The 72,089-nt window shown below is 38.7% G+C and overlaps 2 protein-coding genes across 3 annotated transcripts in view; both read left to right on the top strand.

The window, feature by feature from the left end:
- The window catches only part of tnfrsf21 (tumor necrosis factor receptor superfamily, member 21), a 25,472-nt gene extending 20,152 nt beyond the window's left edge, over nt 1-5,320 (top strand). For both annotated transcript variants that reach the window (XM_061241858.1, XM_061241859.1), the window contains exons 5-6: nt 1,181-1,394; nt 3,992-5,320. In XM_061241858.1, coding sequence (XP_061097842.1) covers nt 1,181-1,394; nt 3,992-4,221 — 444 coding nt within the window. In that variant the 3' untranslated portion in view covers nt 4,222-5,320. The remainder of the gene's footprint in view (nt 1-1,180; nt 1,395-3,991) is intronic.
- A 6,915-nt stretch (nt 5,321-12,235) lies between these two features.
- Nucleotides 12,236-44,252, top strand: LOC133129573 (adhesion G protein-coupled receptor F5-like). The gene is made up of 41 exons (XM_061243761.1): nt 12,236-12,300; nt 12,880-12,932; nt 16,377-16,480; nt 17,116-17,161; nt 17,699-17,848; nt 18,925-19,089; nt 19,837-19,998; nt 20,100-20,126; nt 20,499-20,654; nt 20,926-21,015; nt 21,619-21,750; nt 22,030-22,119; nt 22,413-22,454; nt 22,849-23,007; nt 23,271-23,360; nt 23,662-23,703; nt 24,553-24,573; nt 25,350-25,391; nt 25,838-25,858; nt 26,128-26,148; nt 26,938-26,979; nt 27,426-27,446; nt 27,731-27,751; nt 28,627-28,668; nt 29,113-29,133; nt 29,996-30,037; nt 30,633-30,653; nt 30,891-30,911; nt 32,702-32,811; nt 33,509-33,570; nt 35,287-35,435; nt 35,861-36,067; nt 36,470-36,673; nt 37,749-37,886; nt 38,184-38,362; nt 39,772-39,942; nt 40,873-42,204; nt 42,320-42,361; nt 42,506-42,565; nt 43,081-43,141; nt 43,393-44,252. Exons 3-41 carry the CDS (start codon nt 16,379-16,381, stop codon nt 43,464-43,466), a joined length of 4,578 nt encoding a protein of 1,525 aa, XP_061099745.1. The 5' UTR covers nt 12,236-12,300; nt 12,880-12,932; nt 16,377-16,378; the 3' UTR covers nt 43,467-44,252.
- Nucleotides 44,253-72,089: the final 27,837 nt, after the last annotated feature.

The raw sequence follows: 72,089 nt of genomic DNA, 5'->3' as shown, positions 1-72,089 counted from the left end.
CGCACACGTGCAGAAGTCAGGGGCTTTCTCTGTCAGTCGTACTAGCTTCGTGAGTCACTGCTGACTCACAGGGATTTTGTGACTCGGCTTAAATTTCTCCTGACGAATTCACCAGTCGGTCAACTGCCATGCTTCCCCTGCCATGCTTCCCCATCCTTTCAGCAGCTGTGATGACACATACCTTTTGATAGTCATTACAACTGAGGTGTTGGCCCTGGTGTAAAATCCAGCTATGACCAGCTTGAAATACCAGCTACCAGCTGTTTCAAAACATAGCTTGAGCTGGTCAAACCGGGCTGAGTATGAAGCTGGTTTAACTGGTCAACCAGCTTTTTGTCAGAGGCAGGGGAGGGGGGAGTGCAACCCCTCTTTCTCTCTCTCTGGGTCCCCCTTCTGTCCCTCTTTCTCTTATACACTCCTCCCCTTCTCTCTCTCTCAAGAGCAGCATGTGTATCAGATCGTGGGAGAGGTTTGTCCTGATGGAGAGATATGTCTCACCATTGTTAGCATGTTCTCACCCCAATGAAATCTTATACTCCAGCTTTTATTTACAGTAATAACTATGGGTTTCATAATCTCTTTCTCTCTCTCTTTCTCTCTCTCTCTCTCTCTCACCCACCCACACACAGACACGCAGACATGCACGCTCCAACGCAAAATGCAAACACTAGAAGAACACTTTGAGCATTTTCACGCCACTGAATGTATACACGACAAACGCATGACCCCCGAGTACAGTGGCGGTTAAGTGAATGAGCAAACAGTCCTCCCCCGTCTCCTCTCTCCCTCGCAAGTCTCCTCAAACATCATCTCATTAGGACACAAAGAAGGCATTTTTATTTATCTACGCATCGCGTGACGAACTCCCCCGCCGCAGACCGAGCCGAACGCTGTGTGCGTTCCGCTCCGTTCCCCTCCCGAGTTTACGGAGGCCTCTCACGGCCCGGCCTGTTGCGCGGAGGCCGTGACGCAGAGCGGAGAACCGGAGGGCCAGGGCGTGGGAGGCCGGAGGCTACGGGGTCGGGCCGTGGCACGCCGCCCGCCCCCCCTGGCTCACGAGGGATCCCCGTTGTCCCGCCGCACAATGGAGAGGAGAACGGCGAGCTCTCGGCCACCGCTTCCCTGCAGTGACGCTGACCCCCCCCCCCCCCCCCCCCCCCTCTTTGTGTCTTTTTCGCAGTTCGATCTGAACCAGCTGATGACCTCTGTGAATGTAACCCAATGCCTAAGCCCCAACCACAAGCCTTCAGAGTCCCCGGGGCCGGGCACGGAGCGCTCGCCGGTGGACAGGACCAAGGGCTTCTTCGCCGACGAGTCCGAGCCCCTGCTGCGCTGCGACTCCACCTCCAGCAAAGACTCGGCCCTCAGCAGAACCGGCTCCTTCATCACCAAAGGTGGGTGGAGGGCCCGCGTCTGGGCCGGTCGGAGAAGGTCGCCGGTGCCGCGTCGAGGTGTCCCTGCCCGTTACCCCCCCCCCCCCGCCCCCCCGGTCTGACGAGCCGGTCGGTGCCTCGCATGGCCGTCGGTGTGTGTGTGTGTGAGAGTGCGTGAGTGACAGGCGTCAATTTTAAAGCATATGTATAAATGGAGTCCGTTTCCCATTGAGCAAAGGTGAGATCGTGGCGGTGCCGCCTTCACGGAGATCTGGGGAGCTCCAATGGGGAGCTCTGAACATTCCATCCCCCCCAAGCACACAAGGCTGTTTTTCATCCCCCTCTTTTATATCCTCTACCCTCTTTCTCCTCCTCTACCCTCTTTTTCATCCCCTTCTTTTTCACCCCTACCCTTTTTTCCTCCTCTAACCTCTTTTTCATCCCCCTCTTTTACATCCTCTACCCTTTTTTCCTCCTCTACCCTCTTTTTCATCCCCCTCTTTTTTCCTCCTCTACCCTCTTTTTCATCCCCCTCTTTTACATCCTCTACCCTTTTTTCCTCCTCTACCCTCTTTTTCATCCCCCTCTTTTACATCCACTACCCTCTTTTTCCTCCTCTACCCTCTTTTTCATCCCCCTCTTTTTCACCCCTACCCTATCTGTGCCTTCTCAGCTCTGAATGCAAAGGCTTTCCGCTTAATCCACCCAACTCCATACTCAGACAATCTGACTCAAGCCACATTTATTCATGAAGTTCATTTAAAATGACTACCATCAACCAAAGTGCTGTACAACTTGTAATTACTGCATATATATCTGTATAAAATAAATCCACAGTACTGCAATAATAATACATAAAGATACAACAAAACCAACAACAAAGACAGTTCTCGTGGAGTTAAAAGCAAGGGAAAGGAAGTGAGCTTTGAGCTGGGATTTGAAGGTGTGTATGGATGGTGCGGACCTGTTGGAGAGAGGCAGTTTGTTCCAGTCTCAGTGCAGCCACAGCAAAAGCCCTGAAAGGCAATGCACTGAAAATATATTGAAAAGATATTTCAACACAGCGTAATATATGAGCATATATTTTTTTTAAATGCCAATTTCAGATATTGCAATGTTCTTTTAAAATATACTACTGAGAAAAAAATATCTATTTCCAAAGTCACATATTTACAATGTAAACCAGTAAATTCCATTTCCCTGAGGCAAACCTGAGGAACCCCAGTTCACGCATTGAATATCATTCATTCATTCATTCATTCATTCATTCATTCATTCATTCATTCATTATCCTAACCCGCTTATCCTGAACAGGGTCACAGGGGGGCTGGAGCCTATCCAAGCTACCCACTGCACCATCCATGCCGCCCGCATTGAATATCAAGTCGGCAAATTTTTTTACACACAATTGTGAGCATAGTTGAACAGGTACTTATGTTAAGTAACGATAACATGACTGCTTTGACTGGGTCATCTGTCTGAAGGATGAGGATTAGCAGCTGACTGGCTTTGTATACCCATTTTTTGAACACCCCAAAGCTCTCATAATCCTGTGTTTTAAGTATCTTTAAAATCCTGTTACAATAAATGTGTTATCCTGAGTAGATATGTTTGCAGTTACAACCAGGAAACAAAAGCTCTGCCAAGCAAGCCAATACTGACACTATCTCAAATGGCTGTTTGCACAGCTGTATGTATGTATTCCAGTTCCAACACGATTTGGTTAATAGAATACCCAATTAGAAAAGATACAACATCCAATTGTGTATTGAACCTTGTTCAGTGTTTTTAATGCTCGTTTATACAACCTTATTTTAACATTGTTATATTATCAAAAGAAATATGAATATTTCAATATGCAATAAATCACAGACTTCAAGTGTAGTTAAAAAAATCTAAGCTGCCTTTTGATATGTTTTTTGATGTTAGATGAAAATGAGAACAGCATAGTTGTTTTGGCTTCTACACGTCTTCGTATCTACTGCCCTCTAATGGATTCTTAGTGCATTTCATTTTAAAGTATTGCACACATGCGTGCGTGTACACACACACATATACAGACACACACAGAAGGAGAACAGGGAACGTTTGAATAACAGTAAAGCAGTTGTATCTCCTTGAGGACTTTCTGAGACCCAGGAGTAAAAAGAAAAGTATACTTTTTTGACATAATACAAGTGTCTTGGATGACAAGTGAAAATACTTTAGAAATATCTATTTTAAGTGAACGTTCCTTACGTCCCCTAGGGGCAGCCTGTAGCGTAGCGATGAATATGAATGAGGTGAATGACTGGGACACGCAAGGCCGGTGGGTCTAATCCCGGTGTAGCCACAATAAGATCCGCACAGCCGTTGGGCCCTTGAGCAAGGCCCTTAACCCTGCATTGCTCCAGGGGAGGATTGTCTCCTGCTTAGTCCAATCAACTGTACGTCGCTCTGGATAAGAGCGTCTGCCAAATGCCAATAATGTAATTTAATGTAATGTAATGTTAAGAGAAATCCTGTTTAGAGCTCTGGGAAGCCACAACGTAGTGTCCTCCTCTGAAGACCGGAGACTTATTTCAGGAGACTTATGTGGAAAAAGGCCTCACTCGGCGCTCCCTTTCTCCCCTCCGCAGAGAAAAAGGACACGGTTCTGCGGCAGGTCCGGCTGGACCCCTGCGACCTGCAGCCCATCTTCGACGACATGCTCCACATCCTGAGCCCCGAGGAGCTGCGTGTCATCGAGGAGATCGCCCTGGCCGAAGACAAGCTGGACAGGCTCTTCGAAATCGCCGGGGTCAAGAGCCAGGAGGCCAGCCAGACACTCCTGGACTCCGTCTACAGCCACCTGCCGGACCTGCTGTAGAGCCGGCGGCCATTTTAAAACACCGGCGGCCATTTTAAAACACCGGCGGCCATTTTAAAACACCCGCCGCTGCTGCTTTCGCCACCGCGCACATAACTATAAATGCTCCGCTCGCGAATCGCATCGATGTAGCATCGAAAAAGTGTGTCCCTTACAATTTGGAGCTTCATGTTGGTGTGTCCTAAATCAGAGATGGTCAGTGTTCATGCTGTAGTCACACGCACATATATACGCACCCACCGACACACATGCACGCACACACATGCACACACACACTACAAAACTAATGGTATGTAATATTATTTATGCACTAATTTTATATTTAAAAACATCTTAACCTTATGGCATTCAGCCAAGTGCTTCTATTGCCTATGTTTCAAGTGCTGGTTACTAACATGTCACCTTTATTTTTTTTTATCACATTAGTTATCATTCTTATGATGATTATCATTGTACCTTCTATGCTTTTTACCAGCTATATGTTTAATATAATTTCATGGGCATTTCAAAGTATCTCAACTAGATACAATAAAATGATCTCACATAATGTGAGATTCACATTCTGTGATATCTACTTGAAGTTGACCGTCACACGCTGGGATTGTGGTAAATTCATTAAAAAAAAGAAAATGCAGCATAAACTCATTTATTCCTGAGTATCCTTTAAAGGCGCCAAAAAGAAGAATAAAATCAAAGATCATTTTTCTGCTGTACAGAGACGGACGATATGTTTCGCTGATGTTAAGAACACAGAATGTGTTTTTGCCAAGCTAGTCATTATCAAGCTACTTTGGTGCTAGACTTGAAAAACCCCTGGTTGTACTGGCTGCCCAATTCGGTGACATGAGGTGTTTCATGTGCTCGGACTGCTTGGGAAGAATGAAGCACTGACATTGTATTCGCTGGATTTAAATGAAGACTGCAGTATGCTTACCCAATCAGGACTCAATGTACGAGTGAATATGAATTGAAACATGAAGCTGATGTCTGATTATTATTATATTCTGGTGGCTGTTTTAATACTTAACACTTGTAACCGATAAGTTTATTATTGTAACATGTTCAATCAAATAATTAAAGTTCAGCCTTTGTCATAATACTTCATGTCCTGAGTGTCATTTTATTTGTAAAATCATCCTTTTATACAGTGCTTTGCCAAGTACTGTATAAAGAGGGCTCTAATTCCTACACAGATCAGCTGATGTTATGGATGCAAATACCTCACATTCTGTGCATCAGAATAAAAGAGCTTTGGATTGCACTCTCCAGCTATGGGGCTGTTCCTCATTCTCTAAGTCTAATAAGAGTGCAGGCTTTAAAAAGTAATGTTTTTAATAGAAACATAGTTAATGTTTCAGACACTAGACTTTTTTCTTTCAGTTATGTGCATCTCATTTTGCATATGAACATAAGATATTTTCCCTGTGAAACTCAAATGTCAGATGAGAGCTAAATCAATGTAATATGAGTCTCTCTTGTTCCATTCCAGGAAGTCGTTGTTGAATTTTTCTCATACCTTACAACACGCCTTGGACTATGTTTGAATACTTAAATGTCATTTGCACAACAAGGACAAATGGGTCAAACAGGAGACCAGCAGATTCACAGCAAGGTTAGCCAGTTTAGTACAATGATCGACATTCCAAAACATGAAAGTTGGCTCCTTCTCCCATTTTGTATATGTGCCACCTGAAATGATTGGCATTGAACAACACCACTATTTAATCCTGCATACCGAACAACTGTGTACCCACAATCAACACATTGGCATGGTCGAGAATTTGAGGAAATTCCTTTCTGTTTTCTTGAAATTGGCTGAGATTTAATCAACATTTGTCATTTGTCCTGCTGACGAACAAATTTCAATGACACATGTATAGATTTTTTTTACATTTGGCAAGTTCAGTAATTACTAAAACTAATTTGCCAAACTAAGATTGTGAGGAAAAAGTGCTACAAGTCCTTCTTTACGAGTCTTACTTGTAAGTCAAAGCTACGGATAGATATTTTTTTAATACAGGCCAACGAGTTTCCATATAATATTGTAATGTCATCACTTTTTCCAGCAGCACTCTTGACAGACAGCTCAATGCGGAAGCCTCATAACGAGAGATAAGCATGTAGGATTAACTGCGGTTGAATTAATTTTAATCCACGTTCCCTGTCTTTCCAATCACAGATTTTTCACCTATGTGGGCGACATTGGCACAGGCAGTAAAAGTAGTTGTCTGGCAGTCAGAGGGTTGCCAGTTCGATCCTGCCCTGGGTGTGTCGAAGTGTCCTTGAGCAAGACACCAAACCTCCAAATGCTCCTGATGAGCTGGTTCATTACATTACATTATTGGCATTTGATATATAGCTATATAAATGCCAACCATTATATTATTTCCTTGCTCTGTTTCCTGCTCTTGGGCTCACCCAATGGGAGAGTCAAGAAAAAGAGGTAAGATTGTTAGGTAAACGTTAGATCAACGCCACAGTTACAGACGTGGCATATGCACGGCAGATGGGGAGAGCTGGATCCACAGGTCGATCATTTATACGTCACAAATTCTGAAGAAATACTTCTGCAAAGGATGCATTCATATTTCCTTGCTCAAGGAAAGTTTGGGAGCATCCTAACTTCTAGCTTCTATCTTGATCAATTTCCAGGTCAGACAAAGAACAAGGAGACAGGAGGCAAAAAATAAGCCATTGGAAAGAGGCCCTCAGAGTCTTGTGAGAAGATCGCGTGGAAACAGATGACGTGGGGATTTATGGATGGCTGCCTTACGTGATCCGCATCACAAGCCAGGTTGTTGTCATAAAGTCTCGACCTGCGCATTCGTGAGATGGAGAATCGACCGAGGTCCGCCATCTTTAAGGACATTCCAACCCATTAAAGGTTCCACATAGGAGCTAAAAGTAGAAGTTAGGAACTCCCTTGAACAAGAAAACATCTGTGCATTTATTGCGGAAGTATTTTTGTGGAAACCTCTCCCCATCTGCGATGTCCGTAACTGACGTGGCTTCCAAGTGAGGTTTGAAGGAGCAAGGACATTCTATTTGCCTAATTCACGTTTTCTTCAAACCTAATTCTTAAATTATTTTTCTTGCCATCTTTCCTAGCCTGTTCTGATGGGGGAAGCTAGGAGTAGATACAATAAGTGATTGGAATGAGACCAATCTCTGATTGTCAGAAGGAATTAAATACTGTTAGAGGAATCAGGGTGTGTGGAATAATAATAAATTCCGATCAGTATATGAATCATACATGCAATAAAACGTCCTTGTGACCCTGACCCAGCACATCCCAATGCTGGGAACTTGGGAATTTGCATTGGAACCAAAAGTCAAACAACTTGAAATGTCAGTTTCTAACATGTAATTATTGTTTGTCCGACTAAGCACGGATACGGCTTCCCGTAAATAATCGCGGTGTATACCTATTTCCTTGAAAAAAGGACATGCAAATTTCAGTCATGCATATCAGATGCTCAGATTATACACGTGCCGAGCTTTGTTATTGCCAGCACGGTCTGTTCCCAAGAACCTGTACAGCAACACGGTGCTAAACCAGGCGCACATAACATATGGGTTATGTCTACAGAGCTGCTTTGAATGTTGACAGTGTTTCAAAATGGCAGTGACAGATACGGGAGGCTAAAGAGTTGGCAGTATTGGCTACATGAAAAAAAAAACAAGATATGCCTCTTGAGAAAAAGAGTACAGTACAGTGGAAGTACATTTTTGTTCTTTACGGCGCACATTTCCTGAATGTACATTGAATGTACCATTATCGTTCTTTGGATATACCTTTTACAAGCAAAAAAAAGGTACAAATGAATGATTACAACCTACAGGACAATTTTATGCACCCCAGCGACAAGCTTTTATACCTTTTCGGGCACATAACCTTTCCGAGATTCTTCACATGTTTCGGTCTGCACGGCCTCCTTAAATACTAATTAAGGAGCCTAGTGGTTAAGGCACCTGACTGGGAACCGCAAGCTCGGTGGTTCGATCCCCGGTGTAGCCACAATAAGATCCGCACAGCCAGTTGGGCCCTTGGGCAAGGCCCTTAACCCTGCATTGCTCCAGGGGGGATTGTCTCCTGCTTAGTCTAAAATGAACTGTAAATCGCTTATAATCAGATAAAAGCACCAGCTAAATGGCATGTAATGTAATGTAATGTACTTCAAACCACCAATGGAGGAATGCTGAAATGGCTTTTATAATGGGGACTCCAATATATTCACCAATCATAAAACTCTATGCAACACTGCCCAGTAGTTTTACCCTTCTGGAGGGAGGACGTACATACAGTAGTATTGAAAACGAGGGTACCAGTAGTTTTCACAATTATCTTTTTGGGGGGAACTAGCAAGCAAATTTACTGGTTGTTGATGTTGTTTATCTACCCTTCCTTGAAATGCAAACTTGCAAACTGGCAAACACTATTGGGTCACAACAAAAATAATTAATAACTGCATTATTTCACTATTAAAAGACAGTGTTGGGGGCGACATTAGCTCAGGAGTTAAGAGTGGTCATCTGACAGTCGATCCCCCACCATGGGCGTGTCAAAGGGTCCTTGAGCAAGACCCCTAACCCCCAATTACTCCCGACAAGCTGGTTGGTGCCTTCCATGGCAGCTTTCGCCGTTGGGTGAATGAACGGCATTAATTGTAAAGCATTTTGGAAAAGAAAACGCAATATTAATGCAGCCCATTTACCAGTCACCATAGTTACGTGTTTGGGAATGAGGGTTCAATGAAACACACAGTGGATCAAGGAAATAGTGGTGACAAACCATCCCTAACTGAAACCCAACAATTCACAGACAGAAAAAAAGATCCACTCACCTATGAAATAATTACTCACTCATAATTACTGACTCATCTGATTAAGATGCTCGCGAAACACCAGCAAATAAATTCCTGGCCTCTCAAATACCAACTACGGTACGCTAGGCTGAAACAGGGCCACAAAGAAGATTCCCAGAAGGACACATCCCCTATTCTACTTACCAACAAGAAGATACTCCTTTCAAATAGCAGCCTCTCAATTCAAGAGAGTGCAGCTGCCACTCTGCTGTAACTTTATACTTTAATGTAGGTGTTTGTTGTCTGAGTGCCAAAGAACAGTGAACAAAGCCCTTGGCTTTCCATTAAGTCCGCAGAACAGACCAAAGTTCAAACAAATAATATTTCCCATGGTGAGATGTAGTCATTTTTTGCTATACACTCAGGTGAGCACTCTATTAGGTATTTATTAGACTTATTTTTTTCTGCTGTACCCTGTCCACTTAAGAGTTATGATGCGGTGTGTGTTCAGAGATGCTCTCCTACATACCACTGTTGTAATGTGTGGTTATATGCATTCCTGTCACCTTCCTGTCAGCTTTGATCAGTCTGGCCCTTCTCCTCTGATGTCTCTCATTAACGAGGCGTCTGTCTGCAGAACTGGCGCTTACTGGATTTTTGTGTTGGTTTTTTTGCACCATTCTTTGCAAACTCTAGAGACTAGTGTGCATGAAAATCCCAGGAGATCAGCAGTTTCTGAGATACTCAGACCACCCACCCTGTCTGGCACAAACAATCATTCCAAGGTCAAAGTCACTTTGATCACATTTCTTCCCCATTCTGACGTTTGGTCTGAAAATGTCTTGACCACGTCTGCATGCTTTTACGCATTTAGTTGCTGCCACATGATTGGCTGATTAAAAATTGTATTAACAAGCTGGTGTACAGTTCTACCTAAGAAAGTGGCCACTGAGTGTATGTACACAAGTTCGCACTACCCTACAATATTGCAGATGAAAAAAACAAAAAAAAAACATTTTAAGTGACTGAGATTTCACAAAACATATTTAGCCAACTCCAATTGTAAGAGTGCTACTGTGTTGTTATAATAAACCTTAATACAGAACAACTCTTACAACTATACCCAAAACTTTCATTATTCACCCTGATGAAGGCCTGTGTGCCGCAACGCGTCAGTGCGTGTTTTTAATTTTTTGCCTATGCATTAGCTGTATAATAAAGGCTTTTTATATCAAGGCATCTATATCAAGAGTGCCTTAATCACCATCCTTTTCTTATCATTCTCATCACCCTTGTTCCAAAGAGCACCTTGTTGGATTTGACAATTATTTTACATTATTGCCATTAGGCAGACTTTTATCTAGAGACTAAGCAGGAGACAATCCTCCCCTGGAGCAATGCAGGGTCACGGGCCCAACGGCTATGCGGATCTTATTGTGGCTACACCAGGATTAGAACCACCGACCTTGCGTGTCCCAGTCATTTACCTTAACCACTACCCTACAGGCCGCCCCCTTTACCACAGACGCGCTCCTCTCTGTGTTTTCTCTTATACCCAATACAGTTTTACATGCTAAAACAGATGCATTTAAAAAAAAGAACAAGGATCTTCACTGTCTTTGTAACTCCCCAGCTTATAACCTCTCAGTACAGTAGTCTCCAGTCTTAGCCTGTCATCAGGTAATGAAGACTGACTGGAACAGCCAGTGTTCTCTTAAACCCGTTTCTGGCACCAGTCTCATTTTAGTCAAATTGCTTTTCTAATTTTGTTCCTGTTTCTCCACATACAGAATTTGCTGGTTTGCTCCATACTATCTTTTTGTAAAGTACACATTACAAACAAATGCAGGTCACAATGTTTCAGGACACAAGGCATGAAAAAAGCAGATACAATCTTTTTTCAATAAATCATCTTCAAAACAGTTATATCTATTATATATATTTTTCACATATTTGCTTTGATAAGTACTTTCACAGCCAATCACAGGAGTCTCATTTGAATAAGAATGATTGTGCTCAGGACAAGTGCCAAATATCACAATTGTGACACTCCATAAATGGTGGAACATTTTGTCCTCTAATGTAGAAGACCATGCAGAATTATATTGCCATGTAGTCACTATCTTGAAGAAAATTTAGTTTTAAGGAAATGTGCCTGTCTATATGTCAAGTGATTCTAGTGTATATGTAATGTTACTTCATAAATGTGAGTTATCCAGCTGTACTGGAACAAATTCCACAATGTGGCAATAACAGCAACTGATAGATTTACAAAACATTGACTCCAACATATTTAGCAAACTCCAATTGTAAGAGTGCTACTGTGCTGTTATGATAAACCTTAATACCAAACAACTCTTACAACTATACCCAAAACAGCTTTACATGCAAAAATACAGGCATTTAAAGAAAAGACTAGGATCGGACTGATTAAAAAAATTGTCACGCACCTGATGTTCCATGTTATATCTGTTTGTTGGAATTGGACCTCTGCCTGCCTGATTCTGCCTGTCATTATTAAAGCCTGCCATTTATCTGCATCTCTGAGTCTGTGCTTAGTCCTTCTGTCCCACCAGCCCTGACAAAAATTATTAATCATTTACTTCCTTTAAATTATTAGATAGTACATTGAACTAAGAACTGTAATGCAAAATCTTGATATGCAACAATTACAAAAATACGTGAATAAAATTAATGTTAAGTTTTAACTAGTCCTTAAGCTTCCTATTTAACAGTCCTGTGCTGTTTTATAGAATAGTTTGTGTGTCAGAATTCAGAAAAAAATCTTTCTGCTTTCAAGATCAAGATCCCTCAAATTTGATTAAGGAAGAATGTAGATGTGTACAAGTATTTTAAAATATAAATTAATCAAAGAAACATATTTTAGTTGACACACTGATATAATTCTCAGAATTACAGCATGAATATTTGTGTCCATTTTATGCATCCTTGTTTAATTGTTTGTTTTTTTATTTTCCATTAATCTGGATCTGGATCACAAATTGTATTCACAGATAATGTTCATGTGATGATAAATTTTTTTCCATTTCAGTTCTGACACATTGAAGTATGAGCAACCACCTTGGAAATGAAACCCGTTTCGCCAGACGTCCCTCTTACCATGTTTCAGGAAGTTTGAAGTTTGGTTTTCCCCACAGAATGTAGGTGTGTTCACCACCAGCCCGCCCTAGATGCTTGTTTCAGATTTCAGTTTTCAGAGTTCACTGTTCAGTGGAAAATGAGTCCTTCAAAAGAAAGGATCAGCAGATTTGTGGTAAGTTTTAATGGTTTAATACTTTAATTCAGCTTTTTATTCAATCCTAATCATGAGTCCATCAGTTTGGAGATTTGCAGACTGACAACATACCTCTTCTTCTATGTGTAAACATTGTCTGACATTCTTGACAGTGAACATTACCGGTTTGTTTTCTGGACTTGTTTTTCATGGCTTATACAAGGAGTGGATTTCTGCATGTATTATACTGTATTCAGGTTGTGCCCTTTTCTCTTGGGATGTTTTTATTTATCTGATAATGTCTATAGCCCTAATGTGCTCAAATCACAGAGTGGCAAGGTACATAAATATGTCCGAAATGTTTGGGTTATTGTTCAATATTTATTCCTGATATTGTATATTCCTGTATTGCTTGATCAAATTTTTGTGTTCCTGTAAGCATAAAAGAGCAGCCAGCTCCAGATGGCTTGTTTGTGTTGCTAAGTAAAATGCAGTCTGTCGAAAGAGAATAAATGTCAAAGACATCTGACAACCCATTGACAGACATCTGAGAGCCATGCTGAGTATCCCATTGTCAATTACACTAACCGTGATATCATTCATTTCTGCTCTCTTAAGGAAGAACATACTGGTTCAATGGAAATAAACCGCTGCAGCAAAGCCTTTTAAAGTTATTTCCTGCCATAGGCTATGTAAAGGCAAAATGGAAAATAAATTAAATAAAAAATGAAAGTATTATGAATTAATGTTGCTTTTCTACATCATAAGGTCACCGTCAACTTTTAATATGCTGGCGAATCAGACATGAGCAACATATGCTCTCATTACAATAATGTATTATTGAAATATTATTTAATACAGTATCAATCCCCCATAATATAAATGTACCAATCCCATCTACTGTGGGAGGTAATCACGTTTCTTATAGTAGACCTGTCTTTCCCTATACATTAATGTAATTGTAGAGTCTTTAGAGAGACATAAGGACCTTCCAGTTAAGGAGGATTATGCTGTGAGCTGACAAAAAGTGGTCTGGCTTGGTTCTGGGGAGTGGTGATGATCCATCGTAGTTGAGCCGATGTGACATATGCCCTATAAAGTGTTTTTGCATCGGCAATTATTCAAAATTATGTCCCAATATGCACGACAGATGCCTGTCTATCAATGGCAAAAATCCCCCTGTCAAAACAAAGAAGAAAAGAAAAGAAAAGAGAAACGCGAGCAGAATCAGGCTTCGAGACAAAAAGCAGTAGTTGTGTGAGCTGAATAGTTTTGTTCCTTCAGATTGTGCGTGTTCTCAAAACCCGGGATTTCTTCTCAAGGGCTATCTTATTAATGGCATTTGGCATTTGGCTGTTATCCAGAGTGACATACAGGAGCAATGCAGGGTTAAGGGCCTTGCTCAAGGGCCCAACGGCTGCGCGAATCTTGTTGTGGCTACACCGGGGATCGAACCACCGACCTTGTGGGTCCCAGTCATGTACCGTAACCACTACACTACAGGCCGCCCAGTGAGTGAGTGGGTGAGCGATTGCGTTGAGTAGTAAATCCAACAAAAAGGGGGATTCATTTTCGGGAAAAAAAAATTTTTTTCTGACTTACCCAGACAAGATGTTCGATTACATTTTTTGTGCTTTCACTGGCTCAATTTCCATGTTAGCGTAACGTGTTAATTAAAAAAATAAAACGAGAGAAGTTGTTTTCTGAAAAGTTTGACTGTTTGGAACTATAACCACTGAACACACATGTATCCTCTTCCGTCTTCCCCTAGTTGAGTGCAGTAATCCACACACCTTCTGATGGTACTTTTCAAAGGTAGAACTTCTCCGACAACAATGTCTCACGTTTATTAAAAACATTCTGCACATCTATTTAATTTTTTCCATTTGTGTAGTGGTTTTCACAGTTGACTGTCACAAAGATGTTTACAGAAGGGAAGAAACATGGGGAATATCAGCCCTAAGCCCCCAAATAGAATAATAGGTAAACGACTCCCTCATCGGAGAAAAAACTCCCCGATGGGAAGAAAACTATATAAACTATAGCGAGGAACCCGGCTAAAGGGGATTCCCATCCTCTGCTGACCTATATGTTAAGATGGTAACAGTTCAGGTATTGAGCCAGCAGGTAATCTAGAAAATCCACATGGATGGATGTAGAGTATACAGTTCAGAGGGGAGGGCGATGAATCTGTTGCTCAGGGATGTGTCGAGGCTTGTGCAGGAGCCAGAAGAGGAGCAGGGTTGCAGCAGTCCACAGCCTCCGGGCGGGGGTCCAGTTGGAGCGGTCCAATGGTCCAAGAGCTCGGGGAAGGCGAGGGGTGGGGGTCCAGTTGGAGTGGTCCAATGGTCCACGAGCTTGGGGAAGGCGAGGGGTGGGGGGCAGATACACACGATACCTCATGTAAATATGTCCGTTCCTGTAAGGTGTATTTCTTCACTTTGAAGGAGGTAGGCTACTCACTATAGGCTTCAAGTCTTTATGCTAAGCTAACACATTAGGCTAACATGGAAACTGAGCCAGTGAATGTGTAGGGGAAAATTCACAGAACAAAAGATCTCCCTCCTAAAAGCATGATAAACAATCGCAAGTCAAAATCAGACTCCGCCTTAGTGAGCAGGCTGGTTCTTCCAAAACTCTCGACGATGTGTGCTAAAAGTTTATCAATATATCTGTATTAAAGTATGATATGTACCCTGTATAGTTTCAAACTGATTAACTGCTAAATTGTGCTAGAATTACACAGCAGCCAGCTGGCAGGGGGGGGGCCCCGTCTTGAACTGTGTAGACCAAACTGTCAAGGACACGGGCAGAGCAAGATATGACTGTACAGCTGATTTCTCCGGGACTCTCGGTGTGGCTACGAGGATGGGATGGAAGATCTTTTGTTCTGTGAATTTCCCCTACAAATGCACAAAATCTTTTATTAAATCAAACATCTTGTGGGTAAGTTGGAAATAAGATATATTTCCCAAAATGTTGGTGGTCTGCGGGGCATCACCACTTTAGGTCGATTGAGCTCTTTATACAGAAGAATATAAAATTGTGGCAAATGGGATGTGAAGGGGGTCAATATGTCACTAAGATCAGAACTCTTACAGTATGTAGAATTTTGCACGTGAGCTTAATCGCTGGGTTATGCATTGTTGTGGGAGGTTTTGGGCCTTTCTTCTAAACAACTTCCAGCCATCGTCTTCAGAGAAAATGGTTGGCATTTATATACCGCCTTTATCCAAGGCGTTGTACAATTGATGCTTCTTATTCACCCATTCATACACATCTCACACACCAACGGCGATTAGCTGCGATATAAGGCACCAACCAGCTCGCCAGGAGCATTTGGGGGTTAGTAAACCTGTAAGGGACCTGTAAACACACAAATTGGGGTGAAACACATTTTGAACCAGCTGAGGTGAACAGCTGAGGTGAACGCTTTTAACACAAGGAACAGTAGCATTACCAGAATATCATATCATCCTAGGGTGGGCTTTGGGAGGTTTAGCTCATTTCCGGTTACTTAATTCGCGATTGTTACATTTTACATTGATGGCATTTGGCAGAAGCTCTTATCCAGAGCGACGTACAGTTGATTAGACTAAGCAGGAGACAATCCTTCCCAGGAGCAATGCAGGGTTAAAGGCCTTGCTCAAGACCCACAGCAAGGCCCACAGCAACGGCTGTGCAGATCTTATTGTGGCTACACCAGGGATCGAATCACCAACCTTGTGGGTCCCAGTCATTTACCTTAACCACTATGCTACAGGCCAATTCCCTGCAGGATAATGCACATTTCACTTAAGCCTCAAGTGCAGATTTCTGCCCACTCACCGGTGACCCACAAGGTCGGGGGTTCTAATCCCGGTGTAGCCACCATAAGATCCACACAGCCTTTGGGCCCTTGAGCAAGGCCCTTAACCCTGCATTTTTCCAGGGGAGGATTGTCTCCTGCTTAGTCTAAAAATCAACTGTAAGTCGCATTGGATAAAAGCATCAGCCAAATGATGTAATGTAATGTAATGTAATGTAATGCCCTTTGCTGATTTATGTGGCATTTTGGGTTATACTGAAATTAATAAAGAATTACAGATAAATACAATCTCTTTTTACCCATGCAGGTATGGCAATATTAAAAACAGTATTCAGCCTCACTGTCCTGCAGGTGGTTTTGAATATTTTGGGAACAGAAGGGTGTGTTCACATTCCGGATTATCAATCTCAGGTAAGGATTTCTTCAAGAGTTTCAAAAAGATTCATAATTCTCAAAAGACTGTATTCAAAGAACCTTGTTTTTTTACATTACATTAACGGCAGACACTCTAATCCAGTGTGATGTACAGTTAATTAGAATGGAACAGTGCAGGGTTAAGGGCCTTGCTCAAGGGTCCAACGGCTGTGCAGATCTAATTGTGGCTACACCGGGGATCGAACCACCAACATTGCGGGTCCCAGTCATTTACCTTAACCACTACGCTACAGGCCAATTCCCAGCAGCAATGTATACGTAACTTCAGCCTGTGCTGCAGATAGCCATTTTTAATGGAGATTCTCTATACAAAATTATGTCCAGGACTAAGCATAATCCATGTCTGTGGAACCATATGATTAACTTATTGAATAATAATACTGAATCAATCTGGTTGGCAGTTAAAAAATGCAGTAATTTTGACCAAATGTGCTAGGTTTATGTACCTTGGCTTCAGATGTCAGTTCCCCACAAGAAGTTATGAAGTTATTTTCAACTTTTTATTTGATTTTTGAGATGTTTCAAATGTCTGCCACTTTCAAATGTCTGCCAGTTATTCTGATGATTTTTTATTATATATACAGTTTATAGTTTATATTTTTGTTTTACAGGAAACACATGACAATGCTTATGTGCCAAAAAGACAGAAAAGAGAAGGTAAGTTAATGAGATTCTCATAAACCAATGGTGCATCCCAGGTCTGAAGCAGGGGCAATATTTTCACCTCTAAGCTAATCAACAAAAAATCTGACACAATGTTGTTCTTCTGAATCCTGTGAAATCTGGATATATTTACTTTACTTTCCCCTACTGTTATTAGATGTATTTGAAATGTCTATGTACTTGCTCTATAAAACACCTGGGTCATTTTTATTTTTATTTGACTGTCGTATATTTCAAAAATAAAACATTACATCATTAATGTCTGTTCTATTTTACCTCCAAATTTGAACAGCAGCTCTGTTCTTAATTAATTCCAGCCGGATGGTAAGAATAAACTATGACTGTCAGGTTTAGTGGTAGTGTACCTTGGATCCAGTATGTAAGGCTGGCTGGTATGTGCTTTTTATTCTGAGTCAAAGTTAAGGACAAATGTTGACTGAATACCTGCAAAACTCGTTTAGAGTTTAATTTACTGAGTGGCTCACATGGAGAATATATGGCGTACCATTCATCTGACTTTTATCTTCACAGCATTGCAGGGGTATCAGGAGTACGTCATTGATGTAGAACTCAACGTCTCCAGCATCGCAGTGCTAGAGCAGCTGAAGGCAGTGTTTAATTCTGTTAGTTTGCCCATCCAAATTGAAGACACCAATATAACTGACATTAACATTAGCACAGGTAGGTATGACTCATTATAACGTGCAACGAGCTCCATAACGTTTTGGACAAACACACTATCCCTTGGTTTGGCTCTGTAATCCACGGTTAAAGTGCATGTGACGATGGGGGTAAATTAACATTACCACAATTACAGACGTTTGATCATTCTCCCCCGACTCGTGTATTATGGTAAATTATTAAGTTAAAACGCTCGGTTACATTATGTTTGAAAGATATCGCATGGTTATCTTTCCGACAATGCAATGTGTAGCCTAACTCAATGCAACAACCAGCAGTAAGATATTTTTGTAGGCTATAACTGGACTACTTGCATGCATTTGAAATGCATTGCGTAGTGTTTGTTGCGCGCTTTGATATGTGCTGGGTGTTTTACCTGTAAACAAATCTGTTCGATCTTTTCTCGTTAGCAAAATATAAATGTAAAAGTGCACGTCCATCTATATTGTGCTAGATTTTGTGCGGTACGTTATTTATTGGTCGTGTTTCAATGTGTGTAAGATTAATTAATTCGGTTATGCTTCAGAGTACAGTATATGTATATGACAATGAAGCCTGACATTATTTTTGTCGCGTCCGAGGGAACGGCTGATGTCTTCTTCTTTTCGGACTTTAATGGTACATTGAACACTGCAAAGTGTATTAGTGCCACCTGCTGGACAACAAATTGTTTCACCCTGCCAACCATAGAAACTGCCAGACCCGTGACGATTCTCAAAGAGAAAGCGGTCACACTTATCTCTGCCAACCCCTCGAAACAATTATCTTCTTTCTCTACAGTTTTGCATAGCGTGAGGCACTGTTTATAATATGTACAATTTAGTCCCTCCACAGCCCACGTGGAGCCACTTCAAGAATACCTTTTTCCTGAACATTATGGCGTTCACTGTACCTCAAACGCCAATGATTTATTTGCTGCTTCTGTACAAGAAAAAATGATCATATGATTCTAATATTGTTTAAATAATGCAATTGTCACGCACAGCATTAGAATACCTGGAAATACAAATATATAGTGACATGGTGTGCTGTAAAAATGTCCAAGAATAACTTTTTTTTACAATTTTGTCTCCAAGTGTGCTCTCCAGTGGGCTCTGGTTACCAGTGCAAATGTGAGGAAGAGTTTTCATGGCCACTGGAGAGCTGCCAAAAGTATAGCAACTGTAGCACCATCACTGCTAACACATGTGGATGCATCAATGCCATTCCTCTCGATGGACCATTCTGTGAAATTAACTCAGGTAACAACCAAACCAAAAGCTCAAAAGCAAACATTCGGCATACCCATCAGCTAGTAGGATAATGAAATGCACCTTCGTTCACAATAAATCTCTTTTGTCTGTGTTCTATGTCGTGTCACGTAGGGGACGTCTGTAGCTCAGTGGCTGTGGAACTGTTTAGCAGCCACTATGTGAAGCTTGTGAATTGTATCACTGACTCCCCTTTTGAGTTCACAAATAAATAGTTTCATATCACATTCAAAACAAGGATATATGCAATTTATCACAATGATACCTCAATAACATTATATATTGCATGTGCTATGGCTCACTATTCCCCATATTCTCCAATATAAATCCAATGTGGGTGACATTAATGATCACAAAATGGGCTATAATTGTAATATAGATATACACTTCAGTTTTTTTATGAAAATGAAATGTTTAATGACATTTTATTTGGGAAAAAAAAACCTCACTTTGTCATTAGTGTGTGCAAAATATGTTGGTCACTTCAGGGTACAATCAAGAACTGCATTTGAACCGTTATTTACAGCATAATTTGATGATAATAATTAATAAAAAATTCCTCTAAAATTCATCAGCAGTTCTCTTCACTGTCCTCACTCACTGTAGCCAGATTAAAAGAGACGGACATTTGATAACATTACATCTCTCTCAAAAATATCCTAAATTAATTAAATTAATTATTTGTTATGTCTATTGGTGACATTGTCTAACTGAAAACTACTCTTTCTGTTTCTGTAGCAACAACACAACTCACCCCTAATGAGTACATTATAGAAGTTGAGGTCAATGTTTCTGACATCGCAGTGTTAAATCAACTGAAGTTCCTCTTAGACAACGTCACTTTTCCTTTTCAACTCAACCCCATGATTGAAATCACTGATATATTAAATATTACTATAGGTAAGCACATTCTGCTATACATGTCTATTTTAATTCATTCACTGCCAGGAAATTTCTTAAGTTTTTCACTTTACTTGTCTAAATATCTTTTCTTTCTGCAGACACCACTCCTACATCCACTATACCAAGTACGTACTGGTTCATTATAATTCACATTATCACATTTGCACCCGTAACCAGTTGTATGTTGGTTTTGCTTGTGACACAAAACATTTTTAAATGTGTATCGTTTAAAGATTTTGTTATACAGCAAAGTCAATGACTCTATTTGAACCATTATTTAGGGTTGCATTCGAAGAAAAAGACACCATTTATTTACTCCAAAATTCACAACAGAGGTTCACTTCACTGACCTCACTCACAACTACTTGTAGCCTGATTAAAAGAGACGGACATTTGATTTGACATCATTACATCCCTTTCAAAAGCATTCAAAATGAATGGAATTATTGATACGTTTTGTCATTTGGTGATATTTTTTTACTGATTTTTTTCTGTAGCAACACAACTCACCCCTGATGAGTACATTATAGAAGTTGAGGTCAACGTTTCTGACATCGCGGTGTTAAATCAACTGAAGTTCCTCTTAGACAACGACCCTTTTCCTTTTAAACTCAACCCCATGATTGAAATCACTGATGTAAATCTTACGTCAGGTAAGCACATTCTGCTATGAACTTCTGATGTAATTCAGACACTGCAAAGACATTTCTCATGTTCTCCTTACGATGAAAAACAAAACGTCTTTCATTTTCCACGCATTCTCTTTAACATTTCTGGGTGTGGTTATTTGTAATATGCAGGGTATCCATTCACTAAATATACTGAAGAATATAAGTATTGTCTGGTCATTTACACCCGTGATGAATTTACATCCAATAAGAATCTGAGGTAAGAGGATGTAATTTTTCTTCTGTTGTTTTTCAGTGTGTTCCTCATGTGGGTGTGTCAATACCTTTCCACTCAATGGATCATTTTGTCCACCAGTCACCACTCCTCCATCCACTGTAGCAACAAGTATGTACTGCTTCATTATCATTGCAGACAAATGCTTCACTCATAACTACTTGTAACCAATGATGAAACTGTATTTGAGATGTATATCTTATAAAGATCTGTGCATTCAGAAAATAACATTTTTAGCAATATCCCAGAAGTTTACACCAATATACTATCACTAAAGGAACTGAGTATATAGTGGTTATTTATAATTAGGGCAGCAAGAGATATGTACTGGTTCATTATAATTCACACTATCACATTCACACCCGTAGCCAGTTGTATGTTGGTTTTGCATGTGACACAAAATAATGAAACTACATTTTTAGATGTGTATCTTTCAAATATTTTGTTATTCAGCAAAGTCAATGACTCTATTTGAACCATTATTTAGGGTTGCATTTGAAGAAAAAGACACCATTTACTTACCCCAAAATTCACAACAGAGGTTCACTTCACTGACCTCACTCACAACTACTTGTAGCCTGATTAAAAGAGATGGACATTTGATTTGATATCATTACATCCCTTTCAAAAACATTCAAAATGAATGGAATTATTGATATGTTTTGTCATTTGGTGATATTTTTAAACTGAAAACTACTCTTTCTGTTTCTGTAGCAACACCACAACTCACCCCTGATGAGTACATTATAGAAGTTGAGGTCAACGTTTCTGACCTCTTAGACAACGACCCTTTTCCTTTTCAACTCAACCCCATGATTGAAATCACTGATGTAAATCTTACGTCAGGTAAGCACATTCTGCTATGAACTTCTGATGTAATTCAGACACTGCAAAGACATTTCTCATGTTCTCCTTAAGATGAAAAACAAAACGTCTTTCATTTTCCACGCATTCTTTTTAACATTTCTGGGTGTGGTTATTTGTAATATGCAGGGTATCCATTCACTAAATAGACTGAAGAATATAAGTATTGTCTGGTCATTTACACCTGTGATGAATTTACAAAAGAATTTACAATAAGAATCTGAGGTAAGAGGATGTAATTTTTCTTCTGTTGTTTTCCAGTGTGTTCCTCATGTGGGTGTGTCAATACCTTTCCACTCAGTGGATCATTTTGTCCACCAGTCACCACTCCTCCATCCACTGTAGCAACAAGTATGTACTGCTTCATTATCATTGCAGACAAATGCTTCACTCATAACTACTTGTAACCAATGATGAAACTCTATTTGAGATGTATATCTTATAAAGATCTCTGCATTCAGAAAAGAAAATCCTTTTTGCAATATCCCACAAGTTTACACCACTATACTATCAATTAAGGAACTGAGTATGTAGTGGTTATTTATAATTAGGGCAGCAAGAGATGGATTTGTAGCATCTACTTCCATAATTCAAATCACTTGTTCACATCACTGCACTTGTCTAAATATCTTTTCTTTCTGCAGACACCACTCCTTCATTGAATGTATCAACAACACAAGAGCCAAGTATGTACCGGTTCATTATAATTCACACGATCACATTCACGCCCGTAGCCAGTTGTATGTTGGTTTTGCATGTGACACAAAATAATGAAACTACATTTTTAGATGTGTATCTTTTAAAGATTTTGTTATTCAGCAAAGTCAATGACTCTATTTGAACCATTATTTAGGGTTGCATTTGAAGAAAAAGACACCATTTATTTACTCCAAAATTCACAACAGAGTTTCACTTCACTGACCTCACTCACAACTACTTGTAGCCTGATTAAAAGAGACGGACATTTGATTTGATATCATTACATCCCTTTCAAAAACATTCAAAATGAATGGAATTATTGATATGTTTTGTTATTTGGTGATATTTTTTAACTGACAACTACTCTTTCTGTTTCTGTAGCAACACCACAACTCACCCCTGTTGAGTACATTATAGAAGTTGAGGTCAATGTTTCTGACATTGCGGTGTTAAATCAACTGAAGTTCCTCTTAGACAACTTCCCTTTTCCTTATCAACTCAACCCCATGATTGAAATCACTGATGTAAATCTTACGTCAGGTAAGCACATTCTGCTATGAACTTCTGATGTAATTCAGACACTGCAAAGACATTTCCCATGTTCTCCTTAAGATGAAAAACAAAACGTCTTTCATTTTCCACGCATCCTCTTAAACATTTCTGGGTGTGGTTATTTGTAATACACAGGGTATCCATTCACTAAATATACCGAAGTATTGTCTGGTCATTTACACCCGTGATGAATTTACATCCAATAAGAATCTGAGGTAAGACGATGTAATTTTTCTTCTGTTGTTTTTCAGTGTGTTCCTCATGTGGGTGTGTCAATACCTTTCCACTCAGTGGATCATTTTGTCCACCAGTCACCACTCCTCCATCCACTGTAGCAACAAGTATGTACTGCTTCATTATCATTGCAGACAAATGCTTCACTCATAACTACTTGTAACCAATGATGAAACGGTATTTGAGATGTATATCTTATAAAGATCTCTGCATTCAGAAAATAACATATTTTTAGCAATATCCCACAAGTTCCACTCTTTACACCACTATACTATCAATAAAGGAACTGAGTATGTAGTGGTTATTTATAATTAGGGCAGCAAGAGATGGACTTGTAGCATCTTCTTCCATAATTCACATCACTTGTTCACATCACTGTACTTGTCTAAATATTCTCTCTTTCTGCAGACACCACTCCTGCTTCCACTGTACTAACAACCCAAGAGCCAAGTATGTACTGGTTCATTATAATTTCAGACAAATGCCTCACTCACAACTAATTATAGCTATTTGTGTGTAAGTTTTGCTTGTGACATACAATTATCAAACTGCATTTTTAGATGTATATCTTTCAAAGATGTTGTCTTGAAGAGTCTTGTGATGAACAAATTTTAAATGGCACTTTAAATAGTACGGCCTATAGCGTATTGGTTAAGGTAAATGACTGGGTCGTGGGTCGGTGGTTCTAATCCCGGGGTAGCCACAATAAGATCCGCACAGCTGTTGGGCCCTTGAGCAAGGCCCTTAACCCTGCATTGGAGGGTTAAGGGGTGGATTGTCTCGTGCTTAGTCCAATCAATTGTACAGTTGTGCCAGTAATGTAATGTAAATAGTATTTTTGTACCACATTTCACTCTTCAAACAGTTCTGTTTCTATTGGTTCTGTCAATTATGAATTTTGCATTACACTCTCAATGCAATAATTGTGTATGAAGTTGTTATTTATTATTAGGGCAGCAAGATCATTATAGTTTCAGACAAATGCTTCACTCGCAACTACTTATAGCTATTTGTGTTTAAGTTTTGCTTGTGATATACAATTATCAAACTGCATTTTTAGATGTATATCTTCTGTTTCAATTGGTTCTGTCAATTATGAATTTTGCCAAATTGTACCAATACATTGTGTTTTCTATAAGTTCCAATATTCAAAACATTACACTCTCAATGCAATAAATGTGTATGAAGCTGTTATTTATTATTAGGGCAGCAAGATACTGATTTGACGGGTATTTTTCCCATAATTCACATCAGTGGTTCACTTCACTGTCCTTGTCTAAATATTTTCTCTTTCTGCAGCCACCACGACTCCACCACCAAGTATGTACTGATTCATTATATTTTGAGACAAATGTTTAACTCACAAGGACTTGCTGTCATTTATGTGTTGGTTTAGCTTGGCATGTACAATTATCAATCTGAATTTTTACACACACATACGTACATATATATATCTTTGAAAGATTTTGTCAATTAGTCTTGTGATAATGTATTTATACATTGGGGAGCAAGATAGTGATTTGAAGGGTCTTTTTCCAGAATTAAGATCAGTGCCTCACTTCACTTCACTTCTGTGCCCTTTTGCCATCTGTGTTTCTCTGTTCTCCATGTTTTGTTCAAGTCCTCAGCCTTTTCGCCTCTTGTTACCCTCACCGTAGTCTGTTTTCTGTTTCATTCACGATCATTCATTTTGTTTAATCTGTGCTCCATTTAGTGTCTCCGCATCCCACTCCATGTATGTACTTCCTTCCTGTCTCTTGTAATTAATTTCACTTGCTACTCATTTTGTGTTTGTTACTAGTGTATTTGTACCTGTCCTTTTCAGTTTCTCGTTGCTAGTTTGTTTCTCCCTGCTTCCGCCTTCTGCCCTGGTATTCCTTTCCCCTGGTTCTAGCCTCCTCTTCCCTGTGCTTTTGCCCTTGTGGTATTCTATCTGGTTCCACTCTTTAAACCACTATACTATCATTAAAGGAACTGAGTATGTAGTGGTTATTTATAATTAGGGCAGCAAGAGATGGATTTGTAGCATCTTCTTCCATAATTCACATCACTTGTTCACATCACTGTACTTGTCTAAATATTCTCTCTTTCTGCAGACACCACTCCTGCATCCACTGTACTAACAACCCAAGAGCCAAGTATGTACTGGTTCATTATAATTTCAGACAAATGCTTCACTCGCAACTACTTATAGCTATTTGTGTTTAAGTTTTGCTTGTGATATACAAATATCAAACTGCATTTTTAGATGTATATCTTTGAAAGAGTTTGTGATTGAGAAGTCTTGTGATGAACAATTTTAAATGGTACTTTAAATGGTATTTTTGTACCACATTTCACTCTTCAAACAGTTCTGTTTCAATTGGTTCTGTCAATTATGAATTTTGCCAAATTGTACCAATACATTGTGTTTTCTATGACAAGTTCCAATATTCAAAACATTACACTCGCAATGCAATAAATGTGTATGAAGCTGTTATTTATTATTAGGGCAGCAAGATACTGATTTGACGGGTATTTTTCCCATAATTCACATCAGTGGTTCACTTCACTGTCCTTGTCTAAATATTTTCTCTTTCTGCAGCCACCACGACTCCACCACCAAGTATGTACTGATTCATTATATTTTGATACAAATGCTTCACTCACAAGGAATTTCTGTCAGTTATGTGTTGGCTTTGCTTGGCACGTTCAATCATCAAACTCCATTTATATATATATGGAGTACTTTGAAAGATTTTCTCAATTAGAAAAGCCTTTTGATGATGTATTTTTACATACGGGAACAAGATACTGATTTGAAGGATATTTTTCCAATATTCACATCAGTGGTTCACTTCTCTGTCCTTGTCTAAATATATTCTCTTTCTGCAGCCATTGCGACTGTACCACCAAGTATGTACTGATTCATTATAATTTGAGACAAATGTTTTACTCACAAGGACTTGCTGTCATTTATGTGTTGGTTTAGCTTGGCATGTACAATTATCAATCTGAATTTTTACACACACACACATATATATATATATATATATATATCTTTGATAGATTTTGTCAATTAGAAAAGTCTTGTGATAATGTATTTATACATTGGGGAGCAAGATAGTGATTTGAAGGGTCTTTTTCCAGAATTAACATCAGTGCCTCACTTCACTTCACTTCTGTGCCCTTTTGCCATCTGTGTTTCTCTGTTCTCCATGTTTTGTTCAAGTCCTCAGCCTTTTCGCCTCGTTACCCTCACCGTAGTCTGTTTTCTGTTTCATTCACGATCATTCATTTTGTTTAATCTGTGCTCCATTTAGTGTCTCCGCATCCCACTCCATGTATGTACTTCCTTCCTGTCTCTTGTAATTAATTTCACTTGCTACTCATTTTGTGTTTGTTACTAGTGTATTTGTACCTGTCCTTTTCAGTTTCTCGTTGCTAGTTTGTTTCTCCCTGCTTCCGCTTTCTGCCCTGGTATTCCTTTCCCCTGGTTCTAGCCTCCTCTTCCCTGTGCTTTTGCCCTTGTGGTATTCTATCTGGCTCCACTCTTTAAACCACTATACTATCATTAAAGGAACTGAGTATGTAGTGGTTATTTATAATTAGGGCAGCAAGAGATGGATTTGTAGCATTTTCTTCCATAATTCACATCACTTGTTCACATCACTGTACTTGTCTAAATATTCTCTCTTTCTGCAGACACCACTCCTGCATCCACTGTACTAACAACCCAAGAGCCAAGTATGTACTGGTTCATTATAATTTCAGACAAATGCTTCACTCGCAACTACTTATAGCTATTTGTGTTTAAGTTTTGCTTGTGATATACAATTATCAAACTGCATTTTTAGATGTATATCTTTGAAAGAGTTTGTGATTGAGAAGTCTTGTGATGAACAATTTTAAATGGTACTTTAAATGGTATTTTTGTACCACATTTCACTCTTCAAACAGTTCTGTTTCAATTGGTTCTGTCAATTATGAATTTTGCCAAATTGTACCAATACATTGTGTTTTCTATGACAAGTTCCAATATTCAAAACATTACACTCGCAATGCAATAAATGTGTATGAAGCTGTTATTTATTATTAGGGCAGCAAGATACTGATTTGACGGGTGTTTTTCCCATAATTCACATCAGTGGTTCACTTCACTGTCCTTGTCTAAATATTTTCTCTTTCTGCAGCCACCACGACTCCACCACCAAGTATGTACTGATTCATTATATTTTGATACAAATGCTTCACTCACAAGGAATTTCTGTCAGTTATGTGTTGGCTTTGCTTGGCACGTTCAATCATCAAACTCCATTATATATATATATATATATATATATATGGAGTACTTTGAAAGATTTTCTCAATTAGAAAAGCCTTTTGATGATGTATTTATACATACGGGAACAATATACTGATTTGAAGGATATTTTTCCAATATTCACATCAGTGGTTCACTTCTCTGTCCTTGTCTAAATATATTCTCTTTCTGCAGCCATTGCGACTGTACCACCAAGTATGTACCGATTCATTATAATTTGAGACAAATGTTTTACTCACAAGGACTTGCTGTCATTTATGTGTTGGTTTAGCTAGGCATGTACAATTATCAATCTGAATTTTTACACACACACACACACACACACACACACACACACACACACACACACACACACACACACACACACACACACACACACACACACACACACACACACACACACACACACACACATATATATATCTTTGAAAGATTTTGTCAATTAGAAAAGTCTTGTGATAATGTATTTATACATTGGGGAGCAAGATAGTGATTTGAAGGGTCTTTTTCCAGAATTAAGATCAGTGCCTCACTTCACTTCACTTCTGTGCCCTTTTGCCATCTGTGTTTCTCTGTTCTCCATGTTTTGTTCAAGTCCTCAGCCTTTTCGCCTCTTGTTACCCTCACCGTAGTCTGTTTTCTGTTTCATTCACGATCATTCATTTTGTTTAATCTGTGCTCCATTTAGTGTCTCCGCATCCCACTCCATGTATGTACTTCCTTCCTGTCTCTTGTAATTAATTTCACTTGCTACTCATTTTGTGTTTGTTACTAGTGTATTTGTACCTGTCCTTTTCAGTTTCTCGTTGCTAGTTTGTTTCTCCCTGCTTCCGCCTTCTGCCCTGGTATTCCTTTCCCCTGGTTCTAGCCTCCTCTTCCCTGTGCTTCTGCCCTTGTTGTATTCTATCTGGTTCCACTCTTTAAACCACTATACTATCATTAAAGGAACTGAGAATGTAGTGGTTATTTATAATTAGGGCAGCAAGAGATGGATTTGTAGCATCTTCTTCCATAATTCACATCACTTGTTCACATCACTGTACTTGTCTAAATATTCTCTCTTTCTGCAGACACCACTCCTGCATCCACTGTACTAACAACCCAAGAGCCAAGTATGTACTGGTTCATTATAATTTCAGACAAATGCTTCACTCGCAACTACTTATAGCTATTTGTGTTTAAGTTTTGCTTGTGATATACAAATATCAAACTGCATTTTTAGATGTATATCTTTGAAAGAGTTTGTGATTGAGAAGTCTTGTGATGAACAATTTTAAATGGTACTTTAAATGGTATTTTTGTACCACATTTCTCTCTTCAAACAGGTCTGTTTCAATTGGTTCTGTCAATTATGAATTTTGCCAAATTGTACCAATACATTGTGTTTTCTATGACAAGTTCCAATATTCAAAACATTACACTCAATGCAATAAATGTGTATGAAGCTGTTATTTATTATTAGGGCAGCAAGATACTGATTTGATGGGTATTTTTCCCATAATTCACATCAGTGGTTCACTTCACTGTCCTTGTCTAAATATTTTCTCTTTCTGCAGCCATTGCGACTGCACCACGAAGTATGTACTGATTCATTATATTTTGATACAAATGCTTCACTCACAAGGAATTTCTGTCAGTTATGTGTTGGTTTAGCTTGGCATGTACAATTATCAATCTGAATTTTTACACACACACACACACACACACACACACACACACACACACACACACACACACACACACACACACACACACACACACACACACACACACACACACACATATATATCTTTGAAAGATTTTGTCAATTAGAAAAGTCTTGTGATAATGTATTCATACATTGGGGAGCAAGATCGTGATTTGAAGGGTCTTTTTCCAGAATTAACATCAGTGCCTCACTTCACTTCACTTCTGTGCCCTTTTGCCACCTGTGTTTCTCTGTTCTCCATGTTTTGTTCAAGTCCTCAGCGTTTCACCTCGTTACCCTCTGTGACCACCGTAGTCTGTTTTCTGTTTCATTCACGATCATTCATTCGTTTAATCTGTGCTCCATTTAGTGTCTCCGCATCCTACTCCATGTATATACTTCCTTCCTGTCTCTTGTAATTAATTTCACTTGCTACTCATTTTGTGTTTGTTCGTAGTGTATTTGTACCTGTCCTTTCCAGTTTCTCATTGCTAGTTTGTTTCTCCCTGCTTCCGCCTTCTGCCCTGGTATTCCTTTCCCCTGGTTCTAGCCTCCTCTTCCCTGTGCTTTTGCCCTTGTGGTATTCTATCTGGCTCCACTCTTTAAACCGCTATACTATCAGTAAAGGAACTGAGTATGTCGTGGTTATTTATAATTAGGGCAGCAAGAGATGGATTTGTAGCATCTTCTTCCAGAATTCACATCACTTGTTCACATCACTGTACTTGTCTAAATAGTCTTTCTTTCCACAGAAACCACTCCTGCATCCACTGTACGAACAACCCAAGAGCCAAGTATGTACTGGTTCATTATAATTTCAGACAAATGCCTCACTCACAACTAATTATAGCTATTTGTGTGTAAGTTTTGCTTGTGACATACAATTATCAAACTGCATTTTTAGATGTATATCTTTCAAAGATGTTGTCTTGAAGAGTCTTGTGATGAACAAATTTTAAATGGCACTTTAAATAGTACGGCCTATAGCGTATTGGTTAAGGTAAATGACTGGGTCGTGGGTCGGTGGTTCTAATCCCGGGGTAGCCACAATAAGATCCGCACAGCTGTTGGGCCCTTGAGCAAGGCCCTTAACCCTGCATTGGAGGGTTAAGGGGTGGATTGTCTCGTGCTTAGTCCAATCAATTGTACAGTTGTGCCAGTAATGTAATGTAAATAGTATTTTTGTACCACATTTCACTCTTCAAACAGTTCTGTTTCTATTGGTTCTGTCAATTATGAATTTTGCATTACACTCTCAATGCAATAATTGTGTATGAAGTTGTTATTTATTATTAGGGCAGCAAGATACTGATTTGACGGGTCTTTCTCCATAATTCACATCAGTGGCTCACTTCACTGTCCTTGTCTAAATATTTTCTCTTTCTGCAGCCACCACGACTGCACCACCAGGTATGTACTGATTCATTATACTTTGATACAAATGCTACAATTATGAAACTGCATTTTTAGATGTATATCTTAAATATTTTGTCATTTTTAAATTTTCTGTCAGGATCAAATTTGAAGTAGTACATCTGCTTTTACAATACTGATACGATACAGATACTGATTTGAAGGGTATTTTTCCATAATTCACATCAGTGGTTCACTTCACTGTCCTTGTCTAAATATTTTATCTTTCTGCAGCCATCACGCCTGCACCACCAAGTATGTACTGATTCATTTCACTTTGAGACAAATGTGTTACTCACAAGAATTTACTGTCAGTTATGTATTGGTTTTGCTTGGCACATACAATTATCAACCTGCATTTTTAGATATACATCTTTGTAAGATTTTGTCATTCAGAAAAGTATTTTGATCACCATATTTTAAACAATCTTCTTTAGTACCCAGTTGTATAGCTAGCCTGTCATACATATGGGCAAGATAAGAACCCACCCCCCACCCAAAACAAATTCATGAAATAAAACATATAACCCCTCTGAAAAAGTAATGGCCCACTAGAACTTAATAACTGGGGGAATCACCTTTACCTGCAAGAATTGTTCACAACCCCTTCCTATAATTTCATACTATTCTTTCACATCACTGTGGAGGAATTTTAGCTTACTCTTCTTTGCAGGACTGTTTTATTTCAGACATTGGTAGGTTTTTACCAATGGACGTCAGTCATGCACTCCCATCAGTCTCTCTCACCCAGTCAGACTCTCACCCAGGCGTATCAAATTCCCATACATGGCCATCAAAAGTACATATACACAAGGTACAATAGGTAAGATTTTTATGATAAAACCTTGTTACAAGACCATGGTAAATCCCTTCCTATCACTGAAAAAGGCTAACTGACATGTTGACCCACCCTCTGCCGAATTTGTAGTCCTTATATTCGGGTTTCAAAATATACAGCTGAAGGCCCAACACTGTACCATGTATATTTCAAGCTCATTGGTTAAAAATTGTTTCTAACTGTCTCAACCAATGGCGTTTCAACATCAGCGCATTTACCAAGAGGGGGAAGGGATAAACAGTGTTGTGGTTCGATGGTGTTTGTTGCTGCTATTCCTCTCTTGACCGTTAGAAGTCCAAAATTACCAATTGTATCTTGAAGAGTGACTATCCTACCATTGCTGGATTACCAAACATCATAGACTGTGGCATACATTCCTTGGCTTTTGCAGGTCTCTTAATTCCACGGATGACACTGCTTTTGTTTATCGCAGGACTTCAATCTCCAAGCTCGTAAAGTTATTTTTCTTGTTCCTTATTTTCATGAATGACTTCCGGACAAATGTTGGGTTGTCAGGGAAGCGAGAATTAAGTAAAATAAAAGTAAAATTAAGTAAAACAAGCCCATTTTACGGAAAAATATATGATATAGTAAGATAAGAATACGGAAATGTTCTTGCATATGGCCCATTATCTCCAAATATAAGACTCTCGGAGCAGTGGCTATCCTATCAAACTGTCTGAATTGACACAGTTCTTCAAAGAGTAGGGTAAAGAAGGGGCTAGAATTCCTCATCACCAAAGCGAAAGACAGACATCAAATTATAGGAAGAGTTTGCTTGTATAAATAGTTTCCAAACATGGTATTTACGTGTTGTGATCGTTAGAGAAGAGGGGATTTTTGGCTAATTTAATGAAAGCCCTCACCAGACATTATGTTACATAACCTCTCATTGCAGCATGGTCAGTGTGTGCATTACTTGTGCAAAAGGTAAATGACTGGGACTCTCAAGGTCGGTGGTTCTAATCCCGGTGTAGCCACAATAAGATCCGCATAGCCGTTGGGCCCTTGAGTAAGGCCCTTAACCCTGCATTTCTCCAGGGGAGGATTGTCTCCTGCTTACTCTAATCAACTGTACATCGCTCTGGATAAGAGCATCTGCCAAATGCCACTAATGTCTAATGTAATTTTACAGCAACCAGCTGAATCTAACTGCTCGGTAACATGCTTTTCAGATTTTTGTATTTTTGTTTTGTTCCTGTTACAGAATTTGAGTTTCAGATGACATTTCGCATTGTTAACTTGGACTTTGATAATAGATTGTCCGATACTTCTTCTCAACAATATATTCAATTGGAAAGGGTTATCAGAAATGCTGTAAGTATATGCTTTTTCGTATGTATTATCATTTAGGTAGGCCTATCACTCAGATTATATCTTTTAAATTTGACAAAAATGAAAAACTGAAGGATATTCTGTTGCCATGTAGTAGAAAGACGCACATATCTCTGTGTGTGTGTTTGTGGAACAGCTTCTATAGAGCATGGACAGATTGCATGTAACTTTGCATGATATAATACCAGCTTACTAACTGAGCCCTCTTGGAAACGATTGAAATCTCATGTTTTTAATTTACTATTCTATAAATGGCTAGCCATTCTAACATTTAATAGTTTACATTTATGTTTTAGAGTTACCGATCTCTGAGATGTACAGCTATAGAAGACTAGCACAAAGGTCTTTTTATAATTCATTGGTTAATTCTGGAAGTTTCTAGCCAGCTGAGCGTGCAATGCATATTATGTTTGCAGCTGGCTGTAAATTTTTGTGATCGGTAAATAGCATTGAACTGTATAATACATAGCCAGTTTCCTGATGATGATGAGGTTTAGTGATATCACGAGAGCTGCAATTGTTTAAAATTGTTGATTGAGGATCTTTATCATCTTGTTTTGGCTGTTTTCACTTTTCATATTTGTTTTAACACCATTGCTCGTACACTCCTCCTTTGTGTAAATCATTTTGTATTTTGATAATCAGATCTGATGGTTATCAACATTACTATTTCATACAGATTGATAAAGACTACAAGGCGAACATTGACGGATATGTCGAAGTATCAAGCATTCACTTTTCGTAAGTATGGGGAACTTAATTTTGACAAGGTGTCAAAATCATGGGCGATACATTTAACACTCATTTGCTAATCTACCTATGGTAGATCAAATTTAACAATGAACGGGTCTTATAGTTTTAGTTAAGATGGGATTTATATAAAGAACCCACTCTAATTAAGGAAAAATCACAGATAAATCATGGGGATAAATCATGGGGCCGAGGTGTCGATATCGTACCAGCCCAGGCAACCTGGAAGGAGCAACTAGAGAGGTAGGGCAGCAGAGAGATCTAGAAGAATGAGGACAGAGGAGAGGGAGGCTGCTCGTGCGGCATGACGGAGTGATTCGCTGACGGAGGGGATAGGGTCAAGGGAACAGGTTGTAGGGTGGTGGGAGAGCAGAAGTTGAGAAACATCAGAGTCTGTAAGGGGAGAGAAAGTGGGGGATGGGCTGGGCCTAGAGGGGGGGAAGGGCACAGAGAGAGGGGCGGTGGTTGCAAAGGATCTGTGGATGTTCTCATCGAAAAAATCTGCAAAGTCATCAGCAGCGAAGGAGGACTGAGGTGGAGGAGGTGGTGTGCTGAGGAGAGAGGAGAAAATAGAGAACAGTTTGATAGTATTTTACCTTGGTGGCAGTGACGGTGGAAGAGAATGCCGCCAGGAGAGACTGGTAGGTTGTGAGGTCTGATGGGTCTCTGGATTTTCCCCACTTCCTCTCCGCTGCATGAAGGCTGGCCCTGGAGGTACGGAGAGCGTCAGATATCCAAGGACTGGGAGGGGATGTGCGAGGTGGCTTTGAGACAAGGGGACAGAGAGAGTCAAAGGTGGAGGAGAGAGATGAAAGGAGGGTGGCAGATGCAGAGTCAGTGGGGAGTTTGGAGAAAGATTCGAGAGGGGGGAGTGAGGCGGTGACAGCGGTGGCAAAGGAAGAGGGTGAGAGGGAGTGGAGGTTACGGCAGGCTGAGGAAGTGTGGGTGGGAGGAGAGGGAGGAGGATGGGGAGGAAGAGGGAAGGAGAATGAGATGAAGGGGTAATCAGATGTATGCAGAGGGGGGGTAACCCTGAAATTGGAGCATGAGCAGTTCCTCACAAAGACAAGGTCTAGGACATTGCCCGCCTTGTGGGTTGGAGGAGAGTGTTGCAGGGAGAGGCCAAAGGAGTGGAGTAGAGGCAGGATGGCAGCAGCCTGGGAGGCGTCATGGTGGATGTTGAAGTCTCCAAGGAGAATCAGTGGGGCCCAAGGAGCTACGAGCATTTGCCTGCCGTCAGCAAGACGGTGGAGTTGATCTACAAAGCTCTCTGCACTGTGCCTAAGCATTTGCATTCTACTGTATATAAGTTTCTGCCCCAATAGAAATTGAATATACTGCAATTACATCCCAGAGTTGGCCAATGATTTTACAAAAATTAGGAACTAAAAAAATGCAATAAAGCATTGCAATATCAATGCCCGTAGGTATGAGTGTATGAGTGTGTGAGTGAATGGTGTGTGTGCCCTGCGATGGACTGGCGACCTGTCCAGGGTGTATTCCTGCCTTTCGCCCAATGTATGCTGGGATAGGCTCCAGCCCCCCTGCGACCCTGTTCAGGATAAGCGGGTTCAGATAATGGATGGATGGATGGAATATCAATACAATGCAGTATATGCAATTCCCTCAAAGGTGTGCATAACATTCTTGAGATCTCATTTTCATTCACTCAAACTACACGTGTTCAATTTTTGTTTTTATTAACAGGAGTGGCAGTGTGGTCACAACTTATACAGTGGGGACAAACATAATTAATTCCATTGACTTTAAAAAGGCAAACCAAGCACTTGTGGAAACACTTGCACAAAACTACTCTATTGCTCCCGAGTCCTTTAACGCAGATCCCTTCCAAACAGGTAGGCTAACAAATGCTCTATTTTCACATTCATAATGCTTTGATTTTTATTTTTCTTAACTCTGAATATTCTAATGTTTCAAGCACGTTTTGTTTTTAATAACTGTGTGTAAGTTAAGCATCAGTCATATAATTCCCACTGAGTCAACGATACTGGAGAGTTGCAATGTATTTATGTTAAGCTAAAGCAGACTTAAAACATAATGTAAAAGCAGCTGTAACCATATAGGCCTAATTGATATTCTGGATCGTCAAAAAAAATATTGTCAATGTTCATTATGCTGACAGTTGGACAACAGATGAGAATATGAATGCTTTATGATTATAAAAGCAGTGCTGTTTAGTATACGCCTGTCCTTAAGACGGTATTATGTACTTGTACAAGCATATGTATGTGAAATTAACATGATTGTCTTTTCTCTTTAGAAAACACATTTGAGGGTTTGGATGTCCTGTATTCCGGAGATAGCAGCATGACTTTACGCTGTAATCCAGAAAACGTAAATCGGAGTAATTCTAAAATAACCTGGTTTAAGGACGAAAATAGACTTGAAAATAATGTAAATAATAAGTATGAAATCCAGAGTGAAACATTAAGTCTCAGAGTAAAGAACCTTATTCGATCTGACAGTGGTAAGTAATTCAGATGTATATCCATCAGAGTTTAACTGAAACAATTATTATTCGACAGCATTCTTACTTTACCTAAATTGTGACTGCTTCCCAACCCAGTGATTTAAAAAAAAACTATTGCTGTACCCCGACTTAATTTCACCAGTCAATTGGTTGGAGGGATGGGTTGCCAAGGACTCAATTCTCTCCAAAAGGCAATTATTCTGGTAACATTACCTAGGAGTCATGATCTGCAAAACCCACTTTTTACCACGAGAGGGCCATTAGGCCATTTCCACTCAAGGCCATTTCCTTTCCTATAAATGTCTAGTATATAACTTTTTTCAATTTACACATAACTTTAGATGCTGTCAAACATGATGTGAAACATGTTTTTAGGTTTGAATGTATTTATTTCCACAGCAAAGTACGAATGCTCTGTGAAAGATGGCATTCTGAGGTTTATCCGGAACCAGCCCATTACAGTGGAGCCTGCTCCAAGATTTTTTGTGGAGAGAGAAGTCATCAGAAGTCAAAGTGACAAGGTCACATTCAATTGCTGCGGAGAGGCACGTGACTTCCGCCTGCAGTGGAAATCAGAAAGTGGTGCTATACTGGGAGAACAGCGTAATTACCCGTTCATTTTCATTTCTAATGTAATTGTGCTGTTTATGCTGTGTTTGTTGTTGCTCAAATTATGCATTTCGTTAATATCTTAAGTCATTCACACTATTTATACAGTACTTGTCTGCATATTATTAGGCATATTAATCTGACATTAACCTATGCATGGGATTACTATTGGTGTTCTATGGTTAATGTGGCCATGGAAAAATGAGAATTCCAACTGATTAGCTTGATTCGGCCACCAATAACAAAAACAAGATGGAAAAGTAGAAATATAATGTTTGATTCGGTGTTCATGCATACAGTTGCCTCGAGAATTATTGGCACCCTTAATACAAATTGAGAAACAACATGACTAAAATCTTTGGTACCCATAACACTTATTGTAAATAGAATCAAACAAAGTGAAATTGGCAATTTTATTTAATTTACTTCATTGTAAATGAAATTTTGTAATTCTCAATCTTAAAAAGTCATTCCATCACTTCCTGTGATTTTTTGTTGAATTTGAGTATAAACAAATTCAACAAAATACCAGAGAATCTTGTTGCTTCTGTTAGGAAGCTGATCATAAGTAGATTGTCCAGCAGGACAATGACTCCAAGCGCACATGAAAATCCTGTTCTGCATGGAGGAATGGCAAAAAAAACAAAAAGCCCTGAAATGTGTTGTCTAACCTAATCACAGATCTTTGGAAAAGGTATGAAAGTATTAAAGTATTACACCAGGGGTGCCAATCATTGTGGAGCCTGATTTTGGGGGAAATATTTTTTTATTTAATGTAAGACTTTGGTTGATCCCACTGAATCATTAATAAAGCGTAAAGCTTTACACATGTTGGAAAATAAAACTTTTGTCAATAACTTTTTTGTTGTTGTTTGCAGCACTTTTTTGATACGTATCAATAATTACGGAGCACACTACCTTCTGAATCTAATCTGTCTATTCTATTATAATGGATGTAATTATACAATTTTTACAAAAGTTATAAATGATGTTTCAATCAAAACAATCTGGCTAGTTATGTGTTGGATTGAAATTAGTGAAATGTTTTTAACACGTTTTTTTCCCCCAGCAGCATTCCAGAAAGATTTGAAGTGCATTCAAATTGACATAATGAGAAATGAAGAGGCGACCCAGAAGTTTAATTGCAGTATGACATTCAGAAGTACTACCTTTTTAAAGGAAGCTACCGTGCACTTTTTAAGAAATGGTCAGTGGGGATTTTTTTTTGTATGGGATTCACCTGAAGATTTGAAGTGTAGTTACTGAAAATAATACAATTATATGTTCAAATAATCTCCACTGTCAAATGTTTTACATATAATCATGCTACGGTAATCAATTCTGATATACTGTATAAACATACTTAATTACTGCTTTTTATCTTTTTGCTGGATTAATTCAAGAATATATGGGCTTGGTTAATGAACAGAATGCCTTAACCAGTTCCAGTCTGGCTGTGTAGAAATCTCATTTGAAAACTGATCTTTTTCATAATTTCCTCCAGATGAGAATTTTCCTTGTAATGACCCATATGGACCTGGGAAAGAAAATGACGAGGTTTCTATAGGCTGCTCAATGGCCATAAGTGGCAGCCAGGCATACCGATGTGAGAATGGCATATGGACGTTTGTGAACAGCACTTGCCTCTTACCTGCAATTATGGAGCTAGAAGTAGAATCAAAGGTAATATCCATTCCTTATCATAAGGTTACTTCTAACTTCATTTGTTACAGATTTGGATACTCCCCTATTGCAAAATGGGTACAACACTGCTGTTTAAATATTTAATACAGTAATTGTTTATTTTAAGTCTCTGAAATATGTATTCTTTTCAAAAGATTTTGTTGAATTAAGCTACTTTTGCTGATGAATTATGAAAAATACAGACCTGTCACTAGGCTAATACACATTGCAATTACAGGCTTGTGTCTGTAGCAGTACAACCTTTGGCTGGTACATTGGGCAACATTGTAGGTAATGTGTATTGGCAACATTGCAGCAAAAAGGCAACAGAGAGGGACAGAGGACAACCAATTCATGTTCATGAAATGTTTTTCAGTTATGTTGCCTGTGACTATACTGTAGGCCAAATCATGTGATTTTGGTTAGCTCACGTAAGTGAATAAGGACGTATTTTACTGATATATAATTAGGTTTCATCCTGAACACAGGAAGTTTGGATGACATAACATCAGGGATCTAAAACATGTCCACTGTTTTAACCATGTTCTAGCCCGTTTATACTTACATGTACATCTAGTAGTCATAAACAAAGACAGCAGTAGGGAACAAGCCGGTCAATAGTTGAGAAAATTAGTAATTAGTAAAAAAAGTAATTATACAACGGATAGGTCCGGTCAATTGTCTCAATTAGTCAGTTTGCGTTCAGCCAAATCTACTTGTAACTGAAATTAACGTTATCATAATTTTGGCGTTAGTAGCCTACCAAATTAAAACAAAATACAATGAAAATACATTCATTTAAAGTTTGTCTTGTCTTTCTTTTGTGAAACTTTGAAAGATAACCATCGTATGAAAGCATTAGGCGATGTAACTCGAACCTGTGGTATATCATGGATATTGGCACAGCAAGGGGGTGTAACGCTTCGTGTTCTGCCTAACCACCCCGCTAGCTGTGCCAATATCCATGATATACCACGGGTTCTCGATCCATAATGCTTAATCATTGGTCTGCATGTGTCACCTGTGGTACTCAACCAAATCTGCTGCAAAATTGACATTTACATTTGTTTGGCTCTACCCACATTGGTCCAGAGAAATTGGCTCCCTGGAAAAAAGTAACATGAAGCTCGAAGAAGCAAATGCAATATTTAAATGTGTGTATTTACACATGATTACATTCATATTGAACCCAAAAGTCATGAAAAATAAAGTTCCCCCTCGGAAACAAGTTCCTCCCTACAAATGCCATTGTAGTTTGTGAGAGGTTTAGGAACTTTTTCCCCAAAAAGGTTCAAAGTAAAATAATCAACAATAAAAAAGGTACAAAGTTGTGACGGAATCCACTGAAATTTGATATTTAATTTTGCCGTCTTTTGCTTGCCTTTTTTTTTTTTTTTTGTAATGTGCAGAGTTTGGATCTAGAAAACATTGTTGTTTTTGTATCGAGAGTCCGTAATGTCACCGAGACATCTGAAGATGAAGTAGGTGTTTCAACTACAAATATTGTAACCATTGTGGACATACTGACAACTGTTGTGGATGTTATAGATGGAACGGAAGTCAACGACACTGTGATTGAGGTATGTAACACACTTATCTTCCTAACTGACATGTTTATGCATATTGTAATTCTTGCATTGCCTCATATTTCCGTATTCTTATCTTTTTATATTGCTATACCCACTGTAATGGCCATGCATCATTACAACTTCAATATAATTTGTTATAGTTTTTTATTTTTCATTTTGGATCTCCATATTATTGGAGCTTGAGGTTTAATTTGGAGATGGAAACCACAGCACTTGATGGACTGCTCCCATCATGCGCTGCAAGCCCTCTCCATAGAAAATGAATGGAATGCATTGCTTACATGATTTGTACAACAGGTCGGGATCATACTTTTTTTTATTTATTTTGTGAACCAAAAATTCTAAATATCAGAAAATAGGTGAATGCGCCCGGTTTTCTCAAATCAGTCGTACGGGCAATTTAAGAATATATCTGTTCATATGAGTGGTTCAATCACATGACGCTCAATGACTCATCAATGACATACATCAAAATCACACAGAAATGCTTAAGTGAAAACAACATCCATGTTCCGCAATAGTATCTCAGTCTTCAGACTTAAATCCCATGAGAAATCTGAACTGAGCGGCGTCCATAAGCAAAAAAAATTATAGATATGCAAAAATACATTTACAAAAGAAACAAAAATTCTAAGTATATTTACATACCCCTATACGTTCATAGAAACACGTCTATATGTTTACCCATATCTACTGACTGTCGATTAGTAAATGTCGAGAGTAAATGTTCAGAGTAAAAATATATAGTGAAAATATAACATCTTAATTCTTACAGCATAGACATTATTTGTGTGGAAAAACAGGAGGTAAGCAAGGAAAGAAATCCTGCATAGTATGCCTTTAAAGCTAACTAATTATCATGCATATTCAAGGTTGATGCACAGTTAGCTCCTAATCCGAGCTTTCCTTTGTCATTTTCAGAATTTTCTGATTGCTGTGAATGTTTTAGTTGGAAACGATACAGAAGGAACCTGGGGACTGTTAAATGAAGACGGCGACACCAACAACACTAGTTCTCAATTACTGGCATCAGTAGAGGGAATCGTGCAAGCCATTGAAAACACAACCATTAGTTTTACAACATCCAATATTGAGCTAAACAAAGAAGTATTCTTTGGTAACTTTTCCATAACATTTAATTCAACTGACAATATAACTGTGTTTGAATCAATGCCTCGCTTCGAAACTACAATTACCACTGTACTCTTTCGCACCCTGCACTTCGTTTTACCAGCACGGAACCTTACCAGTCCGAACAACACAATTAACGGAGCTGTCATATTAGCCTACACGAACAGCACAGTTACTAACGTCACTTTGACGTTCAATATAAGAAACACAACACTGGCCGATCCTCAGTGTGTCTTTTGGAACTTCAGTGAAACAGCATGGGACTCATCAGGGTGCGAGGTGGAAACGGACGGGAATGAGACCATAACGTGTTTCTGTAACCACCTGACCTCCTTCTCCATTTTGATGTCACCTTCCATCCCTGAAGCATTCCGACTCCTTTTGGATTTCATCACCTACATTGGAGTAGGCATATCATTGGGCAGCCTGGTCCTGTGCCTTATCATTGAAGGCATTGTGTGGACTGTCGTCACCAGAAACGACATATCCTACATGCGGCATGTTACCATCGTCAACATCGCTGTGTCCCTGCTTATTGCAAACATATGGTTTATCATCGGGGCGGCCATATCAGATATTGACGAGGAGACGCCAGTCGGCCCCTGCAGTGCTGCGACCTTTTTCATCCACTTCTTTTACCTGGCCTTGTTCTTCTGGATGTTGATTTCAGGCCTGTTGCTCTTTTACCACATGGTTATGGTCTTCGCCCATATGTCCAAGAGGACCATGATGGCCATCAGCTTCTCAGTAGGCTATGGCGCCCCCCTCATCATCGCTGTCGTCACGGTTGCAGTCACGGCACCGCAGAACGGATACTTCCGGCAAAACGACGTCTGCTGGCTCAACTGGTTCCAGACAAAGGCCCTCCTTGCTTTTGTGATTCCTGCCCTGGCCATAGTGGTCATAAATTTCCTCATCCTGATTGTGGTACTGTATAAATTGTTGAGGAGGGGAGTGGGAGAGAACCAGTCAGATGAGAGAAATGCCTTGGTGGTCATCGCAAGGTGTGTTGCTCTCCTCACCCCTTTCTTTGGACTCACGTGGGGATTCGGAATAGGAGTCATGCTCGCACCGGAAAGCATTGGCCTCCACGTTGTGTTCGCCGTTCTTAATTCATTACAGGTACTCATAAATGTTTATGCATTGCAGTTTTTATGCAAGTGTTTTTACATTACAACAATATTGATGCTAAAATGTAAATCTCATGCTCACTAAAGCTTTGTGTTTTTCTGTGAAGGGTTTCTTTGTTTTAGTGTTTGGGACACTGTTAGACAGCAGGGTAAGTTCTGAAGTTTTAATATTAGCTGTATTGTATGCTAATTTATTGCTGTTAACCATTAGTTATTGAAAAAAAAAAGCATTTTCTTGTGCTCAAATGCCTTTGCGGTTCCAGGAGTAATTGCCTGCTGTTCATTTCCTACAGATACGAGCAGCATTAGCAGGGAGGTTCTCCTTTATAAACACAAGCTCCAACCGCACAAGGGTAAGTGCAGATTATTGCATGTTCTGATCCACTTGCTGCAAGTTACTGCTCTGGAACAGTACATTTAAGGCATGTGATGGTTTTTAACTTTGAAAATGATATCAAATAATCGATCATATCTGTGAAGAACTGCCAGTCTCTGTCTTTCCTGCTCCTTTGCCGGGATTTCTCGTTCTAACATATGTTTGGGATGTTTCTGGGCACGACTCGAGGTGCCTTTCTGTGTTCGGAGTGGTGGTTGTGGCTAAAGAGATCAGGTTTTAGCAGAGTGTTTGTAGCAACTGCAGTGGTGCAGTTAAAGAAGCCACGCCTTGGAACTGCTTTTCCTCAAAGTCTGCAACTATTAAAAAACAACAGATATAAAAAAAAGGTATAAAAACAGATATAAAGTATAAAAATGGAGGTGAGTCAATAGGGTTTATGAGAAGGAGACTTCTTTGACTGTTAGCATGGGTCGACAGCAAAGCTAATAATCCTGCACAACTTGCCTTTAAACATGAATGTTTATTTCATAGAGCACAAGTGGAGGTCCCTCTTCATCAAGTGGATTGGGTCTCTTTCGAAGACACAGAAGAGGTAAGCAGTTTTGACAGAGCATCCTAAAGCAGGTGTGAGATTATTTTTGAACATTACTTGAAAACCTCAAGGTTGGTGTGTGTGTGTCCTAATTGTTTAGACATACAGCTTCCCTCTAATGAATAGTTTTTCGCATTTTGTGAATCATTTTAGAGCGCAATTACGAGTGTCATATAAAATCCTGTTTAAACTGTACAACTCACTGTGAAATGCCAAAAATAAATCTTTTTTATTTTATTTTTATTTTTTAGATGTATACCATGTCTCAGAAGCTGCATCTTCCAGCCAATCGACCGCTGCTACGGAATCTTTCATCAATACTTAATGCTTTTTGATTGCCAGTGGTGTTTACAAGCCACATTGTAAGTGTTGAGTAAGGGTGGAACTTTATCATTCCCATTTGGCAGGACACCAAAATGGTTTAACATGAAACATGTCATTTTTTGAAATATTTTTTGTCCGGATGATATATATTGAAATTGAAATACATAAGAATGATACTGTCAAGTATTGTTCACATCTTGAAGAAACTACGATAAAATACTTCAAAGAATATTCAGTTAGATATGAAGTTGAACGACTAATTTTAATACAAAATCCTGATATTTTGTTTAGAAAATACAGTACATGGATAAATTGAATTTCAAAGTGAACTCCTGTTTAGCTTGAAATTTCTGTGCTGTTCGGTAGAGTACTTTGTGCGTCAGAAATAAAACATAATATAAGCATGTTTTTGCCGGTGCGTAACGTTCTCAGTGTGCATACTGAAAAGGTTATGGTCTGTTGATATGGGAAGGTTGTGAAGCTTTGGCTTCTCTTTTGAATTTGCAAAGACTAATAGAAGCTGGGCAGAAACACCCGGCCCTTTACAAATGTTAAGTCATTCAGGGAAATCTGAGTTTTGAACATGAATTATTTATTTTGTTTTACTTCTTTTTTTTTTTACTTTGTACTTTGTTAACTTTGTTAATTATGTGTATTTTCTGTATTATATGTTGTACACTAGTCCAAGCGGAGCTCTCTTGTAAAAGACCTTGGTAGGTCTCAAGAAAACACCCAGAGTAAATAAATACTGAAGGATAAAATATATTCATTAAAATCAGGAAATTTCTTTCTGGCTTGTAACTTGCATCAATCACACTGTGTCCTTAGATTATGTGCTTCACTTATGACACTCATTCTCAGTGCCTAACAGACTGAGAATAACTCATGTAATGGTAAAAGACTGGCTCATTTTTACTTTTGTTACACAACTGATTAGCTCCGATGTTTTCACAGGTATGGAAATGTGCGTGTACAGTATTAGTGCAAGTTCATGTGTATAAAATAGTAGATCAGTGCACAGTATCTTCTACTGGGGCTCTTTCCAATCCCTTATTTTCCAATACACATTTTACTCTATTCTTGTCTTGACCCTTGCCCCACCCATTGGGAGAGGTTAGGGAAAGATGAAAATGTGGAAAAAAAAGAAAACATAAATTAGGCAAACGGAATGACCTTGCTCCTTCAAACGTGAGTTCGAAGCCATGTCAGTTACAGATGTGGCAGATGCATGGCAGGTAGGGAGAGGTGGACCCACATGTCAATCATTTATACATCACCTCTAAAACCGGTTCTAAAGCTTTGAGTGTTTGCAGGAGCACAGTGCCCTCAATAATTCTGAAATGGAACCTTGAGATGGCCATCTGGCCATACTGAGCAACTGGGCAAGAAGGTCCTTTGTCAGGGAAGTGACCAAAAACTAAACGGTCACAACGGTCAAACAAAGCTTTGGAAGTCCTCTGCTGAGATGGGAGAACCTGCCGGAAGGGGGACCGCCTCAGAAGAACTCCATCAATCAGGCCTTTATGGCTAGACAGACGCCACGCTTGAGTAAAAGGCATATGACAGCCCACTTGGAGGTTGCCAAACAGTATTTAAAGGACCAAACAGTATTTAAAGGACTCAGCATTTGAGAGCGTGAGGGAAAAGGTTCTCTAGTCTGATAAGACAAAAACTCTTTGGGCAGACCTTCAAGCACTATGTCTGGCAGACACCAGGCATTGCTCATTGTCCCTGTGGTGATGCATGGTGGTGGCAGCATCCTGCTATAGTGGAGCGTCTCAGCGGCAGAATTGGGGGAAGCGATGAATGCAGCCCAATACAGAGAGGTCCTTAAAGAAAACCTTCACACGACGCAACCTCAGACTGGGGCTACGGTTCACCTTTCAGCATGACAATGATCCGAAGCATACAGCCAAGACAATGCTGGAGTGTTTCTGGGACAAGTCTCTGACTATCCTTGAGTGGCCCTACTAAAGGCCAAGCTTAAGCCCCATAGAACATCTGTGGAGAGACCCGAGGATGGCAGTTCACGATGCTTCCCATCCAGCTTGAGAGAATCTGCCAGAAATAATGGGATAAACTGCCCAAATCCAGGTGTACAAGGCTTGTAGACTTACCCAAGAAGACTTGAAGCTGTAATTGCTGTCAAAGAGGTTTATACAATGTATTGAAATAATGGTCTGATGTATCAATGGCAGGTTTCAGTTTTTGATTTTGAAAGAATTGGCAAAAATGTCTAAAAGCCCTATCCACTGAAGAGGTTTGATGCGTTGTGTGTTCAGAGATTCTCTTCTACATACCACCATTGTAATGCGTTACTATCACCTTCCTGTCAGCTTTCACCAGTCTGGCCCTTCTCCTCTGACCTCTCTCATTAACAAGGAGTTTTTACCCGCAGAACAGCTGCTCATTGTTTTTTTGTTTTTCGCACCATTCTCTGCAAACTCTAGAGACTGTTGAGTGAAAATCCCAGGTCCCAATCTGCAATTTCTGAGATACTCAAACCACCCTGTCTGACACAAACAATCATTCCACGGTCAAAGTCACTTTTCTATTCTGACTTCTAGTCTGAAAAACAGCTGAACCTCTGCATGCTTCTATGCTTTTAATTGCTGCCACATGACTGTCTGATTAAATATTTGCATTAACAAGCAAGTGTACAGGTCTACCTAATAAAGTGGTCACAGTGTGTATAGCTTCATAAAACATACATTAAGGGTTCATGGATGATTTGCATGCTATGCATTTAATCATTTGGAGAAACTGAGATTTCACAAAACATAGACAAAAGATCTTCTACGTAGCAACCAAATTCAATTATAAGAGTGCTATTGTGCTGTTATAATTACTGTTAATGCAGAACACCTATACCCAAAATAGTTTTGCTGCATGTAAAAAAATGAATGGATCGTCACCACCATCATCACACAATGACCGATAACCATTCAAATGCCAACCATTCAGTCTCGCAGCGTTTAGTATAAATCTGGCGTCACCTAATGAAGATGACTAATGTCTGGCGGGAACAGCCAGCGGTCTGTTAAACCAGTTTTACTAGTGTTCCAGTAAGAAAATGTTCGCCCAACAGGTGATTTTATGAGATCTTGACTTTGGTGTGCGACACAACACTATTTATAGTTTTCACTTTAGCGTACCAGCGGCACGGATGGGCTGTGAGTAGCAGTGCCGCCTCACAGCAAGGAGGTCCTGGGTTCGCATCCCAGTCGGCCGGGGCCTCTCTGTGTGGAGTTTGCATGTTCTCCCCGTGTTCGCGTGGGTTTCTTCCGGGTACTCTGCTTTCCTCCCACAGTCCAAAGACATGCAGTTAGGCTGATTGGAGAGTCTAAATTGCCCGTGGTATGAGTGTGTGTGAGTGAATAGTGTGTGTGCCCTGCGATGGACTGGTGACCTGTCCAGGGTGTATTCCTGCCTCTCACCCAATGTATGCTGGGATAGGCTCCAGCCCCCCTGTGACCCTGTTCAGGATAAGCGGGTTAAGATAATGGATGGATGGACTTTAGCTAACCAATTATATTCTGAGCAAGAAGGTTATTTGGATGTGTAACTAGCTGGATATATGACGAAGAGATATGATAGTCTACCACAAATGATGCAACTGCAACTTACAGTTGGAGAGAAATACAGGTTTACAGATGATTGAACATGTAAAGAGACAAAAGAAACATCTAGCTGCCCAGGTTGCATTCCAGACAAGCGATCACTGAAACTCTGTATACTACTGCTTCTCTAGTTAGAAAACAATACCAGTTCGCTATACCAAGAAAATGAGTGATTACTAACTAGCTTTCCGAATGTACAAATAACCACCTGAAGCCCAGCTACTATGTTCGTAATGCCTATATTTTATCTTAAGTGGATATTTGTAAATTCGTCAAGCTAACTATGGCTAATTTGCTTGTTGCTGCCGATAACAAACTGATATTGTTTTATAACGAGATAAATAGTCTTTGCTTGGATAATAAGTTATAGTACACAGGGTTTCAGTGATTACTTGTCTGGAGTGCAATTTGAGCAGCGACACAAACAATCAGAATAAGCCCCCAGAATGCCATTGGCTGTGGCAGTTAGAACCATTTTTCAACCAATGAGCTTTAATTGCTGTACAGTTGTACAATGTTTTGATACATTTGATGGCCCTACAAATGAAACCCAAATTTAAGAACTATAAACACAGGCAGAGGGTGAGTCAACATGTCAGTGAGCCTTTTTCAATGATAGGAAGGGATTAACAATGGTCTTGTAACAATGTTTTGACACAAAAATCTTACTTATTGCACCTTTAATCAAATTGCTTTTCTAATTTTGTTTCTGGTTCTTCACTGAAACAATCTAGACATGACCTATAGACTTGTCAGTTTTCATAAAACTATTTTAATAAGCACTTTCACAGCCAATCACAGGACACATTAGAATAACAATGGCACTGATACCAACCAAATACCAAGGGTGACAGTTAAGCAAGGGTGAAATTATATGTCTTCAATTTCCTGGATGGTGTGGGAGTTGCCCGCCACATCATTACTGATTATAATCCCTGGAATAGTGGGTAGACCTTGCCTGGTTGAGGGCACCAGAGAAGGTTGGTGGGGTTTCATCTTCTAGCCAGGTGCTCAACTGACATCCATTCCTTTTTATTTACCTTAGTTCAGGGGTAAACCAAGGGGCAGAGCAGGAAGAATTTGCTTTGCCGGGTTCAGTGATCAGGATATTTTCAAACAATCGTCAGCAGTTGCTAGATTAAAGGTGTGGCTGCAATCCTGAGTAAGGCAGCTGGCATGTTGCCAGAGGTTAAACCAGTCCAGGAGGTTGAGGAACTCAGCAGCCCTGCGAGGTAGGAGGGGCAGTGGACATGGATGATGAAAATATATATATTTTTTAAAAACCCAGGATGGTTATTTTGCCTGTGTAACGTGACGAATTTGTATTTGGTGGACGGTATACAAGCAGGATTATTATGGAACACAGGGCCAGACATTTAAAGGCCAAATGTTCAAAGGAGTTTAGCTGGTCCACACGCACACCCAGAGTCTCTAGCTTTGTGGATATAGTTGTCGGCAGCTGAACAAAGTTAATTTAAAATAAGACCTTGCTTGGTGCCAGGTATTTATCCATCCATCCATCATCTTAACCCGCTTATCCTGAACAGGGTCGCCGGGGGGCTGGAGCCTATCCCAGCATACATTGGGCGAAAGACAGGAATACACCCTAGACAGGTCGCCAGTCCATCGCAGGGCACACACCATTCACTCACACACTCATACCTATGGGCAATTTAGACTCTCCAATCAACCTAACCTGCATGTCTTTGGACTGTGGGAGGAAACCGGAGTACCCGGAGGAAACCCACACACGGGGAGAACATGCAAACTCTGCACACTCTGGCCGAATCCCCGGCTGCCGGGTATTCGAACCCAGGACCTCCTTGCTGTGAGGCGGCAGTGCTACCCACTGCACCGTCCGTGCCACCGCCAGGTATTTGTACCCCAAAAAAAATAAAAAAATAAAAAAATAAAAAATAATAAAAAAAAAACTCTAAACTGCATTTAACAACAAGTTTGGCAACAACCAGCCAGCATGCCCAGACAGCAACCACGCCATCATGCAATATTGCAATACTGGCTGGGCTCGATTCCAAATTGTATGCCTTCTTCCTGATGTCCCCTTCCCTTGCTCCAAGGGGTGAATCCCCAAAATGCCAGGATGCAATACGGAGGCCACACGTTTGGTTCCAAATTATGAAAAGGGAACCTTGTTGCTCCCTTGTTTTTCCACCCTCTTTCCAAATACCTTCACCTTTGGGGCACTTTGAAATACAGGGAACAAAGAGACAAACCCATCTTGGCACCTATGGGAATGTTTCCTATAGTTCACAATGTAGGCGTGTCCACCACAACCTGCCCTATATGCTTGTTTCATATATTGGAGTTCACTGAACATTGAGTCATTCAAATGAGACGATCAGCAGATTTTCAGTAAGTTTCAGCAATGTTATACATTCATTCAGGTTTTTACTAAATCCTAAACATGTCAGTTTTTCTATGAGATGTGCAAAGGGGACTGACAGACATACCTCTTTTGTGTACATTTTGTCTAGAATTCTTGACAGTGGACATGAACCGTTTTATTTTATTTTCTTTACATTGATTGTCATTGCTATCATTGGACTGCATTTCTGCACTGCACCTATTGCAGTGTTTAAGCAGTACACTTTTTTCTTGGGATTTGCTTGTTTTTTTTTATGTAATGTGTTCAAATGTCATAGTGTCAAGGTTATATTAAAAGGGGCTGATAGATATAAAGTTTCTCTTTTAATATTGTTTAATATTAATTTCATGATACTGTCTATGGCTTGATCATACTTTTTGGGAATGTGTAAGCATAGTCAACTGTACCCATGCCTGCCAAGGGTATAAAATTCAAGCTTCCAGCAAGAAGGTGTAGCACTTATTACAAGCTGTAATTAAGCTAGCGTAAGTTAGGACCAGTCTCTAGGTTCGTAGGGAGCAGTAGTAGTTAAAACAGTAATAACAGCAAAATAACACCACAGACCATCAGGTAAGTTTAAATGCCGGCTTGTTTATAAAGAGGTTTAGAAAGATTTAGAAGTAGAAAGAGTCAGAAATTGGTACCATTAAACATTTTACATATACATTTGAGAAATATTCAAAATATTTGCATCCAAATGCAAATGAATCGAGTGTAAATTATTTATCCAGTGTAAACTATGTATTCTATTTAAGGAATAGAATGAGATGATTCTTAGCATTAGTTTCACTTTCTATTTGGGTATAAGTCTATTTGCGTTCGAGAAAATATTTAATTTTAGTCACATTTAAGGTTTCTCTAAAATATGCATTTGGTTTCTATTTCAAGAGTTAACTCGGTTTAAATTCAATAATCTCTTAGTTTAAGATTAGTTATCTTAATATCTTATATTAATATCTAAAGATCTTGTTTTAAATCTTAATTCAATCAAATTCTCATTTAAATCAAAATTTAATTTCAATCTAATATAACAACATCAAGTTATTGTAATTTTCTCAACAGGCCTATTTTCAAATCAAGAGTCAAGTATTGCTTTTGATAGTTGCTAGTTATCTGCTAATGAAACCAGTGAGCTTCAGTTTAGTTCTAGCACATAATCAAATGCATTTGCATTACCAGCAAGCATAGCAATGAAAGAAAAATAACAATCGTGAAGATAACATTCACAGTTCAGCAATTCAAGAATAACATTCAGCCGTAGTAAATGCATTCGAGCTTAAATTTTAAGTTGAAGTTGGTGCAATCAACCTATGCTAACAGCTGACCACGTTGTGCAGTCCATCCGTGTATTTAGTGAATGAGTCCACCCTTACCGCGATATATCTCAAAAGAAAAATAAATTCGTTCGTAGTCGAGATAATGATGATGGCATCTAGCAGTCCTACCACAACTTTTATTTGAACAGTGTGTGTGTCCTTCTCCGGAAAGCAGATGAAGCTGGGAGATGCCAACGATTGTCCGTGGTTCTTCTCCTACTGGGAAAGGCTCGCCATATTCTCTCGTTGAGCGCAACGAGGCTTCAGCAATTCTAGGCTACCCAACGATTCTTCAGTCAAACAAACAATATCGTAGTTCAAATAAAACACGGTCTAGCTCTATAGACGGAACGGTAACATGAAACACTTCCAAAAATGGAAAATAAAGGTTTAACAATCGGTTTCGTTTCAGGTCTTAACTTTTTCTTGCTCACTGGTTTGACTTCAATGGCGTCTTTCTTTTTTTTACCAAAGATCTCGTCAGTTTTTCAATTCACGCGTGAGCGAACATTACAGCCATTCTGATTGGCTGGGACAATTGCACTTACAAGATTGTAAGATTGTTACAGGATATCTATTTTAACATGGTAACTTACAGGTTGAACTCATGAAAATGAAATATTAATTTTAATCCTATTTATCTGACGGAATTAACTTTGCAGTCAATATAATGAAATTTGTTCAGATGTATTTTATTATTATTAGTTCAAGTATGTATTTATTTTACCTATTTTCACCTAGGTTACAAAGGGAAATCCCATCATGCAATGTTCCACTTTGCGGCACTTTGCTGAATCAAGTGGCTGTGACGGTAATACTGCAATGAAAAAGAAAGGACAAATAAGTACATTATCTTTTTACCCATACAGGTATGGCACCACTAAAAACAATACTTGGCCTTGCTGTCCTGCTGGTGGTTGTGAGTATTTTGAGTACTTTGCTTCCTTTCATTACATTACATTACAAAGCATTTAGCAGATGCTCTTATTCAGGGCGACGTAAAAGTGCAGTACAAAATACAGGAACAAGTGTGAAGAGGACCCAAGAGGACAGTACGGTTCTGAATCCTAGCGTGACCATACAGATACAATTGGAACCCTTGAAGAATACATCAACTTACGAAATAGCATACCACGGTTGGCAGATAGAATACCCCGAGTACAACAATACAATATCTAATACAATACAACACAACAATATCTATATGTAACTGTATAGGAATATACAAGGCCAATCATGGTGTGGTGAGGTGTGGGGGGAGGTACAGCCTGAAGAGATGAGTCTTCAGTCTGCGTTTGAAAGTGGTCAGAGACTCTGCTGTTCTGACATCCACAGGAAGGTCATTCCACCACCGTGGGGCCAGAACAGACAGCAGTCGGGAACACTACCAGACGGGCTGAGGCGTTCAGTATCAGTAGTAGGGGTCTGATGGCGGATGCTGGAAGGCCAGCCAGCAGAGAATTGCAATAGTCCATGCGGGACAGGACCATTGCTTGTACAAGGAGCTGAGTGGAGTAGGTGGTGAGGAAGGGTCGGATTCTCTGGATGTTGTACAGGAAGAACCTGCTTGCCCGGGTCACAGTAGTGGTGTTCTCAGAGTTAGACCAGTTGTCTATCACCACTCCAAGGTTTCTTGCACTGTGGTATCCCCCAGTGAGATAGAAAAATCAGAAAAGGGAGAGGTTAGAGGAGGGATGAAGATTATCTCCATCTCACCTGGTTTGAGCTTTAGATGGTGGTTGCCCATCTAGCTCTGAATGTCTCTCAGGCAAGCAGAGATACGGGTAGAGACCTATGTGTCGGATGGGGGGAAGGAGAGAAAGAGTTGGGTGGGCTTCTTCAACATCCCTGACAACTTACTATGGATTTGTTCAAGAGTTACGATATTCAAGATGTGATGCCGTTTTGATTTCATTCCCAACACTGTACGAAACACGCAAAATATAATTGATTTATATTGGAGTTTGGGGGCGGCTCAGATGGTGCAGTGGGTAGCACTGCCGCCTCACAGCAAGGAGGTCCTGGGTTCGAATCCTGGTCGGCCGGGGCCTCTCTGTGCAGAGTTTGCATGTTCTCCCCGTGTTTGCGTGGGGTTTCCTCCGGATACGCCGGTTTCCTCCCACAGTCCAAAGACATGCAGGTTAGGATGATTGGAGAGTCTAAATTGCCCATAGGTATGAGTGTGTGAGTGAATGGTGTGTGTGCCCTGCGATGGACTGGCGACCTGTCCAGGGTGTATTCCTGCCTTTCGCCCAATGTATACTGGGATAGGCTCCAGCCCTATTCAGGATAAGCGGGTTAGGATAATGGATGGATGGATGGATGGATGGAGTTTGAGGTCACATTTCTTGATTTCTAGGGTAAACCAGGTACTTTGTCTCATTACTTTGAGTCCATATTAATGAACTAACAAAATAAAAGGAAATGTAACCACAGTAACAACTTTCACAAAACCAATTGCTATGGTTATATATGTGGTTATAAAGCATTTTTATCCAGAAAATATATGAACTGCAACACAATACTGTAGGGGTCCTCGCACGGGGTTCCAGATTATGTAGGGTCCTCGCACGGGGCTCCAAATTATGTGGGGTCCTCGCACGGGCCGCCAAATAACATAGGGATTTTACTCTCTACGAAACCGGGGCGCCAGTTAATGTTATGTAGCAGTATAACTGCAAAAAGTAATCAGTCTCATACAATTACTGTTATCAGAAATATCTAACCACAAATTTAGTATTTTAATTAATAATTAAAATAACCAATATTAATGCTTGAACATACCGATAACCTGAAGGTTGGAAGTTCTTCGAAACACTGCTTTAACTCGGTTCTCATGTCTATGCGATTCCAAAACGGACACCGGGGTTTAATAAAATATATTTATTCAACAAACATACAAACACATAACAGATAAACTAACGGAAATTTAGTTGGGTAAATTAGTAGGTTAAGTTAGGGCGTGTATGTGTGTGTGGGCTCGCGCGAGCGCGCGTGTCGCTTGAACAGAGGAAAGGTGGGAGTAGCTAGCTTGAGTGAGCTAGAGTTCTGGGTGTGGTAATGAGTTAGAGTTAGCTGTGAGAAGGGACTACTTGCATAGTTTTACGCAAAAGACGGCAAATCAATTCACGTACATATATATGTAGCTAACCAAACACATTACAATGGTAGGGTGGTAAATATTGAAACACAGATTCACAAAAACAGTTAAGACTAAACTAAACACTGGCTATGCCTGAATGTTTGTTCTCTTACTGAGTCCATACGCATTGGATCCAAAAGACGTGCTGTCCTTATAGGAGCCGCGATGGTGCTGTGAATGCGTGTCCTGGAGAGATGCGCAGGCTGGGGCGTCTTAGCCGTGCGTTGTCGTCTGGTCCACTCGGTTGCTGGAAGGATGTTCGTTGCAGTTGTTCTTTGGTGAGCTTTGCAGGGGTAAACTGATGTAGCGTTCCGCGTATGCCAGTTTCCACTCGCTATAGGCCACGAAGTTACCGCTAGGTAACAAGGTGTGTTCGTAGGCCTGGTAGTGCGCTGTGCAGCGTTCAGCCTCTGTCTGAGTCTCGGAGCAGATGAGCTGAAGCGAATGGACAAAAAGGGTGCGTCGAAGAGAAGAAGCAGAAGAAGCAGAAGAGAGAGATCCCAAGAACGTGACTTGCTCTTATATGGGAAAGTTTATTGCTCCCGCCATTACGGGATTGGCTGAACCAAGTTAGACGTCAATTGTGGTGGACGTCGCGGAATTTTCCTGTGGGAATGTGGAAGTTGTAGTCCCTACAATACATTTACACAATAACAACATCATGTAAATTTTTATAAATGTATTATCGTATTTTTGCATGAAATAAGTATTTGATCCCCTACCAATCAGCAATAATTCTGGCTCCCACAGACCAGTTAGTTTTCCATTAAGGAGCACATGCAAATGAAAATGCTACTAAAATTATGGTAGTGTAGAGCCTTGTTTAAAATACAGTGCTTCTGACCCCATGTGGTAGTTTGGCTTCAGATGTTTCACCCTGTTTGAAATGTCTGCCAGTTAAAGATTGTAAAGATTGTACAGTGTAACAGCCAAAATGGCAAGTATTAACATTAACTTTATTGTATATGTTTTATTTAGCATGAGCTTTTTGTTTTGCAGGTATTACACAGAGATCTTCATGCACTACAGGGCCACTTTAGGCAGAAAAGAGGTAAGTCAATAAGAATCTCATAAAGCAATGGTACACCCCTGGCTTTTTGTTAAAAAGTAGCTAATCATTCGGGCCATATTATCTGCATTTTCTTCTGTCATAATTCCAATGAAACATTGCATAAATGTTTATTATGGGCTAGTTTTAATTCCCAATTAAATCTGCAGGAATACCATAATACTCACTTTAAACACATGCTGGCACAAGTATTTACTTAGCTTTACTAAACAAAATAAAACCAGAGAAGATCATAACACAGGGTAGGGGAGACCAGAGATGGTTCTCACATGGGTTTGTTGTCACAGTGCTTTGCTGTACAAAGTTTTTGGTATCAAAATGTTCAGTTTTGAGGTCAGAGTTCACCCAAATTTCATGACTAAGCCACACATCATTGAAGTGAGGGGCTGTTTAATGTTTTTCATGTCATTTCAAATTATTTATGTTTTTTCTATATTCTATACTATTAATTCATCTTCAAACAATTATCAACATTGAAAACTGTGAAGGGAGGGCTATCGTTTATATTTTCTTTCATTAGGCTATGCATGTGGTCACTAGCTACAATTCTATGTGAATTTTCGTTTCATTTGGTTCGTTGACAAGCTGCCCATAGAACTCAATGTCCTATTTTTCCGCCAAAAATATAAGTATTTTTAATCTCAGGGGCGTGTTTCCCGATAACAGTGTCTCTTAGCGCTTTACGAAGACTCTCTAAGGTATACCTCACTAAAGTTGTTTACTTTTTTATGTGTGTTCCCAGAACTATCACTTAGGTGGTTGCTTAAGGGATAGCTTCTACTTGCGACGTTACTAGGCCCATCGACTCACTCTAAGATCGATTATGCACTCCATGCAACGACTGTTTGACTGCATTATGAGAGAAAGTAGTGTTTTCTATGATTAAAACGCTGCAGGAATACTTAAAAATATTGCATTTATCATGACTGGTGGGAACGTATTAATAGAATTAATAACGTACAAACTCTGCCAAAAAGGCAAGATTGGCTGGCTCTCGTGGAGCGGCCGAAGGACGGGGTGTGAGCAGTGTATCTAACACTAACTGTAATTCGATTAGATGGGGTACAATTAGCTACCAAATTGGGAGAAAATGGAAAAATCTGAAATAAAAAAATAAAAAAATAAAATTATCCAACTGTATATATAATTTCCCCCAAATTATATATACGGTTAGTGATGCGGTTTGTGGCTACACCATCTAGCAATACGCCTATTTTGGCATGTCGTGTTTTATATACATTATTTTAATATGTTTGTCATAGTGCCTTAAATGACTTGGCAGAAGGACCATCACATTACTTGTGTAATTCACAATTTTCTCTGATTAGCTGACCTTATGAATAAAAGCACACCAACAAGCAAAACGCACCAACACGAAAACAAACTTTTTGTAAATATTTTTTTTACATAGGATATGGCAGAAAAAAAACAAGAAATAAGCGGTCCCATCGGGGATATTGTTAGACATGGCACTGAATAAAGAAACATTTTTTTCCAGTTTTAGGACTACGGTGTCCAACAAACCAAGAAAGATCTATGGTTAGAAATTGCTCCAGCACACAGAGAGAGAGGGAAATCATCAGTTTATGCAACATGTTCAATAAAGTGCAACATGCATCCAGCGTAATGTACAATTTTATTATTTGCATGAAAACAGTGCCATTAATGCGGTATTTTAGTAATATTATTAGCCGACTACAACTGTATAATTATTAGAGTACATATTACTTAACACTGCCGCCTCACAGCAAGGAGGTCCTGGGTTCGAATCCCTGTCAGCCTCTCTGTGTGGAGTTTGCATGTTCTCCCCGTGTTCGTGTGGGTTTCCTCTGGGTTCTCCGGTTTCTTCCCACAGTCCAAGACATGCAGTTAGGCTGATTGGAGAGTCTAAATTGCCCATAAGTGTGAGTGTGTGAGTGAATGGTGTGTGTGCCCTGGGAAGGACTGGCAATCTGTCCAGGGTGTATTCCTGCCTTTCGCCCAATGTATGCTGGGATAGGCTCCAGCCCCGTGTGACCCTGTTCAGGATAAGCGGGTTGAAGATGATGGATGGATGGATATTGCTTGACAGATTGAGATGTAACTCAGAGCAACAGCTGATTTCAGAGGTAACAGTGGTGGCCACTAGTGGAGTGAGCTGACAACATCGATAAAGTATAGCTAAGAGTGGTCCAGACCAACCTTACAAAAGTATGACGTACAGAATGTATACTTAGCAAATAACTTTTCGGGAAACGCGCTGAAACGTTAAGGTAGAGCTTATATTATGAAGGTACAACTCACGAACGACGTAAATTGTATACCTGGTTATTTATGGTTGCTCTGATCGGGAGAGAGACAAGTTGTTTTTTGTTTGCCAAACATTATTCACTACCCACCAGGCTCATTTGACAAAGATTTGTTTCACGTTGGATCAGTTTCAAACCTGTTGCTTTCGCCTAAACTGTAATCACCAGCAATGTCCAAGAACTGTACTGATGGTCTGTAGTCATAGCAAAGCTACGTATCTTCTTTCTGGATTAAATATATTTGCTCTAATATGTGTATATATTTTTTAATTAGGTTAAAAACTATAAGTATTTGGTTGCTCCTCTGTCTCCCCTACATCATAGCAATTGAAGTCAACGTTACTGATGAGGCTGCAGAAGATCAATTCAAGTTTCATTTAAACAACAGTGAACAGTGTCCATTTGAACTCAACGACACGGTTGAAAATTTTACGACAGGTAAGCAAATTCTGCCATCATTCCTGGAGATATCAACACAATGCCGTCATATAAAGAGGTTACGATTTTCCTTTCTGGTAAAAGATATATGTCAGCATGATTTTATCATTTTTGCATAAAAAATTATTATATAGCTAGCTATAATTGAAGTCATTGTCATGTGTATTTTAATCTATCGAGCTAAGAAGCTAAAGTTTAGTTTAATTTAGTTTAATATAAGTTTAATATAAGGTTAATATAAGATCCACCCTCCACCTGTCCTTAAATTTGTGTTTCAAAATAGGCAGTTGCACTCTACCATAACATCGTATAGCTGTACAATAATTCAAGCCCATTGGTTGAAAATCGGTTCTAATTGCCACAGCCAATGGCATTTCAACTTCAGCGCATTCACTAGGGTGGGATAAACAGTGTTGTGGTTTGATTGTATTTGTTGCTGAAATTCCTCTCCGGACCATTAGAAGTCCCTATTGTACCTTTAATTTAGGATACTCAGTTCACAAAGATACAGCAATAACTAACTAATGAATACATTAATTAATAAAATAGTCCCAGGAGGGAATTTGTCTTGCAAACAATGAGAAAAACTGTGCACGTGATTCTTAAGGAATTACGTAACTTAAAGGTGCAATAGCTAAGATTTTTGTGTTAAAACATTGTTACAAGACCAGAGTAAATCCCTTCCTATCACTGACAATGCGGCTTGCCCTCTGCCTGTGTTTATTTATTGACCTTAAATTTGGGTTTCAAAATATACAGTTGATGGACTGATGGGGGAAGGATAAACAGTGTCGTGGTTTGCGGGTGTTTGTTGCTGCAATTCCTCTCTTGACCATTAGGAGTCAGAAATGACCTATTGTAACTTTAACTGTTCACTCTATTGGTAAAAGTCCCTAACTGAAGATTGCTTGTTCTGTTTCTCTGACCACAGTACAATGCCCAGCTGTTGAGTACATTATAGAAATTGAAGTCAGCGTTTCTGATGATGCAGTGGGAGATCAATTCAAGTCCCTTTTACACAATGCCAGTTTTCCATATAAACTCAACAACATTTTTGAAATCACTGATGTAAATTATACAACAGGTATGCAAATTCTGTCATCAATTTCAGTTTTAATTCAGTCATTTCAAGTTTCTCTTGAGTTGAAAAACAATGTGCCTTTCGGTTTTCATGTATTTTCTTGAACATTTCTTGCTGTGGTTATTTCCAATAAAGAACCAGGAATAAATATTTTTAGAAGCCGACTTGTTTGTTTGCAACAAATAAGGGAGAACATGCATGGAGATTGCATTTAAACATAAGATTTAATATCAAAAGCATTACGAGATACAGAGATCAAACAAGATACAGCATGTCCCCAGCCCCATGCTAAATTATTATTTTGTAAAATAGATAAACAAGTATGTACTGGTTCATTATAATTTATCATTTCAGAAAAATGCTTCACAGAACTGCTTGTAGCCAGATTAAAAGACATGAGCATTTGATTTGATGTTACTACTGCTCTCTCAAATATATCCCGAAGGAACTGAATTAATTGTTCTGCTTCTGTTTCTCTGACCACAGTACAACTCCCAGCTGTTGAGTACATTATAGAAATTGAAGTCAGCGTTTCTGATGATGCAGTGGGAGATCAATTCACGCACCTTTTACTCAACAATGGCAGCTTTCCATTTAAACTCAACAACATGGTTGAAATCACTGATGTAAATTTTATGACAGGTAAGCACATTTTGGCATTAACCTTTCATTTTGAATTCAGTCATTTCAAGTTTCTCTTGAGCTGAAAAACAATGTGCCTTTCACTTCACGTATTCTATTCTACATTTATTGCTGTCGTTATCATGCCTCCGCACCGGCGACAGCCATGCCATCATGTTTTCGGGTTGTCCGTTCGTCCATCTGTCTGTCCGTTGTCCATCTGTGCCATTTTTGTGAAGGTGATATCTCAGGAACAGTGTGAAGGAATTTCTTCAAAATTGGGAAAAAAAAGTCTAACTGAACTCAAGGATGAACTGATTCAAATTTGGTGGTCCAAGGTTAAGGTCGCTGTGACCTCACACAAGACGTTTTTGGCCATAACTCAAAAATTCATATGCTAATTATGAGAATATTCACACAAATGTCTAATAGGATACAATTATGAAGTGATGACATTTTATATCCAAAAGATCAAAGGTCAACTTCACTGTGACATAATGTTTTGCTTACCACTGTAGCTGAAAAAACTATCTTCGGTTGTTTTGTTTGTTGATTGGTGATGTAATCATTAGTTGATATTTTAGAGTTAATATCAAACACTTTTTATTTGAATATTCTTCCATTGTTGTTGGTTTGAAAGAAAGAAATGATGGTGCAAATCAAATGAATTCATACAATGTTGTTTGAACATACATGTATGTGCAATGTTATTTAAAAAAATTAAATAATCAAATATTTTTCTTCATCTGCCTTTCGATAAATACTCAGATTGTAATGAGAATTTTTTTTATTCAACATTTAATGTTGGTTAACTTATAGGTAAAACAAATGATAAAGAATCGGCACATTAATTCTTCAGTGAAATGTAGAAAATGCAGTGGGAGATTGAACATTTGGTTTCATGACAATACAGCCCTCTCAAATATATATTTAAGGAATGAAATAAATTGTTCTGCCCTAAAAGTTTCTACATGAAGACTGTTCTGTTTCTCTCACTGTAGAACTCCCATCTGTTGAGTACATTATAGAAATTGAAGTCAAGCGTTTCTGATGATGCAGTGGGAGATCAATTCACATCCCTTTTACTCAACAATGGCAGTTTTCCATATAAACTCAACAACATGGTTGAAATCACTGATGTAAATATTACAACAGTTAAAACTCCAGCCCCCCCCCCCCCCATTCTCACGGTTTACAAACATCACATCGCCACAGTCTCAGAGAGACAAAACGTAGCATAGATTGAGCATCAATTTATGAGTGGAAACATTTTTCATTAGCTCTCAAACATGAAGTCCAAGAGGAACTTTTGGAGCAAAAATATAGGTACCACAAGGGGGTTAATTATATCAACTGGCAAAACTCATTGGTTGAATGAACTGGCCCCTTGGTTCACCTATGAACAAAGCTGTGGTGGGAATTGGACATCCAGGGATTAGACCAATACTCGTAGTCAGATTAAATAATTTGATTTGATTACATTGCAGCCCTGTAAAAAAGGAATTCAATCATTGTTCTGTCTATTGGTGAAATGACTGCTCTTTCTGTTTCCCTCACCACAGCACAACTCACCCCTGTTGAGTACATTATAGAAGTTGAGGTCAACGTTTCTCACATCGCGGTGTTAAATCAACTGAAGTTCCTATTAGACATCATCCCTTTTCCTTTTCAACTCAACCCCATGATTGAAATCACTGATGTAAATCTTACGTCAGGTAAGCACATTCTGCTATGAACTTCTGATGTAATTCAGTCAATGCAAAGACATTTCTCATGTTCTCCTTAAGATGAAAAACAAAATGTCTTTCATTTTCCACGCATTCTCTGAAACATTTCTGGGTGTGGTTATTTGTAATACACAGGGTATCCATTCACTAAATAGACTGAAGAATATAAGTATTGTCTGGTCATTTACACCCGTGATGAATTTACATCCAATAAGAATCTGAGGTAAGAGGATGTAATTTTTCTTCTGTTGTTTTTCAGTGTGTTCCTCATGTGGGTGTGTCGATACCTTTCCACTCAATGGATCATTTTGTCCACCAGTCACCACTCCTCCATCCACTGTAGCAACAAGTATGTACTGCTTCATTATCATTGCAGACAAATGCTTCACTCATAACTACTTGTAACCAATGATGAAACTGTATTTGAGATGTATATCTTATAAAGATCTGTGCATTCAGAAAATAACATATTTTTAGCAATATCCCAGAAGTTTACACCAATATACTATCACTAAAGGAACTGAGTATGTAGTGGTTATTTATAATTAGGGCAGCAAGAGATATGTACTGGTTCATTATAATTCACACTATCACATTCACACCCGCAGCCAGTTGTATGTTGGTTTTGCATGTGACACAAAATAATGAAACTACATTTTTAGATGTGTATCTTTTAAAGATTTTGTTATTCAGCAAAGTCAATGACTCTATTTGAACCATTAATTAGGGTTGCATTTGAAGAAAAAGACACCATTTATTGACTCCAAAATTCACAACAGAGGTTCACTTTACTGACCTCACTCACAACTACTTGTAGCCTGATTAAAAGAGACGGACATTTGATTTGATATCATTACATCCCTTTCATAAACATTCAAAATGAATGGAATTATTGATATGTTTTGTCATTTGGTGATATTTTTTAACTGACAACTACTCTTTCTGTTTCTGTAGCAACAACACAACTCACCCCTGTTGAGTACATTATAGAAGTTGAGGTCAACGTTTCTGACATTGCGGTGTTAAATCAACTGAAGTTCCTCTTAGACTACGTCCCTTTTCCTTTTCAACTCAACCGCATAATTGCAATCACTGATGTAAATCTTACGTCAGGTAAGCACATTCTGCTATGAACTTCTGATGTAATTCAGTCAATGCAAAGACATTTCTCATGTTCTCCTTAAGATGAAAAACAAAATGTCTTTCATTTTCCACGCATTCTCTGAAACATTTCTGGGTGTGGTTATTTGTAATACACAGGGTATCCATTCACTAAATAGACTGAAGAATATAAGTATTGTCTGGTCATTTACACCCGTGATGAATTTACATCCAATAAGAATCTGAGGTAAGAGGATGTAATTTTTCTTCTGTTGTTTTTCAGTGTGTTCCTCATGTGGGTGTGTCGATACCTTTCCACTCAATGGATCATTTTGTCCACCAGTCACCACTCCTCCATCCACTGTAGCAACAAGTATGTACTGCTTCATTATCATTGCAGACAAATGCTTCACTCATAACTACTTGTAACCAATGATGAAACTGTATTTGAGATGTATATCTTATAAAGATCTGTGCATTCAGAAAATAACATATTTTTAGCAATATCCCAGAAGTTTACACCAATATACTATCACTAAAGGAACTGAGTATGTAGTGGTTATTTATAATTAGGGCAGCAAGAGATATGTACTGGTTCATTATAATTCACACTATCACATTCACACCCGCAGCCAGTTGTATGTTGGTTTTGCATGTGACACAAAATAATGAAACTACATTTTTAGATCTGTATCTTTTAAAGATTTTGTTATTCAGCAAAGTCAATGACTCTATTTGAACCATTAATTAGGGTTGCATTTGAAGAAAAAGACACCATTTATTGACTCCAAAATTCACAACAGAGGTTCACTTTACTGACCTCACTCACAACTACTTGTAGCCTGATTAAAAGAGACGGACATTTGATTTGATATCATTATATCCCTTTCATAAACATTCAAAATGAATGGAATCATTGATATGTTTTGTCATTTGGTGATATTTTTTAACTGACAACTACTCTTTCTGTTTCTGTAGCAACAACACAACTCACCCCTGTTGAGTACATTATAGAAGTTGAGGTCAACGTTTCTGACATTGCGGTGTTAAATCAACTGAAGTTCCTCTTAGACAACGTCCCTTTTCCTTTTCAACTCAACCGCATAATTGCAATCACTGATGTAAATCTTACGTCAGGTAAGCACATTCTGCTATGAACTTCTGATGTAATTCAGTCAATGCAAAGACATTTCTCATGTTCTCCTTAAGATGAAAAACAAAATGTCTTTCATTTTCCACGCATTCTCTGAAACATTTCTGGGTGTGGTTATTTGTAATACACAGGGTATCCATTCACTAAATAGACTGAAGAATATAAGTATTGTCTGGTCATTTACACCTGTGATGAATTTACAAAAGAATTTACAATAAGAATCTGAGGTAAGAGGATGTAATTTTTCTTCTGTTGTTTTCCAGTGTGTTCCTCATGTGGGTGTGTCAATACCTTTCCACTCAATGGATCATTTTGTCCACCAGTCACCCCTCCTCCATCCACTGTAGCAACAAGTATGTACTGCTTCATTATCATTGCAGACAAATGCTTCACTCATAACTATTTGTAACCAATGATGAAACTCTATTTGAGATGTATATCTTCTAAAGATCTCTGCATTCAGAAAATAAAATGCTTTTTGCAATATCCCACAAGTTTACACCACTATACTATCAATTATGGAACTGAGTATGTAGTGGTTATTTATAATTAGGGCAGCAAGAGATGGAGTTGTAGCATCTTCTTCCATAATTCAAATCACTTGTTCACATCACTGCACTTGTCTAAATATCTTTTCTTTCTGCAGACACCACTCCTTCATTGAATGTATCAACAACACAAGAGCCAAGTATGTACTGGTTCATTATAATTCACACGATCACATTCACGCCCGTAGCCAGTTGTATGTTGGTTTTGCATGTGACACAAAATAATGAAACTACATTTTTAGATGTGTATCTTTTAAAGATTTTGTTATTCAGCAAAGTCAATGACTCTATTTGAACCATTATTTAGGGTTGCATTTGAAGAAAAAGACACCATTTATTTACTCCAAAATTCACAACAGAGTTTCACTTCACTGACCTCACTCACAACTACTTGTATCCTGATTAAAAGAGATGGACATTTGATTTGATATCATTACATCCCTTTCAAAAACATTCAAAATGAATGGAATTATTGATACGTTTTGTCATTTGGTGATATTTTTTAACTGACAACTACTCTTTCTGTTTCTGTAGCAACAACACAACTCACCCCTGTTGAGTACATTATAGAAGTTGAGGTCAACGTTTCTGACATTGCGGTGTTAAATCAACTGAAGTTCCTCTTAGACAACGTCCCTTTTCCTTTTCAACTCAACCCCATGATTGAAATCACTGATGTAAATCTTACGTCAGGTAAGCACATTCTGCTATGAACTTCTGATGTAATTCAGTCAATGCAAAGACATTTCTCATGTTCTCCTTAAGAAAAGGTCTTTCATTTTCCACGCATTCTCTTTAACATTTCTGGGTGTGGTTATTTGTAATATGCAGGGTATCCATTCACTAAATATACTGAAGAATATAAGTATTGTCTGGTCATTTACACCTGTGATGAATTTACAAAAGAATTTACAATAAGAATCTGAGGTAAGAGGATGTCATTTTTCTTCTGTTGTTTTCCAGTGTGTTCCTCATGTGGGTGTGTCAATACCTTTCCACTCAATGGATCATTTTGTCCACCAGTCACCACTCCTCCATCCACTGTAGCAACAAGTATGTACGGCTTCATTATCATTGCAGACAAATGCTTCACTCATAACTACTTGGAACCAATGATGAAACTCTATTTGAGATGTATATCTTATAAAGATATATATTTTTAGCAATATCCCACAAGTTTACACCACTATACTATCAATAAAGGAACTGCGTATGGAGTGGTTATTTATAATTAGGGCAGCAAGAGATGGATTGTAGCATCTTCTTCCATAATTCACATCACTTGTTCACGTCATGAACACTTCACTCTCAATTGAAGAACTGTGTATGAAGCGGCTACTGATAATTTCGGAAGCAAGATACTGATTTGAAGGGTATTTTTCCCAAATTCCCGTCAGTGGTTCACTTCACTGTCCTTGTCTAAATATTTTCTCTGTCTGCAGCCACCACGACTACACCAACAAGTATGTACTGATTCATTTCACTTTGAGACAAATGATTCACTCAGAAGTACTTGTTGCCAGTCATTTGTTGGTTTTGCTTGGCATGTCCAATTATCAACCATTTTATTTCGATATATATCCTTGAAAGATTTTGTAATTCAAAAAAGTATTTTGATGACCAAACTAATACAACTTCTTTTGTACTACAAGTTTCAATGTTCAAAACACTTCCGTCTCAATGCAAGAACTGTCTATGAATCAGTTATTTATAAATAGAGGAGAAAGATACTGATTTGAAGGGTATTTTTCCATAATTCACATCAGTAGTTCACTTCACTGTCCTTGTCTAAATATTTTCTCTGTCTGCAGCCACCACGACTGCACCACCAAGTATGTACTGATTCATTTCACTTTGAGACAAATGTTTTTCTCACAACTACTTGTTGCCATTCATTTGTTGGTTTTGCTTGGCATGTACAATTATCAACCCTTTTATTTAGATATATATCCTTGAAAGATTTTGTAATTCAAAAAAGTATTTTGATGACCAAACTAATACATCTTCTTTTGTACGACAAGTTTCAATATTCAAAACACTTCCGTCTCAATGCAAGAACTGTCTATGAATCAGTTATGTATAAATTGGGGACCAAGATACTGATTTGAAGGGTCTTTTTCCATAATTCCCCTCAGTGATTCACTTCTCTGTCCTTGTCTAAATATTTTCTCTTTCTGCAGCCACCACAACTGCACCACCAAGTATGTACTGGTTCATTGTAATTCATACTATCACATTCACACCTGTAGCCAGTTTTATGTTGGTTTTGCACTTGACACAAAATAATGAAACTACATTTTTAGATGTGTATCTTTTAAAGATTTTGTTATTCAGCAAAGTCAATGACTCTATTTGAACCATTATTTTGGGTTGCATTTGAAGAAAAAGACACCACTTACTTACTCCAAAATTCACAACAGAGGTTCACTTCACTGACTACTTGTAGCCTGATTAAAAGAGATGGACATTTGATTTGATGTCATTACATCCCTTTCAAAAACATTCAAAATGAATGGAATTATTGATACGTTTTGTCATTAAGTGATATTTTTTAACTGACAACTACTCTTTCTGTTTCTGTAGCAACAACACAACTCACCCTTGTTGAGTACATTATAGAAGTTGAGGTCAACGTTTCTGACATCGCAGTGTTAAATCAACTGAAGTTGCTCTTAGACAACATCAGTTTTCCTTTTCAACTCAACCTCATGATTGCAATCACTGATGTAAATCTTACGTCAGGTAAGCACATTCTGCTATGAACTCCTGATGTAATTCAGTCAATGCAAAGACATTTCTCATGTTCTCCTTACGATGAAAAACAAAAAGGTCTTTCATTTTCCATGCATTCTCTTTAACATTTCTGGGTGTGGTTATTTGTAATACGCAGGGTATCCATTCACTAAATATACTGAAGAATATAAGTATTGTCTGGTCATTTACACCTGTGATGAATTTACAAAAGAATTTACAATAAGAATCTGAGGTAAGAGGATGTAATTTTTCTTCTGTTGTTTTCCAGTGTGTTCCTCATGTGGGTGTGTCAGTACCTTTCCACTCAATGGATCATTTTGTCCACCAGTCACCCCTCCTCCATCCACTGTAGCAACAAGTATGTACTGCTTCATTATCATTGCAGACAAATGCTTCACTCATAACTACTTGTAACCAATGATGAAACTCTATTTGAGGTGTACATCTTATAAAGATATATATTTTTAGCAATATCCCACGAGTTTACACCACTATACTATCAATAAAGGAACTGAGTATGTAGTGGTTATTTATAATTAGGGCAGCAATAGATGGATTGTAGCATCTTCTTCCATAATTCACATCACTTGTTCACATCACTGTCCTTGTCTAAATATTTTCTGTCTGCAGCCACCACGACTGCACCACCAAGTATGTACTGATTCATTTCACTTTGAGACAAATGTTTTACTCACAACTACTTGTTTCCTTTTATGTCTTGGTTTTGATTGGCACATACAATTATCATCCTTTATATTTAGATAGAAATCCTTGAAAGATTTTGTAATTCAGAAAAGTATTTTGATGACCAAACTAATACATGTTTTAAACAACAAGTTCCAATATTCGAAACACTTCAGTCTCAATGGAAGAACTGTGTATGAAGCGGCTTTTGATAATTTGGGAAGCAAGATACTGATTTGAAGGGTATTTTTCCAAAATTCCCGTCAGTCCTTGTCTAAATATTTTCTCTTTCTGCAGCCACCACAACTGCACCACCAAGTATGTACTGATTCATTATACTTTGAGACAAATGATTCACTCACAAGGACTTGCTGTCAGTTTTGTGTTGGTTTAGCTTGGCATGTACAATTTTCGAACTGCATTTTTAGGTGTACAGCTTTTTAATATAAATCATTAAGTCAAGTCTTGTGATGAACAAATGTGAAATAGGAAATTTGCTTTTTGTACCATGTTTCACTCTTTAAACAGTTCAGTTTAAGTCAGTTCTGTCAATTTGAATGACTGATTTATACATGTGGGAGCAAGATACTGATTTGAAGGGTAATTTTCCATAATTCACATCAGTAGTTCACTTCACCGTCCTTGTCTAAATATTTTCTCTGTCTGCAGCCACCACGACTGCACCACCAAGTATGTACTGATTCATTTCAGTTTGACACAAATGATTCACTCACAAGGACTTGCTGTCAGTTATGTGTTGGTTTAGCCTGGCATATACAATTTTCAAATTGCATTTTTAGGTGTACAGCTTTTTAATATTAATCATTAAGTCAAGTCTTGTGATGACCAAATTTGAAATAGGACATTTGCTTTTTGTACCATGATTCACTCTTTAAACAGTTCAGTTTAAATCAGTTCTGTCAATTTGAATGACTGATTTATACATGTGGGAGCAAGATACTGATTTGAAGGGTGTTTTTCCAAAATTCCCGTCAGTCCTTGTCTAAATATTTTCTCTTTCTGCAGCCACCACAACTGCACCACCAAGTATGTACTGATTCATTATACTTTGAGACAAATGATTCACTCACAAGGACTTGCTGTCAGTTATGTGTTGGTTTAGCTTGGCATGTACAATTATCAACCTTTTTATTTAGGTATATATCCTTGAAAGATTTTGTAATTCAAAAAAGTATTTTGATGACCAAACTAATACATCTTCTTTTGTACGACAAGTTTCAATATTCAAAACACTTCCGTCTCAATGCAAGAACTGTCTATGAATCAGTTATTTATAAATTGGGGACCAAGATACTGATTTGAAGGGTCTTTTTCCATAATTCCCCTCAGTGATTCACTTCTCTGTCCTTGTCTAAATATTTTCTCTTTCTGCAGCCACCACAACTGCACCACCAAGTATGTACTGATTCATTATACTTTGAGACAAATGATTCACTCACAAGGACTTGCTGTCAGTTATGTGTTGGTTTAGCTTGGCATATACAATTTTCAAACTGCATTTTTAGGTGTACAGCTTTTTAATATAAATCATTAAGTTAAGTCTTGTGATGAACAAATGTGAAATAGGACATTTGCTTTTTGTCCCATGTTTCACTCTTTAAACAGTTCAGTTTAAATCAGTTCTGTCAATTTGAATGACTGATTTATACATGTGGGAGCAAGATACTGATTTGAAGGGTGTTTTTCCAAAATTCCCGTCAGTCCTTGTCTAAATATTTTCTCTTTCTGCAGCCACCACAACTGCACCACCAAGTATGTACTGATTCATTATATTTTGAGACAAATGATTCACTCACAAGGACTTGCTGTCAGTTATGTGTTGGTTTAGCTTGGCATGTACAATTTTCAAACTGCATTTTTAGGTGTACAGCTTTTTAATATAAATCATTAAGTCAAGTCTTGTGATGAACAAATGTGAAATAGGACATTTGCTTTTTGTACCATGTTTCACTCTTTAAACAGTTCAGTTTAAATCAGTTCTGTCGATTTGAATGACTGATTTATACATGTGGGAGCAAGATACTGATTTGAAGGGTATTTTTCCATAATTCACATCAGTAGTTCACTTCACTGTCCTTGTCTAAATATTTTCTCTGTCTGCAGCCACCACGACTGCACCACCAAGTATGTACTGATTCATTTCACTTTGAGACAAATGATTCACTCACAAGTACTTGCTGTCAGTTATGTGTTGCTTTAGCTTGGCATGTACAATTATCAACCTTTTTATTTAGGTATATATCCTTGAAAGATTTTGTAATTCATAAAAGTATTTTGATGACCAAATGAATACATCTTCTTTGTACAACAAGTTTCAATATTCAAAACACTTCCGTCTCAATGCAAGAACTGTCTATGAATCAGTTATTTATAAATTGGGGACCAAGATACTGATTTGAAGGGTCTTTTTCCATAATTCCCCTCAGTGATTCACTTCTCTGTCCTTGTCTAAATATTTTCTCTTTCTGCAGCCACCACAACTGCACCACCAAGTATGTACTGATTCATTATACTTTGAGACAAATGATTCACTCACAAGGACTTGCTGTCAGTTATGTGTTGGTTTAGCTTGGCATGTACAATTTTCAAACTGCATTTTTAGGTGTACAGCTTTTTAATATAAATCATTAAGCCAAGTCTTGTGATGAACAAATGTGAAATAGGACATTTGCTTTTTGTACCATGTTTCTTTAAACAGTTCAGTTTAAGTCAGTTCTGTCAATTTGAATGACTGATTTATACATGTGGGAGCAAGATACTGATTTGAAGGGTATTTTTCCATAATTCACATCAGTAGTTCACTTCACTGTCCTTGTCTAAATATTTTCTCTGTCTGCAGCCACCACGACTGCACCACCAAGTATGTACTGATTCATTATACTTTGAGACAAATGATTCACTCACAAGGACTTGCTGTCAGTTATGTGTTGGTTTAGCTTGGCATGTACAATTTTCAAACTGCATTTTTAGGTGTACAGCTTTTTAATATAAATCATTAAGCCAAGTCTTGTGATGAACAAATGTGAAATAGGACATTTGCTTTTTGTACCATGTTTCACTCTTTAAACAGTTCAGTTTAAGTCAGTTCTGTCAATTTGAATGACTGATTTATACATGTGGGAGCAAGATACTGATTTGAAGGGTATTTTTCCATAATTCACATCAGTAGTTCACTTCACTGTCCTTGTCTAAATATTTTCTCTGTCTGCAGCCACCACGACTGCACCACCAAGTATGTACTGATTCATTTCACTTTGAGACAAATGTTTTTCTCACAAGTACTTGCTGTCAGTTATGTGTTGGTTTAGCTTGGCATGTACAATTATCAACCTTTTTATTTAGGTATATATCCTTGAAAGATTTTGTAATTCATAAAAGTATTTTGATGACCAAATGAATACATCTTCTTTGTACAACAAGTTTCAATATTCAAAACACTTCCGTCTCAATGCAAGAACTGTCTATGAATCAGTTATTTATAAATTGGGGACCAAGATACTGATTTGAAGGGTCTTTTTCCATAATTCACATCAGTAGTTCACTTCACTGTCCTTGTCTAAATATTTTCTCTGTCTGCAGCCACCACAACTGCACCACCAAGTATGTACTGATTAATTTCACTTTGAGACAAATGTTTTTCTCACAACTACTTGTTGCCATTCATTTGTTGGTTTTGCTTGGCATGTACAATTATCAACCTTTTTATTTAGGTATATATCCTTGAAAGATTTTGTAATTCAAAAAAGTATTTTGATGACCAAACTAATACATCTTCTTTTGTACGACAAGTTTCAATATTCAAAACACTTCCGTCTCAATGCAAGAACTGTCTATGAATCAGTTATTTATAAATTGGGGACCAAGATACTGATTTGAAGGGTCTTTTTCCATAATTCCCCTCAGTGATTCACTTCTCTGTCCTTGTCTAAATATTTTCTCTGTCTGCAGCCACCACGACTGCACCACCAAGTATGTACTGATTCATTATACTTTGAGACAAATGATTCACTCACAAGGACTTGCTGTCAGTTATGTGTTGGTTTAGCTTGGCATGTACAATTTTCAAACTGCATTTTTAGGTGTACAGCTTTTTAATATAAATCATTAAGCCAAGTCTTGTGATGAACAAATGTGAAATAGGACATTTGCTTTTTTTACCATGTTTCACTCTTTAAACAGTTCAGTTTAAGTCAGTTCTGTCAATTTGAATGACTGATTTATACATGTGGGAGCAAGATACTGATTTGAAGGGTATTTTTCCATAATTCACATCAGTAGTTCACTTCACTGTCCTTGTCTAAATATTTTCTCTGTCTGCAGCCACCACGACTGCACCACCAAGTATGTACTGATTCATTTCACTTTGAGACAAATGTTTTTCTCACAACTACTTGTTGCCATTCATTTGTTGGTTTTGCTTGGCATGTACAATTATCAACCCTTTTATTTAGATATATATCCTTGAAAGATTTTGTAATTCAAAAAAGTATTTTGATGACCAAACTAATACATCTTCTTTTGTACGACAAGTTTCAATATTCAAAACACTTCCTTCTCAATGCAAGAACTGTCTATGAATCAGTTATTTATAAATTGGGGACCAAGATACTGATTTGAAGGGTCTTTTTCCATAATTCCCCTCAGTGATTCACTTCTCTGTCCTTGTCTAAATATT

This window comes from Conger conger, chromosome 5 (genome assembly GCF_963514075.1).
Source record: "Conger conger chromosome 5, fConCon1.1, whole genome shotgun sequence".
NCBI classification, from domain to species: Eukaryota; Metazoa; Chordata; class Actinopteri; order Anguilliformes; family Congridae; genus Conger; species Conger conger.
Note: the sequence above shows the minus strand (reverse complement) of the source record. Positions and strands in the feature narration are given on the sequence as shown.

Coding starts and splice junctions, on each gene's coding strand:
- LOC133129573 (XM_061243761.1), top strand. CDS start 16,379: ATGGCAATATTAAAAACAGTATTCAGCCTCACTGTCCTGCAGGTGGTT. Junction 20,127..20,498: donor TCCTACATCCACTATACCAA/GTACGTACTGGT, acceptor TTTTTTCTGTAG/CAACACAACTCACCCCTGAT. Junction 30,912..32,701: donor CATCACGCCTGCACCACCAA/GTATGTACTGAT, acceptor TTCCTGTTACAG/AATTTGAGTTTCAGATGACA.